Source organism: Rhamphochromis longiceps, linkage group LG7, assembly GCF_057381845.1.
Source record: "Rhamphochromis longiceps isolate RC_006_pf linkage group LG7, R_longiceps_female_GT1.1, whole genome shotgun sequence".
NCBI lineage: Eukaryota > Metazoa > Chordata > Actinopteri > Cichliformes > Cichlidae > Rhamphochromis > Rhamphochromis longiceps.
The window spans coordinates 30,047,014-30,119,102 of record NC_140563.1 but is presented as its reverse complement, the minus strand read 5'-3'; the positions used below and the strand labels follow the sequence as shown (position 1 = coordinate 30,119,102).

Here is a 72,089-nt window from a genome sequence, read left to right as displayed (position 1 = left end):
TGGACTTAAAATCCTATCATGACATTTTGTGGATAACAATAAGTCTGTGAAGGTTCACAGTCATCCAGGTCATCGTAGTCTGAGGAGCTTGGAAAGAAAAGTGAAGCTTCTTCAGTGAAGATTTCTGACACTAAACCAGAAATCAACATGGAGTCGAATTCTTTCAAACAATGTAGCAACTTAATTGATGCACATTTCTAAAATACACTACACATTCATTTCATTCTTCAAACTACAGGATCGCTGGCGCTCCCAGTGGTCATTACTGATGTCAGGGAGCAGGTGCGGTAGATGTTGGGAGTAATTTTAAAACTGTCGGTCTTAGTAGGCAAGTCTCATCTTAACAAGAATCGCAAAAGATTTTGGAAAATTACACCGAAGCAGGTTCAACAATATTTGTTAAATGTTTTCATACTTCTAACATGTGTGAGAGGTATACAAGCTAGAGCAGGGGTGCCCAGTCCCGGTCCTCGAGAGCTACCGTCCTGCAGCTTTTAGATGCATCCTTGTTCCCACACACCTGAATCAAATGAATGGCTTGTTATCAGGCCTTTGCCAAACATGATGGCATGCTGAAGAGGTAATCAAACCATTTGATTCAGCTGTGTTGGAGTAGGGATGCATCTAAAAGCTGCAGGATAGTAGCTCTCGAGGACCGGGATTGGGCAGCCCTGAGCTAGAGTGTTAAAAAATTTGCCAGGCATCATTTGTTTAAAAAAAAATGCAAAAGTATTCCCGAAAGTGTCAGATGTGTATCAGTTAGTATACATTAATCAAATTTGTCCTCCTTAAATTGTTGTACTTACCAAATAATCCTCAGATGGCGATGGATTCTATCCAGGATGCTAAGCATATGCAAGTCTCAGTTGAAAATGGCGGATGATCAAACTTCCACACTGCACATGTGCAAACTCAGAAGTACGGAGAGCCTATTAGGACAATCCTCTTTAAATTAAAGTGCTCTTCATTTTAAATGAACTTTTTACATTGGATTTAATTTACTGCATTTTGTTGTATTGAAATATTATCTTGTTAATTAAATTCAAAACAACATACTTGTGTTTAAAGTTAAAAATCAATTGGTGGCATTAGTTTTAACATGAAGCATTTACATAATGCAACCAACATCAGTGTGTCATTTCTTAGAGTGTACCTGTTGTACAAGGTAAAAATATATGACACTTCTAAGTATGTAACTTTTTTTTTGTGAACAACTTTTCTTGTTTATTTCATAAATCGTTTAATTGTGTTGTCTTCATTTGTAAAATGATCTGTGTTTTCAGATTCTCATCTCACACGCACACTGACATGTTTGTTCTGTCCTCGACTGATCTCCAGTCAGAATTGCTCTTTATGTTCATGATTTTTCTCTCATGTCCTCCTCAGGAGTCCAGGCTGAAGAGAAGTCTACAGGTAAGAAGAAGAAAAAGAGATTTAAAGAATTGCTGGAGCAGAATCTACTAAGTTTGATTTTAATATTTTCAGACATAAATTCCTTTTCTGTTCAGAGTCTGATAATGTCAGGCTTGGGAAGAGCCAGTCGCTGTGCAGGAATACTGGAACTTGCGAACTGTCACCTACCAGCATCTTTTGACATACCTGTTCAGGTAAAACCATTTTCGCTATCATCTTTTCATAACATGTGACAACTAGTCTGTGTAATATCTGGAAAAATTCAGAGACATTTCTAGTAAAGCTGTTCCTCTGCATGTATGAATGTATGAATCTGTTTGTTCATGGAAAAAATTTCTAATTTCCTTTCTGAGATGATGAGGAGAAAAAAAAGATTTCTGAAAAGTGTGTTGCAGTGTAATTTGCAATAAAAATAAAAATATGGTTGTGAAAAAAAAATCTCATGCTGCATTTGAACTCACAAATAGAGGCATTGCTCCCCATTCAAAATGATTGGGTTTCTACTATTAGAAAAAGGGGACTATTTCAGCAAACAGAATTTTCTGCTTTGCAACAATTCCACCGATAATACCCGCACTCATGGTGCCTTGAAACAACCACCACCAGCATCAAGCTATCATCAAAAAACAGATCTTCAGGTGTTCTCTGGACTCTGAACTTCATCAGTTTCTCCTCACCCACACAGAGTCTTTCACATTGGGCATCTCTTTAAAAGGTGGCAGTTTAACTCTGGTCAGATCATGGTGCTATCTGACTTGGCCCCCCAGCTCTTGCCCCCACTGTCACTCAACACCAGATCCCCACAGGGCTGCGTTCTCAGCCCCCTACTCCAGCGGTCTCCAACCTTTTTTGCGCGACGGACCGGTTTATACCCGACAATATGTTCACGGACCGGCCTTTAAGGTGTCGCGGATAAATACAACAGAATAAAACTAGTACCGGTACCGAAAAAAAGAAGATTTATTAATAACACATGTGAAAAGACCCAGGAAAACCGAGTTAACGATAAAAACGATAACAAAATAACGCTGAAAACCGATAAAAACCCTGAAAACCATACATTTCACACCTGAGCCTCAACTCTCGCGGCCCGGTACCAAACGACTCACGGACCGGTACCGGTCCGAGGCCCGGGAGTTGGGGACTGCTGTCCTACTCTACACCCAGTACACTAATGACTTCACACCAACCCACCCAACCAACATCATCATCAAGTATGCCAACGGCAGATGGCTGCCCCTCCCTGATCCTGTTTCTGCTGGATTTGTCTTCCTGTTAAAAGGGAGTTTTTCCCTCCCACTGTCGCCAATTTGGGTCATTTGATTGTTGGGTTTTTCTCTGCATGTATTATTGTAGGGTCTACCTTACAATACAATGTGCCTTGATGCAACTGTTGTTGTGATTTGGTGCTGTATAAAATTGAATTGAATTGAATTGACATCATTGTGGTTGGGCTCATCGCTGAGATGAAACAGTGTACAGGGTGGAGGTCAAGAACTTGTCCCTCTGGTGCTAATTAACACTGCCCAGAAAAAAGTTGCTGCCCTCTGCCACCCCTGGAGGCCATTTCCAGATCCTCCTATCTTAGGAAAACCAGGGCCATCACAGGTGACCCCTTGCACCCCGCCCACCACCTGTTTGATCCGCTGCCTCCTGTTTGGTGCCTTATGTCAATCAGAACCCACACCTGCAGACTCACTAACAGCTTTTTCCCCTGAGCCATTCTGACTGCTAACAAACACTATCCCCAAACACCCCACCCCTGTCCACCACCTCACTAATCTGAGCCATAGTCTGAGTAACCCTCAGGCCACTCACACATGGACTCTACACTCAGACCAAGTCCTTTTGCACCACTCCCAAGCATTTTGCTCCCCAGTGTCTCTCTTTCTTGTTAGGTACCTGGATCTGAGCGACCCAGGGTCCCTGAGCAGCTATGGACTTGTATCATATTATATGTGTTTTTGATGCACTGTGCTGCTGCTGCGCTGTATTGTTGTCCATGCTTATGTATATAGCATGGACAACAGGGGGCGCTCTATGGAGAAGTGGAGGCTCCAGTGTGGAGGCCATGAGTCTGCTCTCCTGGACTGTAGAAGCTCAGGCTCAGCTAGAAACAGCTGCTCACCTGGCAAAGCTGTTGGACTCACCTGCTCAGGTAGAAGAGGAGCTGCAGCTTTGATGTGGTTCAAACTCACTTTATTCTTTTACTGATGACTCTCTGCTTTCTGTTCAGAGCCTGATTATTTCAGGTTAGTGGGAGGAGCCAGTCGCTGTTCAGGTATTCTGGAGTTTAAGCTGGGAGAATGGAGACCGCTCATTGTTAAAAGCTTGGCACCAAATGAAGCCAGACTTTTCTGTCAATATCTGGACTGTGGCTCTGTTGTTTCTTTAAAAAACAAACATCAACTTGGATATGTGTGGGAGATGAGTTTTGACTGTATTAATTCTGGATCCCCGAGCGGCTGTGCAGTATCACACATATATATATATATATTCACATGCACTGGATCTAAAATGCTCAGGTAAGAGAGCTAAGAGGAAGTTCTCAGCTACAGAACAGTTACTTTAATTAAAACATGATAAGATGTTTACTAAATAATTTTAAAAAGTTAGAACAATGTGAAAACAGAATGCAATAATTTGCAAAATGTGTTAATTAATATTTTAATCATAATAGAGCATATAGAAAACGAATCAAATGTTCAAACTAAGAAAATGTAGCATTTTAAGATTTTCGTTTAAATACCACTTATATTTCCAACCTTGTGTTAACCCTGTTCCAGCTTTTTTAAATTCAGTTCAATTTTACTGAATTTTATTATATTGAGTCACAAAAATAGTCGCCTCAAGGCAAAGAAAACAGAGAAAACCCCAAGAATCATACGGACCCCTATGAGCAAGTGCTTTGTCAACAGTAGGAAGGAAAACTCCCTTTTAACAGGAAGAAACCTCCAACAGAACCAGGCTCAGGGAGGGACAGCTATCAAGACAGACATTTTTTTTAAATTTAACCTTTGTTTATACAGGTAGTCCCATTGAGACTCAGTGTCTCATTTAGAAGAGAGACCTCTTCCAGACAAATATTAAAATTACAACAATAAAAGAAACAATAAAATAGCTACATTTGTCTAATGTACACAGTCATATCAAAGACAACAACAAGTAACCAGTGATGATTTCAAAAAAACATTTGAACGTTTTCGAAGTCTGCAAGTGAAATCAGTTCAGAGAGCTTTAAATCCTTCTATCTATCTATCAATGTATTCCATGACGACAGGGCCACAAAGGAGAATGCCTTCGCCCCAGGTTCTGTACAAACTGATGGAATGGTGAATGAAATGATGTCCTAAGACTGCAGTCTATGACTAAACTGGTTGCATAACATGTGCTCTGATAAATAAGAGGGCAGTACACACACACACACACACACACACACACACACACACACACACACAGCCCTCTTGTTGCCAATTAACCTGGATTCCTGAATTGTTTGTTATTAGATAAAGGTTTTAACAGCAGTGTTAAAATGATCTATTGTGGAACTATGATTGAAAGCAGCAGTGATTTTCTCTGTGCTTATCAATACTAACAAGTTTTCTACCAGTTTAATACCAGTGCTTGGTACCCATCCTTAATGCTGAATACACCTTGGGTGAATTCACACCTCTATTGGATGTCCACTTAGGATTGGATTACCAGAACCATATGTTAACGCAGGGAGTGAAAAGTGCAATAAAGTGTTAGCTTCAAATACAGGGTGACAGGGGTTTTTTTTCATTCTTTCTTCCACTTTTACGAAGTCCACCAATAAACACACACACCTGTTGCGTTAATGCATCAACAATCAGCATGAAAGAACACATGCTGGAATTTGAACTTAAAGCACCGAATAGTTGCTAAGAGTAAGAGGGAATTCATGACGATGTTTTTCAAACGTGAAGCGTAGTTTTGATCTTCTTTTTCTGCTGGCTCAGTGAAGCTTGCATCTTCAGAATCCATGACTTGTTGACCTTTAGCACATATTTGTGTACATTCTTGCATTTCTGGCAAAATACATTTATTTTAAAAATGGATTCAGGAGTTAATGAATTGATATCGCATTATTCATACTAAAATCGAATTAAATCGGGGAAATAATTTTTTAAAATCCACCCCTAGTTATCAGTTAATGCTACTGAGTTTGGTTAACAAGGTGTATCCATGCACTGTGTAATGCACAATGGGTGCATTACACACCTACAGATATCTACTAACTGGTGCTAAGTAACAGAGTAATAAAATAGTAGATAAAAATATTAGGATTGCAGTCACTACAAATGAAGCACAAATGTCTTGTGTCACACAACATTCAGACCTGCCACATACTCGCCTGTGTGTTACAGTTGAATGTGAGTGATTTACTACTTTTACTGTTTTTACTTTCAGACATGAGTGATGCAGTCGGTCTGATCTGTGTGCTGTCATGTCTCTCCAGACTAGCAACAGTCAGAACTAGAGTTGACAGGAGGGCGCTGAGCAGGTTTACTGGGACCTCTGTGTTTGAGAAGTTTAAGAGGACAAAACTCAGGGAGCAGAGGATGATCTCCAAAGAGCATCATCTCATATCCAAATGAATTTCTGCACTAATGCTCAACCAATGATTACACACTTTTCCTGTTCTGTATCAAGTTTTCTTTGATGTGCATGAAAATAATTTGCTCTGCTTTTTGTAATGAGCCAATTAAATGGAACAACTTATCATTATCATCTAATAAAGTTCATACAGACAGATCATTTGTTTGGAGGAATGTTTGTGCCTGCAAGTGATCGTATCAAAAACACGGCTGCAATTCGCCTTGAGATATTTATCAATGAATATGACTGGATGAAGTATTTACTAAAGATTTACTAACACCAGCTTTTAACAAAAATACTGTAAAATTGTTCTAAATTTTAAAAATCTATTTTTTCAAATATTGTATTGATTAATTTATCATAATTTCAATAAAAAAATACTAATTTTATTTAAGATCAAAGATTTCCAACAGGACGTATCCCCTTAATGACGTCCATTTCCAAATAATAACTACAACATATCTTACTGCAGATGTTTGAGTGTAGCAGTAACAGAAAAATGACTGTGTGTTTGAGCTGGTTGTGTTTGTCAACAATGTGAACTTAAATTGTAAAAAATGACCTAAAGAGCTCTGTGGAGTTTTTGTTGATGTCTCTAATATATAATATAATATAATATAATATAATATAATATAATATAATATAATGTGATGTGATGTAATCAATCCTCTTTTTTTATTCTCTTGCCTGGCTTGCCTTAGACATGATAATAGTGTACCAGATATAAGGTAATAATGGAAGTAGCACAAATAGAAATGAATAAATAACCAGCTATAAGAGGAGGAACCTATAGAGATTCTATGTAGCTTTTCTTGTTTGGCAGCACCACTCATTCAGATCACAGTTCTGATTGCAAAGGCTGCCTGACAGGATCGAGGATCTTCATACACACCACTTGCATGAAACATGAAAGCCAGTGGTTAGTGACCACCAGGTTCCGTGTTTCAAGTCTCAGGTGTTTAGTTTATTTTTACTTGTTTTTACTTTCCTCCCTGCTTAGGTTTTGTTAGTTTAGTCATTGTATTCCTGCATCTGGGTCCACACTCTTTTCACTCCATACATCTGCCATAGATGACGTGACAATCCAATGCTTTTTGAATAATCAGGACAAAAAATGAGCTGGATGACAAGATCCATGTAAAAAAAATTAAAAATAAAAATGGATTATCTCAAATTGATTATTTTTGTCTTTACATCACACTTTTTAAGCAAACGGGCCAGGGGGCATGATGGGAGTCTGAGTGTGGATAACCATGCTGAAAGGTCAAAGGATCACTTTACACAGAAAGAAAAAAACACACTGAAGTTCAGTTCATTTATTTTAAGAAGTTAATATTTACTGTAGGAAAACAGTCAGTATTTAACCTCGTTCTTCTTGTACTACGTTACATGACCATAAATGGGAATGTCAGAGGACTTACGGGAAGTCTGCTAAACACAGCCGGGAATATATGGGTTCAAATGAGGTCAACAGATTTGAAGATGAAATGACAAAATTAGACACAGTGGACTCAAGTCCTGCCTCTCCCTACAGATAAATACTGAGCACAGCACAGAAGACCATCAGAGACGTCTGTGTACATGGATCATGCATCATCATCATCATCTGCTGCTGTTGCTGCTGCTGCTGTGGAGCTCAGGTAGGACTGTACTTTAAAAATTCCCAGTTAGTATTCACTGAGTTGACTGGACCATTAAAGAACCTGATCACACACACACACGCACACGCACGACATGACATGACATGACATGACACGACACACATAACATTCTGGGTATCAGCTGGAGTATCCAGAGGACCCTGCAGGCTCACAGAGAACGTGGCAGACAGCAGCTATGAGCACACTGACCTCTTGCTTTGTGGTCACCGTCTAAAGCACGTTGATTAAGAAGACTGAGTTGAATTGGTGATACCAGGCGGAAGAAAAGAGAACAGTGTGGTGACCTGATGAAAGTGGTGCAGAGCTGAAGGAGCCTTTGTCTCTGCTTGTTTGAACTGAGCAGCCAAAGGATAAAAGTCCCTACTTGTCACCTTGCTGATACGTATGTGGGTCTTCTGATTCTGCACTGAGTGATTAAACATAAACTCGACTACGCCGATGCTGGGAATGATGATTTTCTCAGATTAATGGTTCATTCTAACGTGTACATGAAGCTTTGCTCTGAGAGAATAACAACTGACTACAGTGACTGACATTATGTGCTGCCTGGATTTTAAATACATCATGATGTTAACTGCTTCTGATACTACACATTGACCTTGACTATAACTCTGTCGAGATAACTCTCGTGTGCTTTGTAGTTGATGATTGATTCTGTAGGGTTACCACAAATTTTGACTTTGTACTTTCTTCATGAAGACTGATCTCTGCTTCCAAAGACTTCACTAAAAACTGTGTAACTGTTAAGCAGTCTTATACACTCACATGTTGTACAAGGTAAAAATGTATGACACTTTTAAGCATGTAACTTTTTTTATTGAAGGATTTGGACACAACTTGCTGAATAATTGGTGCATAAAATTAACGTCAGATACAATTAAAAGTAAGAATATCAGTATTATATAACAACAGAAGGAGAAGTTGTCTCTGTCGGCCTCTGTGCTGAAGGCAGACATGCTGGACACGCTTCTTGCTTTCTTTGTTTTTGTTGAACCTGCACGTTTGTGGGTGTTCAATAAATGTGGCAAAGAACATTTTTTCTTTTGTTGATTTTCAAAAATCATTAATTGTGGTGTTTTCATTTGTACAGTGAGCTGTGTTTTCAGATCCTTAATTCACATGCACACTGACAAAACATAAAGTATACTGGCATGTTTGTTCTGTCCTCGACTGATCTCCACTCAGAATTGCTCTTTATGTTCATGAGTTTTCTCTCATGTCCTCCTCAGGAGCCCAGGCTGAAGAGAAGTCAACAGGTAAGAAGAGAAAAAAAGAGATTTAAAGAATTGCTGGAGCAGAATCTACCAAGTTTGATTTTAATATTTTCAGACATAAATTCCTTTTCTATTCAGAGTCTGATGATTTCAAGCTTGTGGGAGGAGCCAGTCGCTGTGCAGGAATACTGGAGCTGAAACATCAGGGAGAGTGGAGAGCAGTGAAGGGCGATTCATGGACTCGGAAGGAAGCAGCTGTTGTCTGTGAACATCTGGACTGTGGCTTTCCTGTTTCTGTTGGAAGAAGAGAGGATGCCTCGAGTAGACCAACAACGTGGTGGATCAGTTCTGTCTCGATCTCCTCTGGGGCAATGTGCAGTGTCTTGGGAACTGCCAGCTACCAGCATGTTTGACATAACCTGTTCAGGTAAACCCATGTTTGCTATCATCTTTTCATAATATGTGACAACTAGTCTATGTATTTATGGAGAAAATCAGGGACATTTCCATTGTCGCAGTAAGGCTGTCCCTCTGTAGTAGGAATCCTTTTGTTTTCTTTCTGAGATTATGAGGAGGAAAACAATATTTTTGAAAAGTGTGTTGAAGTGTAAATATGCAATATAGACTAAATGTGATGTTGAAAAAAAAACTTCATGCTGCATTTAAACTCACAACCTTCACCACACAAGGCTGAGGAGAGTGAGTGGTAACTCTGCCACTAATCCACAGCTGAGAGAGAGGCATTGCTCCCCATTCAAAATGATTGGGTTTCTACTATTAGAAAAAGTGGACTATTTCACCAAAGATACAAAATTATGAAATATAGACTTGTAACACATAATGGAGCTGGTTAATAGTATGAACAGTCTGTCTGCAACAAACAGTGTCAGACTAGTTAGTCAGTGAAAAGAAGTAAAACGGCCAATGACAATAACCTATTCTGGGATTGCTGCTTTCAAAAATTCTCCTATCTTCCACCATCTTGAAGTGATATTATGTGTTTATATCCGTCATGAGATAAAATTAGGCTTTGGATCTAATGAATTTGAAAGACCAGTAAACACCATTAACCTTCTACAATGACATCATGAGTTCCCATAGCTGTGGTAAGGATTTCAGAGGTTTAGGAAGAGTGTATGTAGATCCCCCCTGTAAAAGATTTCTTAACTCCACAGTGACATCATTGCACCTGTTGAGTCCCAGATACCACAATGAACTTTATTCACACTTTCCAGACACGGCGATGAGAAGTTTAATAACTAGTTTAATGACATTGTAATCTACTATGGGATTGTACAGCACACGGATAGTGGATAGCAGATAGTGTCTCAACAAATCAGAGAATGTCTACCCCCCTCCCTTGACCCCCACCAGTTTGCTTATTGAGCATGGAGGATGCCATCACCATCATCCTTCACAGAGCACTGAACCATCTGAAGAACAAGAAGAGCTATGTGAGCATGGACTACAGCTAAATGTTCACCACCATAAACCCAGACATCCTCACCACCAAACTGGACCACCTTCAGGTCCCCCTGCCACCTGATCAAAGCCATCTTAATCTCCCCCCAATTGTCACTCAGCACTGGATCCCCACAGGGCTGCATTCTCAGTCCCTTACTGTAAGCCATTAGTGTCAAACTCTGGCCCGCGGGCCAAATTTGGTCCGCAGCCTAATTACATTTGGCCCGCAAAGCCAATACTAAATTATTATTAGAGCTGGCCTACTGGTATTATACAGCTAATATATATATTGTTTAGTATTGAGCTTTGCTTGTTCCATATTCAGTTTTTCAGCAAAACTTGTTTGAGTCTGTTGTGAGATCGATCAACTTTAGACCAGACAACAAACGACGGAGGCTCCGGAAAAGTGCAATCAAACGATGAGTTTTATTATCACAGGAGAACAACCAACCGTCAGCATACGGAATGGGTTGCTCTGACAAGAATACATTGGGTTCTGGTTTTATAGGACAAACTATCACACCTACGTCAATGCAGTTCAAAAATACATGGTGACAGACGGGCAAAAGTTCAATTCATGCAGACAAGGGTACATCACATACATATAACCTTACACCGACATATAACTTCTCCTTTCTACATTACTTGCCTTTTAAGGTAATAACTTCAGGTCTTAGCATCTCTGAGAGCTAATGATGGACCCTTGTCATTAATCCCTAAGTAGAGTACTTTGCAGCCAGTCTCAAACTGAAGCAGAAGACGCTTAGGCCTTCACTCAAACCTGCTACTAGATTAATATGTGTATTGTAAGCATGCATGCAATTAACCTGCTATGTTCTCATCCCCCCTCAGCATGTATCATCTGGACACTCTCACCAGTGAAGCTTAAAACCTTCTAGAATGGAACATCAACTCTAACCAAGCACATTTATGCATTGTGTATAGAATGAACTCAACCTGTAAAAATAGAAAGGTCAATGTGATGACAGACATATTCAATGCAAAACAAACCCTGTAGGAAATATTACCGATAAATGATACTGTGAAACATGTTATTAATACATTCTTCATAAGGCAAATTATATGGTAGCAATAAAAGAATCTCTGAATCCCAACAAGTCCATAAGAAGAGATTCATTCTTAAATCTGGAGGAAGATTTTTTTTTCAGTAAACATTAATGTTAGCCCGCGACCTTGTTCCAGTTTTGAATTTTGGCCCACTGTGTATTTGAGTTTGACACCCCTGCTGTAAGCCCTGTACACCTATGACTGTACACCAACCCACCCACCCAACGTTATAGACCAGTATGCCGATGACACCACTGTGGTTGGGCTAATTTCTGATGGAGATGGGACAGTATACAGCGTGGAGGTAGAGAACTTGTCCCACTGGTGCTCAGAAAATAATCTGAACATCCTTAAAAACAAAAGCACTCATAATGAGTCACAGACAGTGTCACGGCCGAGGCCGACAGACAGAAGGACTCAGAAGCAGGACTCACACGAGAAAGTGTGATGAACAAGATTTTATTTAGAAGACATGAAATTGCAAAATCAACTAGACAGTGAACTATGAACTAAGGTCTACAAGATCAGTGAGGCTAAAAACTAGTGAAACTATGACCAGGGAAAAACACAATGACACTGAATATGTGAGAAACTAAATCTTCATCAGGAATGCTTTAACTCAGGGGCATGGAGAAAAGGCATGGGCTTCAGGGAATGCACCCAGGAGTCTCAGTACATCTTTGAAGGCGGAGAAATGGCAGGGGGGAGGTAGGTGGTCCGGGTAAGGCTGCTGGGTTTCAGGAGCAAGGAATCTGTGAAGAGCAATAACTGTAGCAGGAGGGCAGGCAGCTGAGTAAAGCTGACGGGAGCAGAGATGAACAGAGCTGCCAAAGAACTCTACTCAGACTGAGCTCCTGATAGGGGATCAGTATGAGAACAGAAAACAAAAACTCCTCAGCACAAAAGCACACGAATCTTCACACCGTAACACCCTGAAAACACGTGACAAGCAACAGGGGTGGGTGAGCAGGGTTAGAGTAAGCCAATGCAGACAGCAGCATCACATGGCGGCAACTCTACGCGTTCCAGTGCAGAGATGCGCGTTGGACGAGGGGCAAGCATCCGAGGTGTATGTGTGTGTATCCTGTGTTCAACTTGAGAGAGAGTGTCCTTCACCCGGTTAAGCAAAAGTCAACAGTCTTCAGCCAATGCAGGTGTACTTGAAAGAGACTAAACATAGTCCCGTCATCAGGGACAAGAATTTGTTGTTCCTGAGCTGCATGAGTGAGGGAGATGATTGTTTGAGTTAGTGCAGACAAGTGCACCAATTTTGCAGTTGTTCTTAATGTCCATCACTGGTCACCGGGTCTATCTATTTCCCATTGCAAAGCCGTGAGCTTCTCTACAATCTGTTTATCCCAGGTAGGAAGGGGTTCACGGGTTTCAAAATGTACAATGCCATCAATCTGGTCAATGAAACCATGTGTTTATTTAACGCCATATGGGAAGATTGTAGAGAAGCTGAGTACTCAGTTCAGTCTGAGTACTCACGGCTTACCCATTATTAAACCCGATTCTTTGATCCCCATGATAGAACAGAGAAAACCCGACTCAGAGTGGTCAAAACATTTATAATTCTTTATTCAATCATCTTCCGGAAGAGGGAAAGCCCTGCACAGCCCAAAGCCAGTGGCAGGATCTCTAATATTAGAAGCTAAAAATGTGTCTCATATACAGTATAAGAGCTAACATCTCCAAAAGTTCAGGAGTAGTTAGTCATTACAACAAGTGTTTGTGAACTAAAAATCAACAATGTGGGATGCTGTTTGTCTGTGATTTGGAGAGCCCAGCGCTGCTCCTGATGAAGGGAAAACCAATTCTGCAGGGGAGACCTACTTTGGCACTTGTGCAGGTGAAGCCAAAGGGAAGATGCTTCACCATATTTTCTAGTCTTTGGCTTGGAAGGAAGTTGGTTTGGAAACACATTTGGCGATGCTTCATCTCCTGCTTTGCGTTTGTGTGGGAGCCCTGTCCATTACGCTAGCTCTGCCCTAAACCATGATGGTTGTTTTGAGACCCCCATGTTGCTACACTTCAGAGAAAATTAAAAGAGGAGGGAAACTTACAATTGACCCCCTTAAATACTCTTTCTCATTATTGGATTCACCTGTGTATGTAGGTCAGGGGTCACTGAGCTTACCAAGCCGATTTGAGTTCCAATAATTAGTTCAAAGGTTTTGGAATCAATAAAATGACAACAGTGCCCAAATTTATGCACCTGCCTGATTTTGTTTAAACAATTATTGCACACTTTCTGTAAATCCAATAAACTTCATTTCACTTCTCAAATATCACTGTGTGTCTCCTGTATGATATATTTAACTGGCATTTTTATTGTAACAACCAACGATTTATACAGGGAAATAATGACTATTAACAAGGTTGCCCAAACTTTTGCATCCCACTGTATGACATAACATGTGAGAAGAATGTAACAACACACAACCACAATAATATCAATAACTTGAAAAAAACAAGCGTGCACATTTTTTACCACCAAGAGTCAGCAAATCAGGCTCACTGTAAACCACCAAGAGCTCCAATGAGAAACAAATTATACTAATAAAATGTCAGAAAGTGACCAGCAAGGATAGAAGCCATTTTAATGAAAGATACAATCAGATAATATTAGAGTATCTTCATGAAAAGATGAAAGCCTACATCTTTTCCTTCCGTTTTCTTCTTTTCTTCACATGTAATGCAGCAATAGTACTCGTAGCAGTAGTAACAGCAGTACTAAGGACTGTTTGTGAATGAGTCCTGGTGTCTTTGTCCCTTTTTCAGATAAACTTGGTTGAGGCAGCACAAGCCTGTTATTTACAGTGATCCTGATTCACTAATGTTCACATTGTGGTGAGAACAAAATCACCAGGTGCCGAAACATGAATTTTTCATGCATATTTATTTATTTATTGCACAGGTTAGGACCATTCAGATGCACATATTAATGACTTACTGAGAGCTGGTCCGGTGTTTGAATCTAAATGTGGTGTTAACATGTCTGCGGTGTGTGCCGTTATAAAGATGTGTTCTGTTGTTAATGATGAAGTCATGTTACAGTTGTGCTGAGGTTGAATCAGTGAATAGTTGTTTGCTGCCATTTTTTTCTTGTGTGTCTGCTGTCTCTGATCTCACTGTTTGATCTTCTCTGATGTCTCCAGACTCTGTCAGGCTGCTGAATGGTTCCAGTCTGTGTTCAGGCAGACTGGAGGTGAAGTCTAACCAGAGCTGGTCCTCAGTGTGTGAAGCTGACTTTGACCAGCAGGATGCAGAGGCGGTCTGTAGGCAGCTCGGCTGTGGGCCTCCTTCGGTCCTCCAGGGGGCGCTGTATGGAGAAGTGGAGGCTCCAGTGTGGAGCAAAGAGTACCAGTGTGGAGGCCATGAGTCTGCTCTCCTGGACTGTAGAAGCTCAGGCTCAGCTAGAAACAGCTGCTCACCTGGCAAAGCTGTTGGACTCACCTGCTCAGGTAGAAGAGGAGCTGCAGCTTTGATGTGGTTCAAACTCGCTTTATTCTTTACTGATGACTCTCTGCTTTCTGTTCAGAGCCTGTCAGGTTTGTGGGAGGAGCCAGTCGCTGTGAAGGAATCCTGGAGCTGAAACATTTGGGAGAGTGGAGACCAGTGGAGTCATTTGATTGGAGGATGGAGACAGTTAATGTCTTCTGTGTACATCTGGGTTGTGGTTCTGCTGTTTCTTTCAGACAGAGAAAGATACCTCAAATAAGAGCTGTATGGTCTGTTTTAGGTCATTGCCTTCTGACCACATCTGCTCTACAAGATTGTGTATCCCAATATGACTCTGACAACTCCCTCTATCTCACCTGCTCAGGCAATTAAGAGGCCAGGAAGCTCTTAGAACCATTCTCTCTAGGTCAAAGAAAGAGACTTTTTTATGACTCAAACTTTATTAGATTTTAATATACAAACACCCCCCCCCCCCCCTCCCAAAAAAAAACCCAAACAAACCAAAAGATAGCAGAATAGCAGAATGGACATTCCCAGTAACAAAAACAGAACAAATTGAGAATCAATGCATATTTCCATCCCCCCCACAAAAAAAAAAATGATGCCAACATTTCACATAGACCACATTACAGCTATCCTATTTAGTCCGACCTTAACTACTTTAGCCGGATACGTCACTGACCTGTATGTAAAAAGTAGTTAGCCCACTTATCATTATAGTCGTCCAGTCTATTTGGCAGTCTATATGATAATCTTTCGTAAGCTGCCACTTGTCCCAAAGAGGTATACCACTGAGAGAAGGTAGGAGTCGATGAGGCCTTCCACTCTTTCACCAGCAGCTTCCTCCCCAGCATAATCGCCGTTTGTACCCAATGAGCAAGAGAAGTGGATAAGTGACTCAAAGCTGAAGGGTCTCCTAATACATAAAGACTGTTCATAAATGGGACCCCTTGACCTACAACCTTCTCTACTACAGTGTGAATATGAATCCAATAATCTTGGACTTTGGAGCACCCCCAGAGCAAATGTTAAAGTGTGCCACTTCCTTGCTGGCATTTCCAGCATGCATCATCAGTCGCTAGACCCACCCTATGCAACCGTGAGGGTGTCCAGTATACTCTATTTAAAATCTTAAATTGAACCTGTCATGGTCCTGGGTCTTTTGACCCAGCGTTTTAAGTTTGAGTTTATTTTGTTCATTAGGTTATCTAAGTTCATTTGGTTATTAGACTCCTTGTGTTTTCTTCCCCTGTATTTAAGCTTCCCCTCACCCTTCGTGTTTCATGCTGCGTGTCTTATGTTATCAAGTTTGTATTATTATGCCTAAGTGTTTCTAGTTATTATTTTCCCCTCGTGTTTCCAACCATGTTAAATCTCCCCTGCTCTTCATGCGTTTCATGTCTGTGTCTTACGTTGTCAAGTTCGGGTTGTCATGTCTATGTCTCATTATGTTTCCTGTTTTATTGTGAAGAGGTCTGGTGTTCTGTGTTCATCATGTTCAGTTTTACTCTCCCACTGTGACGTCATTATGTTCATGTGTGCCAGCTGTTTCCTCATGTGTCTCCACTTCCCCTAATCACCTCCTGTGTATTTAAGTCCTCTGTTTTCAGTGTGTGATTGTCAGGTCGTCTGTTGTCCACGCCATGTTTCCTATGCCATGCTTCCAAGTTTCTTGTCTAGGTTTTTCTTATTGTTTGTTTAGATTTCCCAGTTTAGGTTTGTGTTAATTTTGCTTCAGTTTGCCTTGCCCTTTGTTTGTACCTTTTTTACCAGCCATATTAAACGGCTCGCTTTTTGTTAACATTAAAGTTTTGTTCCCTGTTCTTTGGAGTCTGCATTTTGGGTCCTTTTTCAATTCATACAGTCTGCCCTCGCCAGACTGTGACAGAACCAATCTTGAACTCAATTCGCGTGACATTTTTTTCAGATTCCTGAGGATGCCATTCCATTCCTCCACTGTAAAGTTGAGATTTAAGTCCATTTCCTACGTTCTTTTGAGGGACAGTGTGTTAGGATCAGAAGCTAATAAAAGCATTTTGTAATAAGCTGATGCCTCTTGTCCACGCCCAAAGGTTTTTTTTTTATTTCCTCCAGAAAATCGCAGCTTAAAGGGAACTTTGCGAATGAACCACATGTATTGGCCATCAAATGTCTTAGTTGCAGGTATTTCCAAAATTCCTGTCTAGGTAAATCAAATTCTTCTGCAAGTTTTCCAAATGATTTAAATATACTATTTTCATAAAGATCCCCCAACACTGTTATACCTCTCTGAAACCAGAGCTTCCAAAAGAAGGGTAGTTTAGAAATAGAAAGTTTGGGGTTATACCAAATACCAGCAGATTGGTTAAGATATGGATCAAATGTGAATAATTTGGACATTCTTTTCCATACTTCTTTCAAATGAGAAAGTACCGGGTGTGATTGGATACGGGGGGACAAATTAGTTGATAAGCTATATAATGGTGTAAATGGCGAGCAAGCAGTACTTTCAATGGAAAACCAAGGAGGCACTTTCTCAGGGGGTAAGAACCAATGTGCCAAATGCCGAAGAGAAAAAGCATAATGATATAAAAGTAGATTAGGCATCCCTAACCCACCTCTGTCCACTGGTTTTTGCTGTTTTCTCAGATTCAATCTAGGCTTTTTATTATTCCATATAAATGACTTACAGAGCTGGTCAAACTGTTTGGTGTATTTCAAAGGAACATGAATTGGTAGAGCCTGCAACAAATAATTGAACTTAGGTGTACATACCATTTTGATTACGTTTACCTTTCCCCACATTGAGAGATACATCTGAGACCAGCGATCAATATTAATTTTCATATCACTGAGTAAAGGTTCAAAATTTATCTTTATCAGGTCTGACAAATGAGGCGGGAAGGTGATGCCTAAATACTTAATGCCCTTCTGAGGCCAGGAAAACATACCGGTTTGAAAAAGTGACCTAGGACAATAATTAGTTAACGGAAGGGCCTCTGATTTGGTCCAATTCACCTTATAACCAGAAATAGCTGAAAACGTATTTATTATTGCCTGCAAGGAGTTTAAAGACTTTTCTGGGTCTGATATAAAAAGCAAAATGTCATCGGCGTACAACCTCAGTTTATGACAGTCTCTCCCTATACTGACACCTGGAAAATTGGGCTCCCTACGAATAGCCACTGCCAGCGGCTCAAGGGCCAGAGCAAAAAGAAGTGGAGAGAGGGGATCCCCCTGCCTGGTTCCTCTACCTAGTTCAAAAGAAGGCCCTATTATTCCATTTGTGAGTACTGATGCCTTGGGGTGTACATATATAAGCTGAATCCAATTAATAAAGCTTTTGGTAAAACCGAAACACTCTAAAGTAGCGAATAAATATCTCCACTCGACTCTGTCGAATGCCTTTTCGGCATCCAGCGAAATTGCAGCTATGGGAGAATGGCTGCCCTGAACCGCCCACATAATATCAATTAACCTCTTAATATTATCAGCTGAAGAGCGTGAGCTTATGAAACCAACTTGATCTACATGTACAAGAGAGGTTATTACCCGGTTTAATCGATTAGCCAGATAAAATCTTACTATCATAGGAGGTCAGACTTATCGGTCTGTAGCTTTTACAGTCAGTGGGGTCCTTATCCTTCTTTAGGATAAGTGTAATGATGGCTTCAGATAGTGAAGGTGGGAGCCTACCCTCTTGAAAAGATTCCTTATAAGTGTTTAAAAGCAGTGGCGCAAGATCTTCTGGAAAGGATTGATAAAATTCAGCTGTATATCCATCCAGGCCTGGTGCTTTATCAGAGGGCAGGTGTTTAATAACTCCCACTATCTCTTCAACGGTAATGGGAGTGTCCAAATATTTCAGTTGATCCACTGTCACCCTAGGAAGATTTAAAGATAACAAAAATTTCTTTATATCACTCTCTGAAATGCTTGATTCCGAGCTATAAAGATCTTTATAAAAATTACTAAATATTGTATTAATTTCTTTAGGTTTAAAGAAAAGACGTCCATTATTATCTTTAACAGCTGAGATCATAGCCATAGTCTCTCTCTGTTTAATATATCTTGCTAAGAGCCTTCCGGCCTTATCCCCTTCCTCGAAGTGTTTTTGTCTAGCACGAAATAGAGAAAATTCAGCTTTTTGTGACAGTATTGCATTAAATTCATATTTTAACTTGGTCAATTCATTCAAATTTAATGAAGAACAATCATTTTTAAATTTTAAATCAGCAAGTTTAATTTGACGTTCTAGATTTTGAAGTTTAGTAATATTTTGCCTCTTTTTAAATGAGGCATACTGTATTATATAGCCTCTCAGGAAAGCTGAGAAAGAGCAAAGAAAGAGACTTAATAATTTTGAAGTCACCCATTGGTATTAACACATCGCCTCCAGTTGTTTTTCATCACAACTGATGATTTTCGGGGCAACCGTGGCTCAAGAGTTCACAGTTCGTCTTGCAATTGGAAGGTTGCCGGTTCGAGCCCCGGCTCCGACAGTCTCGGTCGTTGTGTCCTTGGGCAAGACACTTCACCCGTTGCCTACTGGTGGTGGTCAGAGGGTCCGGTGGCGCCAGTGTCCCACAGCCTCGCCTCTGTCAGTGCGCCCCAGGGCGGCTGTGGCTACAATGTAGCTTGCCATCACCAGTGTGTGAATGTGTGTGTGAATGGGTGGATGACTGAATGCAGTGTAAAGCGCTTTGGGGTCCTTAGGGATTTACCATTTTCAGGAGTTGAAAATAACACAGTTTACATTAAAAGATTTAGTGTTATCAGCTAATGAGTTTGGTTAATAAGTTGTATCCAACAACTCCATCGTGCTCAGTGCCTCTTGGGAAAGTCCCCCAGCAGCTAAACTAAAAGGTGTGTTATACTTTGTGAGCATGGTCAGATTTTCTTGGATTTGAGTGATGTCATTGTTGTTATCAGACAGTGAGATTAAGGCTAAGAGCATAAATTCACAGCTTGCAATTATTTTTGACCTAGACTTTAAACTACAATGTAAACCTCAAATAGAAAAAGAATTGTAACAGTGATGATTCCTTGTTCAGGGTCACCTGATCTAGGCAGGTTTATCAAAACTAGAAGTCTAAAGTGGCTCCGTGGTTCTTCACTGCAGTGCTGGAGGACAAGGTACTGTATTCACGCCAGACATCCGAAGCTTCATTTGGTACTTCACAGCTTGGGTACCTGATTCAGCGGTTTATAAGGAAGTGAATCATTGGCGGGATTTGTGTTGTGTTTTGGTAATTTTTGTGAGTGATAGTGAACCAGTGCGCAACGTAAAAAGACACAGAGCCGTATTATATACACACACACACACACACACACACACACACACACACACACACACACACACACACACACAGTGCTCAGCATAAATGAGTACACCCCCTTTAAAAAGTACAAAATTAAACAGTAGCTCAGTGAACGAAAGAACAATATCCAAAATTTTCACAAGGCTGAGTTTTACTGAACACTTGTTTAACTCCATAACATGAAATTAAGCTTAATAATGTAACTTAGATCATAAAATCTTCATTTTTTCTCAAACTGGTTGAAGCAAAAATGAATACACCGCACAACATAAACTACTATATCTAGTGTTTTGTATGACCACTGTGATTCTCAAGGACAGCACCAAGTCTTCTAGGCATGGAATGAACAAGTTGGTGACATATTGCAACGTCTATCTTTTTTCATTCTTCAAGAATAACCTCTTTTAGAGCCTGGATGCTGGAGAGTGATGCTCAACTTGTCGCTTCAGAATTCCCCACAGGTGTTCGATTGGGTTCAGGAGACCTACTTCACCCTTCAATCACCTTCACCCTGTTTTTCTTCAGAAATGCAACAGTAGCTTTAGATGTGTGTTTTGGATCATTGTCATGTTGGAAAAGTGCGTGACGACCAAGTGTACGCAGTGATGGCAGCATCTTATAGAGCAGTACATTGTTGAGTTCATGATACCATCAATGAAATGCAGCTATAAACTATTAGTTCCAAAAAACAGTGATCTTTGTTTCATCACTCCGGTGTATAGAGTCCCATTAGTCTTCATCTTTTTCAGCATGAGCCCTAGCAAATTCTAGGCATGCTTTTTGTCCATGGTCTTTAGGGGAGGCTTCCTTCGTGGACGATACTCATGCATGCTATTCCTATGGAGTGTGCACCGTATGGTGTCACAGGAAACAGTCCCTCCAGTTTGGCTTTCTACTGCTTTAGCTAACTGCAGTGAACTTGCATGGTGATTTTCTTCAACCCTTCTCATCAGAAGACGCTCCTGTTGAGATGTCAACTTAACTTGGCAGCCTGGACATCTCTGTACGATGGTTGCACTTCCATCTTTCTTAAAATTTTGGATCACTTTTGCTACAGTATTTTGACTGATATGTAAGGATTTGCTGATCTTCTTGTAGCCCTCACCTTTTTGTGTAAAGAAATGATTTCCTTTCTCAGATTTTCAGACATTTCTCTTCCATGTGGAGCCATTGCTGACAGCATGAAATGGGAAGGGCTTTTATTTGTTAAGTAATGCCCTTTTATAGTTACCCGTCTGCTGGACACCTCTTAAATGAATCATTAGACTCACTTGTGGTTAGAGCTGGGCGATATGAGATTTTTTCATATCACGATATGTTTTTTTCATTTCAGGCGATAACGATATCTATCACGATATAAGCCAAATAACTATATTTGTAAGATTTAAATGTGCCGTTGCTCACAAGTAAAATGTGAAATAATCAGCAGCTTGTTTTTATTTAAATATTTATTTCCCATAATAAGTTCAACAGGGTAGATGTACTTAAGGAACATGAGACTTTTTCAGATAAATAAAGGCAAATATTGCAAACTACACAAAAGGCAGCCGCTAAAGCGTTTAAGTTTCAAAATAGAACAAACGAAACAGGCTAAATTGTCAATTCCACTTAGAAACAAAATATTAATTCTAAAAATAAATCTTAGTTTGTTTTACAGAAGAACAGACAAAACTGACTAACTTTTGTCAATATCAAATAAATTGAGAACTAAAAGGAAATTCTCAATCTCTCCTTGTTGTATAGCTTAGCTTTTCAAACTGTTTTAACAGTTACTTTAGTCTGACAAAAGCCAAATGACGAATTAGCGCTTCCAGTCAGAGACTGAGGCTACGTCCACACGTACACGGGTATTTTTGAAAACGGAGATTTTCCGTTTTCGTTTTAAAAAATAATCCCGTCCACACATAAAGGCAGAAATGAAGAAAAACGCTGCTATGAACATGCCAAAGCAGCAGGTGGCGCTAGATTCCTAACCGTGCCGAAATGCTGGCCAAGCAGAAGTCTAGAAGCCTCGGTGGGAAAAAGTAAACAAAGCTGGGGCATAGAAGCAGAACCGAGTCGTATGTGTGGAGGGACAGTAACTGTGTGTATATGTAAGCATTTAAACACTGCAGAGAGTAGAATTAACAGTATTGTAGAAATTCATTTCACCGAAACAATCCGGTTGTTCAGTCTGACGTCACTAGCCGTGTCTGGGTCTAAACTCCGCTGCAGGTCCACATATCAAACGATCACTATGGCATTACTGAGAGTTGAAAAACTGTCTAAAGTCTTTCATCTTTAATAAAATGATCAGCGTTCTGCTCTACCAGGTGTAAGAATTGAGTTTAACATCCAGGCATCCATGAAAACGGAATTTATGACATTTAACGGAGTTAGAAGTTAGCAGGGAGTTAGCTCGCTAGCTTCTATCTAAATACAATATAGCATGTCCTGACTGCAGGGTTTTGGAAACAAATGAAAACGTACAGCTCTGCTATCACTTCCAACATAAATGAAGACAGAAAACTAAACAGCAGTGACGTTTGTAGGGTTACTGAAGTTGGGCTAGCTGGTATATAATGATGTGCTAGGTGACCGCTAGCGACACAGCTATGTTAGCATAATATAAACAAGCTAACTTTTTTTCCACTCGATAAAAGTTAACGTGAGTGTTCTCGGTGGTCAGGAACAAATGTAATCGCATGGCAGGATGCTGTAAAAGGACCAAACTTCAGCCAGGAGAACAACTGAGATAATCCATCCACAATACAAGGTTAGTCATTCATATACTGCTGCATAGGCTGGGCTGTAGTTACATCCTAAGGTTTTAAAGACTGAGCTTAAATAAATGATTAGTGGTAATAAAAGCCAAGGGAGGTCAACAGGGATCACTGACTGTTTTAGGAGCTTTTTGAGATCAAATAGAAGAAAATACATAACATTAAACATGTTAACAACACAAAAGCCATATTAAACGCAGACTACTTTAGACCCGGAAGTAGGATTCGTCGCGTCATCACTGAACAACCGGATAACGTGGCGCAGTGTGTGACGCATGCACCAGTTCATTGTATTTCCAGACTTGCTTTCGGCACAATTTACAGTGCACGCTACTCTGTTTTTTGTCAGACTTGAAATAGCCGAAATACCTTCACACTACGGAACTTCTATGGCTCTTCCGTTTGACAATCTCTCCGGCATTGGAACCATCATCTGTTTTCTCTTCGGTCACGCTCGGTTGATTTTTCTAGTCGGCACACTCATTTCCTCCATTACCTGCTGGCTGCTTCCCAAACAAACACACGTGCGGCTTGGCACTTGTGCTGTACGTAACAAGTCACGCGACGTGACGCTGCGGCTGTGATTGGTTCGGCTCTGCGCTACTTAATTTGGATTGGCTGACCTTTTTTTTTTTTTTTTTTGAGGACAAGAGCGGCGAGGTCTATCGTGATAGCTTAATTTCTCTATCGAGTAAAAGTTATATCGCGATACATATCGTTATCGTTCTATCGCCCAGCTCTACTTGTGGTTTAATGCCTGTTAATTCGAATTGTGTAGTCTTAAGTGTGGCTTTTCTCCTAAGACTATAATTGGGGTGTACTCATTTATGCTGAGGTGTGTGTGTGTGTGTGTGTGTGAACAAACATCAAGAAGTCACATGCAAAGGGAGACCACACTATGGCACATGTTTAAACAGGGAAGGTTGGTTTATTAAAATGATTTATTAATCAAATAGATCTAATCAGGGGCGATTCTAGGAGTGGAGCTTTGGGGGTGCTGAGCACCCAGAGAACTGCCCAGCCAGGCAATGAACTTTACTCGTCACGATGAGACTTCTTCCCTGGCTCTTTCAGTCCCTGCATCCTTACATGTCTCCAGTTGTCCCGTGTTCCCTCTGACTGTCTCCTTGGTGCATTTAAACCCCTGTTCCTCCATGTGCTCGTCATCTGCTGTCTTCGTCTCTGTTATCAGTCATCAAAATTTTACCATCTCTGTGCAAGTCTGCAAATTTCTTTATTAAATTAAATTAAGTCTCTCTGTGCCTGGGTCCTCGTCACAAAACATGACATCACCGTTTTGTACATTTTCACACAATTGAAGAAAACCAGAACACTTTTTTGAAAAGACTGTAACAAAATTATCAAATCTGATAAAGGTTATTTAAATGCTGCAAAGGAAGAATGGATTGGAATAAAAAAAAATACATACCGTAACCTTAATTACGGGGGGGGAATGACGCCAATAGTGAGTAAAAAGTAAACAGTATAATACAGATACATAAAAAAACACTCCCAAAACAGAATAAATTATTACAAAATATTAATAAAAAACTATAGAAATGGAGGCAGCTTTGCCTGTGGTAGAATGTATAGAATGTACGAAAAAATCTTTATTGCAGGCACTAATTTTATTAATTTAATAATACTAATTTTGTGTTGTAAAGTTTCTGAGTTTCATGCTTTCATAGTGGTACTTGGGAGAGCTTGACATTTTCTCACACTGTAAAAAGTTTGAGAAACACTGATAAGTGTATGTGTGCTTTTGGAAAACATTTAAATCTGCAGTACAGAATCTTTGAAACAAGCTTAAAATTTTTTAGAATATAAACAGAGCATCTGCTTCTCTTTACAGCTCCTCACTCCACCAGGGCTGTTTGGCACTTTCTGATAGTGTGCAAATGTGATGTATGTACTGCAGCAGTCATACAGACAACTGGACAGTCCAAAAGTTGGCCTACCTATTACTGGCTGAGGTTTTAGTAGAGTTGTGGTTGAACCACATAAAAATATATTATTAATTTTAATCTCCCCAATCAATGATAATGTTATATTGGAATGTTGTTAAAGAGGGTCAAAAATGTTTCAACCCAGTTTGTTTTGCAGATTCTGTACAGCAGCTTTAATATAGGGAGAACACAACTTCCAGATTGTTTGAGTAAAATCAGGTTTTTTCTCTTTGTCAGTTTAACAGTTTCTGTTTTGCCTGTCACTGTTCCCTGTCTGTTTTCTTACCTGGTTCTTCCTGACCTTGTACTTTCTCCTCACGTTCTCCTCTTTGGACTGAAAATCATACACAAATAGATTCAATTAGGTGAAAAATTACATTAATATGAAAAAAATACTATTAAGATCGCTAACACAAAGTCCTCTCTCAGTGTATTTTCAACCAAAAGGCAAATAACCAAACCACATGAACATCTATTAAAATATATAAACATTGAAACACTGATCCAACATTATTTTTGAGAGACGGATCATTTGATCTTACACTTTTACCTGAATGTGGCTCCTTTTAAAAAAAAAAACAAACAAACTTCCTTATATCCATTATGAACTTGGCTGTCTCTCTGTACACAAACACACACACACACACACAATGGGAGTTAAAATGTTAAGGGGCATTCAGTCAGTTAGCTAGTTAGTATCCATTTCAAACAGGACAGTGGTAACAACAATAGGCTACGGACAATTTGAAGTTTTAGATTTTAAATAGGCTGTATACATTTCAATGGGAGCAACAGGACGGTCAAATGTCGCTGATTTTACTACAGAGCAGGACGGATTGTAGGGTAGCAAACATCGACGGAAAACATGTTTTCAACACTGCAGGTTACCTGGTGTAATGTTTTTCAGTAAAAAGAAACATGGCCTGCCTCCTACCAACTATATGAAGAGTAACTGAAGGTAAAATGCAGCTAATGTGTCCTGTTTTAAGCCAGGCACTTATACCTCTGCTCCGCTGCGTCTCAGCCACCATCGCTCTGGCAGGGGGGTATCTATACTTTTGTTCTTAAAATGTTACATCTCAACCAAGTACTGTATGCTTCTTATATTTTTAGTAGTAAATGGAGGGAAAACGTTCTTTAGCTCCACCTGCTGGATACCTTTAGGATTATTGTTTCCAAATTTTAACCCAGTGAAATCTAAATGGTCATGGTGAGGACCAAAACCCCAACCCTAAGTTTTTGCAAAGTGAAAAAGGCTTTTTTGGAAGAAATGTGAACAGTTTTTGATGCATGTGAGAATCTTTGTTTTATTTTCTTCGACTTCTTTCTCAGTTCTGGTTGAACCATGTCTGTGCAATGACTATTTCATTTAAACTTTAATATCACTAAGTAAAACGGTCCCAGGCATAAAGAGCAATGAAAACTAAACATTGAACACATCCACCTTTGTGCTTCCGAGCTGACTGCAGCTGTAATTGATCCAGCATATCCCGAGGCTTCTTGTCAGTATGACCATTTGGGATAATCTAGGAGAAAAACTCTCAGACCAAGCATCAGAAAGAGACTGCAGGTAGGAGTGAGCTTTTAAAACAGAACACATTGAACTCAATCAGCAGATTACTCTTCAACAAGCTCCCAGAGAAGAAAAGGCAAAAAACTATGGAAGCTTGTTTCTGCCACAGAAATCTTCAGTGCTGCCTTTATTACCTCCTTCAGCAATGGATATACTGGAACCATTTATTAAATTTATGAAAGGACAGGAGAAAAAGCCATCCCATAATTTACAGCAACGGATCATCCAAGACTTCAATGAAAACAATCAGCAAAACTGACAAGGTGGCGCATGGGGTGTGATGTCATACCATAAGTTGCTAAAATGTTTAGAAGTTCCAAAAACAACAATAAGAGCTGGACACAAAACTTAACTTTGAACCTCACACTCTTGGATGAACATCTGATCAGCAGTTTATTTGCCAAGGAACCAATTTACAAAGCAGGGCTAATTATTGTGATGCCAGTCGCAGGGTGAGCGACAGGATTAGCATTGATATACAAAGACCCAGAGATTTCAATAATAACCAGCTTTCTGCCAAGAGCAGCTCAGAAACCAGGGACAGAGTGATACAGGCCTGATAACCAAAATAATGAGCTCAGGTTTTTACACCCATGTTTCTCTCTGAAAACAATAAAGCAGTGATCAATATATTTCTGATTTAAGGGTTTATTTCTGATAGAGGTCGCTGGTATTGTGTGAGGTCCTGAAGTATGAGGCACACCCAAATCATGTGTCCTGTGCTGCGTATCATTGGTAACTATCACCAGATCACCATAATAATGCAGAAATCTTAAAAAAAAATTAGAGGATCATTTGGCGAATTCTGTTACTTAACCATTTCTGCTTTAATAAAATTAGATTTCGTTAGTATCAAAATAATCCAGCATCATAATATAAAGGAAAATGTTAATAGATGAAATGAAATACTGAAAATGCTAATAAGATAAGATAAGATAAGATAAGATAACCTTTATTAGTCCCACACGTGGGAAATTTGTTTTGTCACAGCAGGAAGTGGACAGTGCAAAAGTTATGAGGCAAAAATTAGGATACAATAAGAATAAATACAGTACACAACTGTACAGAATAGAATAAAATAATATACTATATACAGTAGAATAAAATAAAATAAATATACAATAAGATAAAAATAGAATACAAATACAAATGCTATATACAACTGAGTAAAAATACAACGATGACAGAAAGGATTATTGCACTTAGTATTATTGCATATGTATGGATGTGTGTGTTTGATCAGTTAAAGTCTTTATTATGGAGTCTGACAGCAGTGGGGAGGAAAGACCTGCGAAATCTCTCCGTCCCACACCGTGGGTGCCGCAGTCTCCCACTGAAGGAGCTGCTCAGTGCTGTCACAGTGCATTTTTTCTAAAGAAAAACAAATCATAATATTTTAAATTTGGCTGAGTGTTACTAAAACGAATGTCCGAGAAAATTAGTGATGGGTCGTTCTGTATCGAGGCTTCGGAGCGTGTGTCGAGTAATGGAGGGGGCGTTTCCGCGAAGCGCGTATCGAGGCTTGCTTCATTTATGGGAGGAGCTGAAAATGATGACGTCCGAAGCCTCGCTGCCCGGCTGTACCACGTGACTGGTTCATGAAGTGGTTCGAACTTTGCCGCGAGCTATGACAGCGATATAAACCCCTCAGACTTCATTCAAAAATGTGGGTGTTTGATGGAGAGTTGCGGTTAGTGAGAGTTTGGAGACCGTTTGGAGGTTTATGAGAGTGAGGAGAGAAAGTCAGGAGAGAATGGAGCCAGCTAAGAAGAGGAGGATGTCCTCCCCCTGTGTGGGAACATTTTGATCTTATTCCTCCCAACAAGGTATGTAAATTTCTACAGAAGATGTATTTCCATAATACTGATGCTGCAATACAATTTATGTTGAGCTGTCTTGACTTTTGTACAAGGTGAAGTGTTTGCTATGTGCCAGGGAGCTGGGATATAACAACAACACCTCATCCATGCTTAGACACTACAGAGCTTTGCATGAGAATAAGGGGAACACCGATCGTGGAGCAAGACCAGGTGAGCCATCAAATGCAATGATAATATAGGATGCAGTAATGTTACTAAATGATATAACAATATTATACAGCTGTAATAAGTTACGTGTGTGATATTTATATTTGTGCTTTATCTTTATTGTCTTTCCTCAGGAGAACAATCTCAAATAGATGAAGACCTGGTTAGCATGGTGATTGAGGACTCCCAGCCATTTAGCATTGTGGAGGACAAAGGATTCAAAAGATTTGTTAAATCATTAAATCCTAGCTATGTTCTCCCCACTAAAAAGGTCATAAAAGCAGTGAAAATTTAGTTTTTACAGAATAAAATGGGAACAGGCAGGACTGTGTAGCTGTCCATACCTCAACGTTACAAAAGCACAACCACTGTCCACACCCCAACCACACCTCACCTCACAGTAAATGATCATTTCCATTTCAAGCATTTCCAAATAATCATTCCCATACTGCCAGTATAAATATACACAGTATACTGCCATCACTACAATATACATGTTTTACACACTCCTTTTGTTGTTGACATTTACAGGCTGTGTGCAAAAGGCCACACTCTTCAAATTCATGCCAGCTATTATTTTTACGTCCAGTAGGTGTCCTGCTAGAGCAAATGAAGCTTCATGAAGCTTCGCGTTGGGGTGAACCAATTGGATGAAAAGCTTCAGTGCTTCATGGGGCTTCATCTGCCCATCACTAGAGAAAATCCATGTCATGTGTCGCTGTGTGCAGGCAGGAGTAGTGGACCCAAAGTGCAGACTCACGGCAGGCAAACGTGTACTTCAAACTCAGCTTTTATTGCTGGACGGCAAAAACGTAACAAAAATCCAAATAAACTTACATAAGCAGGCAGACAGAACACACAGCATAAACAAGGGTAGATCACAACACGGACACAGAGAAACACAGGGCTTAAATACACAGAGGGAGCAATCAGGGAATGGGTAACAGGAGGGAAACACAGCTGGGGCAAATCAGGCCTAACGAGACAAAGGAAGCAAAGCCAGACGCATTTACATGAGACACAGACTTTCAAAGTAAAACAGGAAACATAACCCAGACTGAACTTACAGACACAGACTCACAGGCAGGCACTACAGAGGGAACAGAGACATGGGACCAGGGCAGACACAGACACGGAGATATAGCCGACAGGGGAGACAGCAACTAAGGATTACACAGAGACATAAACCATAAGACAGAACTCTAACAAAGAAACCAAAGACTGGAAATGATAAATAATATAATAAACTCAAAAACCCTGGGTCAACGACCCAGGCATCCTAACAGTCCACATTTCCTTATTTCTTTAGAGCTTGTGAAGCAATATGAACATACAAGGACAAGACTCAGCTATTTAAGTGTTTGATCTTTGCAGGCATTGACCTTAATGTTCACATCACTGGGATTATAGTAAATAATTGAAAAGGTTGAGGTAACGTTTCTAAACATACCCCACTTCCACCTACGGGTACTTTTTCAAAGACCTGTGAAAGTCTTCATTTTGAAAAGTAGGTACAGCAACTCCTGCCGTGACTTGCTGTGAGATCATGTGATCACACAGTATCTGTCTCTTCCTGTCAGTATAAAAGCTCTGAACACTCACGCCCCTCTGATCTCTCTGCCTCCTCAGCATCAGAAAGCTTCCTGAAACCAAGACAACAGGTAAGAAGCTAAGATTCAAACTCAGACTAAATGATTTCACAAAAACTGAACCAAATTATTCAATAAATAAATCTAACAGTGTGGAAAGCAGGAGAAAAGTTATCATCAAAAACTAAAATACCTTTGATTACAGAAAACTTAAAGCAGGAAAGCAAAATATAAATGTGATTTATATTTCTATTTATAGATCTACAGATGTATTCATGAGTGAGCACAGTTCATTTTTGTACAATAAACTGTAGAAACCTCGATGAATGCAGAAAGAACAAACTCTCAGTCTCTCTCTGTAATTCTGACACTGAGTGATTCTGCACTCAGATGATGTGAGAGCGTCACAGAGGGGAACAAACACAGGTTCTGTATTTAAGTGTCCTCGTCAATATCAAATAAACACTCGATTTCTTTCCCTAGAGACCAACGCCTGTTTAAGCATCGCTGTGTGAAGACTCCTTCAGCCACATAATCACCATGGCAACAGAGTGAGTGACCACAACACTTCATTAGCTGATCCCTGGTAGTTACTCGCCTGCTGTTGTTCATCTTTAATTGTGGTCAAACAGCTTGTAGATGAATTACTGCCACCTTTAGGTATCAGTGGAACATGACATCCTCTGAGGTAGTAAAACAATGACAATACAGACAAAAAAAAAAAAAAAATAGATTAAAAAAGCAATCAGCACCTGACCACATGCACATCTCAGCTGCCACCACAGCTTTGAGTTTCCTGGACCAGTAACTCTGTTAAAAGACAGATATTAAGCAAAATTCAAATGTGTGGCACACCTGAAGGTGGAGGGTTTGTCCACCTTCAGCAGATCATCATCTGCTGTTTGGAAATGTATTCAGCCAACAAAAACATGCAAACTCTCGTATAATTTATGCATGAAGACCAAGAAAAACAGTGCATAGGTTGCTAATGTGAATCATTCAACATCGGCTCAGCTGCTCATTAGCGACAGACTGTTTTTGAGCTGTGTTTATGCAGCTCAAAAACATGAACAGAATCCACCTGTACTTGGGCAAAGATTTGTGTCCACAAAATATAGTGAGTGTTCAGGAAAAATGTTAACATCCTGGACGAAGGATTATCATATGACACACTTATTTTACACAGTCGAAAAGCCTACACTGTAAGCAACATCAGCAGGCAAACTTTTCCAGATGACCTGAAGAGCTGAGCTGGATCATAGTTTACAAGTCAAGAAACACTCTGAAGCTGATGTTGGAGACCATGCAGGGAGGTGCTCAGTGTTTGTGATTGTCACGCAAGTAAAGGTTCAGTTTACAAAAGAATAATGAAAGAATCCATCTGCAGCCTTCCTGGTGGGTAGTAGACACTCTGTACCAAGGAAAACAGTGTTATCTTTACAGACTGCATACACATTAAGATTGTGTTATTCTGAAGCTGTCCTCTCAGTGGGAGGTTTTTGTACTTTGGAAAGCGATTATGTTCACCCCCTCATACTGATAAGGGTATTCTAATACAGTAGTTTGCCCACAGCAGACCTTTCTGACCTTCACATGGCTGCAGACATTGTTCTAGACAGATGTCAGACTTTGCGGTCAGCACCAGAATTCAGTCATCATGTTACAAAGCAACGGTGTTGTTTTAATGCACACAGAAGCTTTAGTATGCACAAGTTAACCCAGCTAAGAGTGAGAAACCAAATCCTTCCTGTCACGGCTCAGAGTGGGTGAAACTCAGAGCTGACTTTGCCAGGTGACTTTTGGGTTTGTTTTTTTGTTTTTTAACTGACATATGAAGAGGCATGTTTGAGATGCATTTCAGTTTTTAAAAATATTTCATTGCAAAGGGTACCATGACTCAAAAACAAGTTTGCAAATAATAGTGCACGTGAAAAACCAGGTAAAGTGTTTCCAGCCTTTGTGAGTGCTCACCAAATCGTAAACCTCATCTCTGCATCTCTGCATATTTGCTGCTGTAAAATTTTTCCAAATCATTTAAAGTGCTATTAACATTAACATACCAGCTGAGCTCTGTGCAGACCCCAGTGCTGTATTTTTAATCTCAGAGGTTTTGTTTTTTTATTGTTTCACTTTTTTTAACGTTAAAATCTGTTTGTTTGCAATGATTTGCCTTCTTGTGTCTGATAAGCTTTAGTTGAGTTTTTTGTTGCAAATTCTGTGCTTCTGTTGACTTTGTTTATTTATTATCTTCACCTTGTAATGGAGCAGTTTGCAGGTGAAGCACATGCAATGAGAATCAGCACCTTTAAGTCTGAGGCCACAGGTCTCAGCCAGAATTGGGCAAAGTGCTCAAGTGGAGGAGTTTGAGTAATTTTACTGAAGTTAAGGGTCTCGTTCTTGAATGAGGAAATAGCAGAGCAGGAGGTTGACAGGTGCAATGAAGGGAGGCTCCGAAGTTGTCAATTTGCAGGTTGAGCGATATTTGGATCAACTATGGGCACAAGCACTGGGAAGTGGCTAAAACATTTAGATCAAGGATACTAGTGCCTGGGTTCTCCCTTAGAGATGGCGTGAGGTTCTCAGTCATTCAGGAGGGACTCAGAGTATGACCTGAGTCCGTTCTAAGGAGCCAGTTGAGGTGATATGGGTATCTGATATGGGTTCCTCCTGGGTGAAGTGTTACGGGCAAGTTCCACCAGAAGTAGAGGATAAACTCTGGGGGACGCCCAGGACATGCTGGAGAGATGACATTTCTCGGCTGGCCTGGGAACACCTGTGTTCTCCAGATAAGCCGAAGGAGGCGGATGGGGACAAGGTTGTCTGGCCTTCTCTGGTTAGGCTGCTGTTCCCATGACGCAGCTTCAGACAAGAGGTAGAAAATGTATTGATGGAAACTGTGTTTTATCATCTATTATATCACTTCTTTACTCCAAACATGCAGTGAGATCTACGCAGAACGATTAGTTTTAATAAGCATATAAGTTTGTATAAATTAAATAAATTTAATGAAAATGAAAAATTATGTACAAACACAAATGATACAGACATATAATTTCATACTGAATAAATTGTTTGATTATTCTGCAGGATGAAGAAAAACTCATCGAACAGTGTGTGGATCAGTTCAGGACCTCCTGCTATCTACAAGCTGAAACCGCAGAAAAAGAACTTTGGAACATTCACAACAGTCACTGTAGGTATAAAAAATCCAAACAAGACAAATAAAACCATCTTACTTGTGGGTGAAACAGGAGCAGGAAAATCTACTCTGATCAACGCTCTGTTTAACTACACCATGGGAGTAAAGTGGGAGGATAAAGTCTGGTTTGAGATCATAGAGAAGAGCAGTCAGACACAAAGTCAGACATCAGATGTGATCGTGTACGAGATCTTTGGTTTTGAAGATAAAACTCTGCCCTACTCTCTGACCATCATTAATACTCCTGGATATGGAAAAAATAAAGGGATTAAACATGATGAAATTGTCAGGCAAACATTATTGGACTTGTTCCGATCAGAGGATGGGGTTCATGAAGTTCATGCAGTGGGTCTGGTGGTGAAGGCGGGGGAGAATCGTCTTGCTGACCGACTCACGTACATCTTCAACTCAGTGCTGTCTTTATTCGGAAAAGATGTGGAGAGAAACACTGTTGTTCTCATCACACACTCGGGGATTGGAACACCTACAACTACACTTAAAGCTTTTGATGATGCAAATATTAAATGTGTCAGAAATAAGGAAAATGTCCCTGTTCACTTCCTGTTTAATAACCAACAGAACCTCCTGAGAAAAAATGAAAATGAGTTTTTTCTATTGCACGCATGGAAAGTAACAAATACAGAATTACGTCGATTAAGAGAGTTCCTGGAGAAAACTTCACCTCAACAACTGGAGACATTTATGTTGAATGAACGAATCAGACTAACAGCCTGCATCCAAAACCTGCACGAACGAATTGAACTGACTGAACTGAAACAGTCAGAAATCCAACAGTTTCAACAAGCTCTGATGAATAAAAACCAGGAGAATAAGAAGTTCACTGTTGAAATTGATGAGGTCTACAAAGAGAAACGACTTATACGTGGTGGGTTTTATGAAGGAGCTGTCTGCTGTATGGTCTGTGAGGAGAACTGTCACTATCCTGGATGCACAATTGCTTGCAACCCTGAAACCTGTGAGGTTATGGAAGAGGGCCACTGCACTTCATGTACTCGTAGGTGTCCTACATCACATCATGTGAAAGACAAGTGGAGGTATGTGACCAGTAGAAAGAGAGTTCAGGGAACCAAAGAGGAAATAAAAATGAAGTTTAAGAACAAAGGGAAACTTTTAAAACGTCTAAATGAGGTCATGAAAGTTCTAACCAGAGAGAAGTCAGAGTGGCTGGATGAGTCCTACCAACTTGTTGTCACACTGCAGCAGAACGTTAATTCAGTGTCAGCTTATGTACACGTGGAGTTCCTGATTGAGAAAATGAAGGAGAGAGGAGACACAGAGAAGGTCCAGAATCTGGAGGAGATGAGAAGCAGAGTGGATGAAAGAACCAGAGCAGCATTAAGGTATGTACATTCAACTAAAAGCACTTCAATAAGGAGAAATGATCTGAGAGATTTATTTAAGTACAGAGTTGAAGTAATAAACTGCTAATTGACAGACTGGAGTCCAACAACTGAAGGGATGTAGGGCAGGATCCCAGAGTCTAGATGGTGTTGGTAGAACTGAAGTAGCTGGACACTTAGCAGAAACTCTCTGTTGTGAGCCCTGAACACTGAGATTTAAAGCACAAACACCTACAGTTGATTGGCTGTGAGACGGTGGGCAAGAAAATAAGTAGACTAGAGTGAAAATGACTCTGGTCAAAATGAGCTGAATTTGACACTATAGGAAAGAAGAGTGAAAGACTAGACCTGCAGCCTAAAGAGCAGGAATGTATGCAGCTGAGTAACTACAAATTAGGGCTGGGTATCGTCTCTGATTTCTAACATCATTTCAATTCACAAGGTCCTGATTCGATTCGATCCCCGATTTCGATCCGACTCGATTTGAATTGGGGACATTTTGCCTCAGACAGTCAGAAATATTATAATTCTGATCACTTATCAGTACATATTCATATTTTTCATATCTATAAAAAGAAACCTGATACTTGTGAGACTTCATCAGAGGTGTAAACATCACAGCAGATACCTTTGTGTCAAAGTAACAATAAAACACAGAAAAACATGAAGGAGATTTTCCTGATCTGGTTTTTTATAGCAGATAACCTTAAAAATATTCTGCAGTAGAACAAAAATGAAAGAAAACCATGAATCAACATGTCAACAGTAACTGATGCTGCTGAAGTGAAGCAGAGTAATGTTACAAATGGTTTTTTAGACACAGCTAAGAGTTTTGCAATTAAAAAGTCTAAATTTCTTCGGTATTGAACAGCAGAAATGAGAATTTCATTTTTCATTTTTGAAAAAAAAGCTGATGCGTAATAAGCGAGGGAATAATGCAGAAAACAGAGATTTGAGATGGGAAACTGTTTTAGTACACTGACAGAGAGAGAGAGAAAGAGCTGTGCAGGAAGTGTGATTTTATCATAGAAGCAAAACAGCAAAGATAAGAAGAAATTAATGACGATATTTATCAAATATCTTTTGCTGCTGGTTCAGTCAATTTTGGTTGGAGAGTGATGAGACCTGCAGCATCAGAATCTGTGAGATGTCAGCTTTCAGCCCCGACGGCATGTCTGCGTACATTCTGTCAGGTGAGAAAGCCGACATCTCACAGATTCTGATGGGTCGGGTCCACGCATTGTGTTTACGTCTTTGTGTGGAATTTGTTTACCTGCTCTCTCCAAAAGTTGATTCTGTTCATTTGGACGTAGAGTTTTGTGGGAGAAACGTTTCGTCAGTCATCCAAGTGACTTCTTCAGTCTCAGCTGACTGCAGGTTTCCCCAATCTTATAAACAGTACATTTGCATAATGACTATGCAAATGTACTGTAGCCGAGCGTCTCAAGAGCCTACGTAAGGTTGAAGCTGCTCCATCTCTGGACCTGTGCCACTGTTTATTTTTTAAGCTAACTTCAGTCACACAGACTTGGAGAATGATTTCCCTAAATGAAATCTGTCGCAAAGAGTCTGCTTACCCAGAATCCTGCTTGTGATTGGTTTGGTTACTAGCAGATTACTGTGGTCAGCCACAGGTTGTCTGGGAGATCCTGGCTTTTCTATAATCACTCACCAACTGAGCAGCAAGACAACTTACAAAAGTGTCATTCAAACCAGAAATAGAAAAGGTTCACCTTCAAAGTAAAAGCTAGGTCTTTCATTTCAAAAGCAACAACTTTTACTGTGAAGGCAACATTCTCCATTTCTGTTTTTTTGTAGCACTCAGCTATTATTAGTTGGGAAGTGTTTGGAGACCAGTTAGCACTTCTTGTGCTACCTGTGGATGACTGTGGCAGTCTGCTCATGGCCAAAGCAATCACAAGATTTTTTTGGACTCCTGACATGTAAATAATCACTTTAAGCAAGTAATGAGTCTATTTTTTTCTTCTATGCAGGATCAGTAACAGATTATCAGAGGATGAAAATGTTGATCTGATCTCTTCAGGATTTCCTGCTGTCTACCAGCTGAGACCAAAGAAAGAGACATTTGGAACTTTGACAAGAATGACTGTTGGTGAAAAAAATGTGATAAAAACAAATAAAACCATCTTACTTGTGGGTGAATCAGGAACAGGAAAATCTACTTTGATCAATGCTCTGGTCAATTACACCATGGGAGTGAAGTGGGAGGATGAAGTTTGGTTTCAGATCGTAGAAAACGTAAATACAAGTCAGACAGAAAGTCAGACTTCAGATGTGATCGTGTACGAGATCTTTGGTTTTGAAGATAAAACTCTGCCCTACTCTCTGACCATCATCGATACTCCTGGATACGGAGACACCAGAGGGATTGGATGTGATGAGATTGTCATTCAAAGATTATTTGACTTGTTCCGATCAGAGGATGGAGTTCATGAAGTTCATGCAGTGGGTCTGGTGATGAAGGCGAGTGAGAATCGACTGAGTGACCGACTGTCATACATCTTTGATTCAGTGATGTCTCTGTTTGGAAAAGACATGGAGAAAAGCATTGTAGCTCTGATCACACACTCAGATGGAAGACGTCCTAAAAATGCTTTTCAAGCTCTTGAAGCAGCAAAAATAAACTGTGCGAAAAATGAGAAGAACCAGCCTGTTTACTTCCTGTTTAATAGCTGCCAGCATGAAGACCGAACAGAGGAAGGAGAATACATGAAAATTGCTGGTCAAATATCAGAGAAAGGAATGAGAGATTTCACAGATTTTCTGGAAAAAACTTCACCTCAAAAACTTGGCAAAACTGTGGATGTTCTGAATGAACGGATCAGACTGACAGCCTGCATCCAAAACCTGCAAGAGAGAATCAAACTCACTGAACTAAAGCAGACAGAAATCAGACAGATTCAAGAAGCTCTGAAGAAACATAAAGAAGGGATGAAAAAACATCAGAATTTCACTGTTGAACTTGATGAAGTCTACAAAGATAAAAAACATATAAATGGTGGAATGTATTTAGTTTTTTATAGAGGAGCTGTCTGCTGTAAAGTCTGTGAGGAGAACTGTCACTATCCTGGATGCACAATGGCCTGGTATGCTAAACACTGTGAGGTCATGAAAGATGGCTGCTGCACTGTTTGCACTGGAAAGTGTCTTGCATTAGATCATGTGAAAGACAACTGGATCTATGTGACAAAGACAAGAAAAATTCAGAGGGCTATAGAAGATGTGAAACAGAAGTACGAAAAGCACAAGGCAGAAAGTCAGAACACACTGAGCTTGTTGCAAAATCTTGAACGTGAAATGAACCAACTGGCAGCAGAGAAGTCACAGTTCCTGGATCAGTCCTACCAACATCTTGTCAGACTGGAGCAGATCGCTCTGAAAGCTGATTCAGCGTCCACTATTGTCCACCTGGACTTCCTGATTGAGAAGATGGATGAGGAAGGAAACATGGAGAAGGTCCAGAAACTAGAGGAGATGAGAAGCAGAGTGGATGAAGGAACCAAAGTAGCTCTGCAGTACAGTTATAGTATGATCAAAAAAAAGTGAAAAAACAAAGATTCACTAAAGTTAAAAAAAACTTTTAATTTTTGATTTTGAGCTGTGGAGATACTTTAAACATCAAATCATTCGCTTTTTTGATTAATTTTTGTTTGATAAATATGGAAATTTGCACAACAAACCACACTGTTTTTTTTTTTAGGTCATACAAGATTTGTCAACTTAATAAATAAACAAATATAAATTTCTCTCCTTTCATCCCAGACTGCACCGTTATTAAGTTCCTCAGTCCTTTGCATCCATCCTTTACATTACTCCCATCTTGTGTCAGCAACCAGCTATTGATGCTGAAAGCACTTGTTTCATGCTCATAGGAAACTGTAGTCTCTGTTTTATGGGTTTGTCGATATCCAGGAGCTGGGTAAGCTGAGAGGTCCGCAGCTGTTTTCTGGTTGTTTGCACGTGCACTTTGTGGATAAAATGCTGATCTGTGCTTGTAAATCCTTGGTCTGTGTTCACTTCTCTGACATCAATTACTGTCTGCACCATGTGTGGAATAAACGAGATTCAGTGATTTTTCATCCCAACAGATGAATTTCCTCTAGTTAACCACATTTACTAACATGTGTGATGTAGAGTTTGAAAAAGTGTTTGATAACTTCTTTAATATTATTATATAATTAATTATATCATTAATAATATTATTATATATTCTATAATATTTCATATTAGTCAGGAAGGTTATGATGATGATGGAGAGGGGAGCATGTCTTGTCTAATAATACAGGCAAGTTAAGCAGGTGCAGGCTCAGCAGCACTTGTCTAATATGACACCATGTGAGTGATGTATGGATGTTGTTGTTTGAAAAAAACTCCACCTTTAATTTTTATTCATATTTTAATCTTCCAATAGCTAATGACAGTTAACCGTATCACATAATGCTCAAGCCTTTTAATTCAGCAGATTGTTTTTTCTTATGTTATTAATGCATTTTAATATTCTTAAAAATAAGCATAGCCTAGCTTTATGTAAAAGTCACTGCATGCAATATTTTAAAATTGTGTTCAACTAATAATACACGATTAATTGATGTACAGTAACAGTAGAAAGATCATTGCATGATGAGAGAGATGGGGACTAGAAATCCAACTTCAGTGTTTGTGAAGAGTCCAGTCCTGAAATCTGATCTTCTTTCATCTGATTGGATTCTTCATGTGTGTTCATGCTCTGAATGACTGCTTGAAATATTTCTGATGACTCAGGCTGAGTGGAAACATTTGGATCCTTTCATGTTAGATTTGTTCAAATTCTCTCTATTCTGTTGTTCCACATAAAATCATCTCCTGCTTGATGCACTTTTCTGTCAATCCTCAATAAAATCTCTGCTCCATTCAGTAAGTCTGCTCATAGTGTCTTCACTGGATCATCAGTTGTTTCTCTTTGTAGGTTCTTAAAAGTCAGGTCTACAAATACTTACACAATAGCACAGTAGCACACCTTTTGTAATTTGGCCTCTTTATAGCGACAAATTGTTCAAGTTAAACAACACTTTTTAATTCAAGAGGATGAACAATGATTTTGCATTAACTGTTTATGATGTTTACTTCTGTTAATCTTGTACAGATTTTGTTTTGTGCTATGGTTATTAAATTTAAATAAACAGTTTCTTGTTGTATTCATATATTTCTTTTAGATAAAGTTATTAGGGACCGAGAACTGAGAGTGCGAAGGCCCTATTGTATCTGCTTCATTTATTATTATTATTATTATTATTATTATTATTATTATTATATGGCAAACTCTCCTGCATACACCAAGTCAGCCTTCACTTTACTACAAAAATATTTACTTTAGATGTCCTGGGACTGAAATTGCTCTGACAGCATTGTCCCACATTTATTGGTTTTGTTGAAAAGGCATAATAACGGAGTGGGAGCATGTGAGGTTGTAGGAGGGAGGAACTATCTCATGAAAGTTAATGTGCGGTGAGCTCCAGTCCTGCTTCACATACAGTGAAATAAGCAGCAGCTGTCAAACGTCCTGCAATGGCCTGAATGCAAACAGTAAAAAGTGTTGGTAAGAGCTCTGAGTTTGAAAAGAGGTTAGTAGTAATTAAAACTGATCATTATATCTGGATGAAGCTTTCGAGATGAAACATTTTGTTTTCAGTGCTGTTCAAAGGATTTGAAACTGTGACTCAGCAGCTTACAGCACCGCTGTGTCAGTCTCACGTTTAACAGCAAGAAAAAACTGAATCACAATTAAACTTTACACTGGGTATTTGTGCTTTGACAGGTGTAAATCCTGTACCAACCAACTGATGCAGACTGTTTACGGAGCTCTCAAACCACTTCCCTTTCTTTACTTCCTGCATGCGTGCGGTTTGATGTGAAAACAACTCAATGAGAACAATGTTCTCTGCTTAAACTGGCCCTGTTCACAGTTTGAAAACAGAGGATCTCTTAGATTTTCAGAACCCTTACCAAACAAAAGTGTGGTAGCAGAGTGTGCTGTCTACTTTACTCATTTTTGAACAATGACTGGCACAAATTCTTCTATAGATATTCTCTGGCTACACAGACCACAGGTTAAATATTCAGATTATCTGATCAGTTCCCAGACTAGTTCCTAGATTAGGCACAGATTAGGTGCAGGCTGATACGGTACAGGAACCTAGCAGCTGGTGGAGTCCCGATGTTGCATGATGCTCGCTGGAGAAGAGCCAGAACTTTTACATGTTTTATATCAATCACAGAGACTGAGTACATTATTTTACAACCTACATATAATATTTAACTATAACATTATATATAACATCAGTTCAGTTCTCTATACATAATACTTACAGTATAATTCTTTTCTGTAAAATATAAACACATGGATATTGTCTGCAATTCTTATATTAGTGACACGGACCTGTGTGTTTTATGTATTTATGTGTGTTTACAGTTTGTAAGCAGTTCACAAAGATCACTCTGATACCAAGAATTCGTTTGTGCCACCACAAACAAATACACCACCTGCCTCCTTCAATCGGCTACAGCTCAAAAGAGTGGAAAAAACTGCAAGACTACAGAAACCACAAGCTCCTGGTTACTGAGTCTGCAATGAGCGCTTAAGTGACAGTGTGCACAATAAACAGGAAATATATATATTGAATAGCTAATGACAGTATCACATAATATACAGACCCTTTCCAAAAAATTTGAATATCATGGAAAAGTTGATTTATTTCCATAATTCCTTTCAAAACATTAAATTTTCATAGATTATAGATTCAGGGCCCACAACTTAAATGATTTCATGCACTTAGTTGTTTATTTGTACATAATTTGGGCTTCCAGCTCATAAAACCCATGAAAACAGGATTTCGAAAAAATAGAATACTATGAAGACATCAGCCCAAATTTTGCAGGGCATGAATGATTTAAACTGAGTGTCACACATAATTCATCTACTACACAAAGAACCTGCACAGGTTTTTCCAGGTGTCATTAAATTGCTTCACTTTGATCCAATTGTTTCAGTTAGGTGCAATATGGGGAATACTGTAGACTTGACTGACCAGAAGAGCATCATTGATACCCTCCATAGGATGGGTAAGCCACAAACGTTCATAGCTAAGGAGGCTGGCTGTTCACAGAGTGCTGCGTCCAAGCATATCAATGGAAAGTCTAATGGAAGGGCAAAATGTGGCAGGAGCAGATGCACCAGCAGAAGAGATGACCGTGGCCTTCAGCGGATTATCAGACAGAAGATTCAAGAATCTGGTAGAGATCCAGAAAGAGTGGAATGAGGCAGGAGTCAAAGCTTCAAAACCACTTCTGAGCCTGAGCCAACGTCGCAAAGGACTCAACTGGGCCAAGGAGAAGATGGACTGGACTGTTGGCCAGTAGTCCAAGGTCCTCTTTTCAGATGAAAGTAAAGTGTGCCTTTCATTCAGGAATCAAGGTCCAAGTGTTTGGAGAAAGACAGGTGAGAAACAGAACCCAAGCTGCTTGAGGTTCAGTGTGAAATATCCACAGTCTGTCGTGTTTTGGGGTGGAATGCAGGTGTTGGTAAACTCTGCTTTCTTAAATCCAAGGTCACCGCAGCAGTCTACCAGAATGTTTTAGAGGATTTCCTGATTCCTTCTGCTGAGGATTTGTATGGAGATGCAGATTTCATCTTCCAGCAGGACCTAGGCCCTGCCCATACCGCCAGAAGCACCAAAACCTGGTTTGATTGCCATGCCATCACAGTGCTTGACTGGCCAGCCAACTCACCGGACCTAAGCCCCATTGAGAATCTATGCGGTATAATCAAGAGGAAAAAGAGGTCCACCAGACCCCAAAACAAAGAAGAGCTGACAGCAAGCATCAAGGAAATCTGGGCTTCCATAACTACCAGGCAATGCCACAGGCTGATTGCTTCAATGCCACGGCACATCGAGGCAGTGATTAAGGCGAAGGGATTCCCAACCAAGTATTGAAGATTGACATATCATTTTGAAAATATCGCATTTTGATTAATTTGATGTGATCCTAATTTATTTCTTTTTTTTCCTGCAAAAATGAGAAGTAAATGGTGATGTCTTCATAGTATTCTAATTGTTTGAAATCCTGTTTTCATGGGTTTTATGAGCTGGAAGCCCAACTTATGTACAAATAAACAACTAAGTACTTGAAATCGTTTAAGTTGTGGGCCCTGAATCTATAATCTATGAAAATTTAATGTTTTGAATGGAATTGTGGAAATAAATCAACTGGGCTAAAAACACCACAGCACTTTACAGGAAGGGCCAGTTTTTTCTCTATTTTTTGAGGCGACTGAGGTCCTTCAACATTTGCCAGAAAATGCTCAGGATTTTCTATGAGTCTGTTGTGGCCAGTGCGATCCTCTATGCTGTTGCATGCTGGGGGAGCAGGCTGAGGGTCGCAGATGCCAACAGACTTGATAAACTGATCCATAAGGCCAGTAAAGTTGTGGGGATGGAGCTTTTATTATCACTTCTATTTGTTGTGTCTGCTCTTCCGGGTTTCCTTTTAACAGTGAGTGCAGCTATTTCATAAAGTTTTAAGCAGCAGATGTGTTTGAAAAATAGCAAGAAACAAATGAAGGAAACCAACTGAAGCCATGCGTCGTATCTGAGACAATAACCAGGGTTAGACCAGGTCTGACACCTCAATCATTTTTATTGTGTAACAACACGGCAGCAAAGGACATTTTTATTTTGTCCCGGGAATAAATCACTACCAGAACAATGTGCTGCGATCATGGTGGACGATAAATATTCATCACCAGAATGATGAGACAGAAACACAGAAGAGCCATTTGTAAAGGCAGGAGGTCACTGAGAGAAGGTACAGTGTTAACAGGCTGCAAGAAATATATATACAAAGTCACATCTGTCTCTATCAGTTATTATCCCATATCATACAAAAGATATGATACATATGTACAGAGAAGTGTCCAGGTTCATCCTGACCATCCACCTTTCTGACTGAAGATCGTTTCTGCCAGCAGGATCTTCATCAACGCCACAACACTTAATGCCAATGCTATTTAAAGGGCCAGTTCTGTGTTTTTAGAGTTTCAGCTCACTTCATATTAATGTTATAAACTACTGCTTCATAAAAATGTGACTAAAGAAATCCCCCAAAGATCACTGTCATGGTTTCTTATTGTTTTTCCTACATTCCAGGCAGCCTCAGTCAATCTTTCAAAGTCAATCTCAATCTTTAGTTTATAATAAATACATTCATAAGCAGCTTGGTTTAGGAATCAATACAAGCCCACAATGACTTCTGGGGTTCCTCAGGGATCTGCTCTCAGTTCTTTATATTTCCAGTTTATTTTAATGTAAACAAAAACAAATATAAATCTAACAGCACACAGATGAAATACTGCTCACTTTACATGAATAAGTCAGCAGGTTTAAACTTGAACTGCCTACTTAGGATGAAAGAAACTAACGTTGGCTGCCTGGAAGGTAAGAAAGACCATCTGAAGCTCTAAAACATGACAACTTTGTAATAATGACCAGCCAGCGGTTACATCTCTAACCCTAAAAACTGCTTTTTAAAAGGTCACTTCTCTTTTTCTTACTTCCGTAATCCATGTATGAAGCAAACACCTGTCAATATTTCCTTCAACAGGACACAGTAATGTGCAAAAGTCTTGAGCTGTCCTTAATTTGTTTATAATTTGCTTCAAAGTCAAAATTTCTTGTAATATTTGAATGTTTTCTGAACAGTATGTTAAAGTCGCGTCCTTAAGAAACAGTTCAGCAGTGACCTGAGAGATATAACACAATAACACCGTCAGTCATGGTCTGATCTTCTCAAAGCACAGAACGACATAAAAAGAGTGGCATCATCATCATCATCATCATTATCATCATTATCCACAAAAGGGAGAAACATCCAAAGAAGAGCTTTGAATGTCCTTCAAGGAGCCTGGAGAAATGTTCCTGTAGATCCTCACAGAGTTCAGATGGGGCTGAAGGATGAAGGTCGGACCAAACATTCACTTTCAAGCTCGTTCGAACTGTAAAAACTCTGTTTTTGCCTCATATTCTTTTTTTTCTTTTTTTATAAATATTTGCACATATCAATGAATCGCTGCACCTATTTCCAGTTTTCATGCAAAATGTAAAGAAATGGGGCAAATGAGGGCTCAAGACTTTTGCACAGTGCTATATATATATATATATATATATATATATATATTTATTAAGTGAAACTGGATTCATTCCTGTTTAAACACAGTGAAGTTGTTGTAGGTCGATCAGGTAATTAATCACAGAGTTTACAGTGATCACATGGTTTCAGATACCACCACCTCCCAATTAGCTTTAAATTACAGAGAAATACAGACTCAATTAAACTGCACATTAATCCCATAAACATGAAGCCCTGACCTCCAACATGACTGAAGGATTTCAGGTTTATCAGTGACTGAATCAGCGAATCCTAACAGCTCCCATCATGACAGACAGTTAAATAAATCTACAACATTAAAGAATAAACACTAGAAATTAAATATATTAGCAGGGCCTCCATGAAACCTGCGGATAAAGTGATTCACATTCATGTGCTCTGACTGCCTCTCCTGCCTTCATGACATGCAGTAAATTGAGGGTTTGATCTGTTGAGAAGCTCAGGCCTGCAGTCTGTCACATGCTGAGTAAATTTAATATTCCTTCAAAAGTGCTTTCATGGACCTGCAGCTGCATACAGAAACGGATGCAAATTGTTTATGTAGATGTTTGCAGGTGAGAGAAGTTCACCTGAGCGGCTTTTATTCAGTGTGCATGCCGAGTGCTGAGAGAAGGAGGTCATGCTGCAGGTGGACGTGTGGACAGTGATTCAGACTTCTCTTCTAGATGTCGTCAAATATTCGGCTACGAGATGACGACATGGACAGGTACCGTCCTCCAGAGTGCCTGAAAACACAAAAACACACAAGTTCACACATCTCTGGATAGGTCAGTGCAGACACATTAGAAACAGGTGTGCTTTACTCCAACACATTAAAGAGCACTGAGGTCAGCGCTGAAATGAACGAACTGACAGTTATTTATCAGAAAACTTTATAAAAAAAAACCTTTAAGTTCTTTAAATTCAAATTCAAATTTTATTTGTCACACACACACAACCATACACAGTATGACATGGGGGTGAAATGCTTGTAGCTGTACAATGCCCGACCATTAAATGACAGAAGTTCTACAATATTTACAATTTACTACAAAAATTTACAAATTAACTTAGGAATTTACAGTAAAGAATGTGCAAATAGCAGAAGAGATTATAAAGATAAGGATTATAAATTATAGGAATTATAGGATTATAGGAAATGTGTGGTGGTGCGTGTGGTGACGTGTGTGAGAGTCCAGTCTTATAGTGACGTGTTTGGGAGAGTCCAGTCCTACACCTGGTTCAGGCCCCGAATAGCCTGGGGGAAGAAGCTCCTCCTCATTCTCTCTGTTTTGGCCTTAAGGGAGCGGAAGCGCTTCCCAGACCTCAACAGTGAGAAGAGTCCATTGTTGGGATGGGAGAGGTCCATCATAATCTTCCTAGCTTTGGACTTGCACCGCTTGGTGTAGATGGACAGCAGGTCAGGGAGCTCTGATTGAATGATGCGTTCGGCCGAGCGCACCACCCTTTGCAGATCTCGTCTATCCTGCTTGGTGCTGTTCCCAAACCAGGTGCAGATGTTTGACGTCAGGACGCTCTCGATGGTGCAGGAGTAGAAGTTCTTGAGCGCCTTCAGTGGCAGATGGAAGTCTCTAAGTCTTCTGAGGAAGAAGAGACGCTGACGGGCTTTCTTAACCAGGGTGTTGATGTGACAGGACCATGACAGGTCCTGAGTGATGTGGACACCCAGGTATCGGAAACTGTCCACTCTCTCCACTGGCGTGCCACTGATGATGAGGGGTTTGTAATTCCTCGCCTGCTTTGTAGTGAAGTCCACGATCAGCTCCTTAGTCTTGCTGATGTTTAGGAGGAGGTTATTCTCCTGGCACCAGGTCTCCAGGTTCCTAATCTCCTCCAGGTAGGCCGTCTCGATGTTGTCGGAGATCAGGCCCACAACAGCAGTGTCGTCAGCAAACTTGACAATGGAGGTGGTGTCGGATGTGGCTACACAGTCATAAGTGTACAGTGAGTACAGCAGGGGGCTTAAAACACAGCCCTGAGGCACTCCAGTGCTGAGTGAGATGGAGGGGGAGACTTGTTTTCCCACCCTCACTGATTGGGGTCTGTCTGTGAGGAAGTTGAGGATCCACTGACACAGTGATGAGCTGAGTCCTAGATCCGTCAACTTGGTGAAAAGCTTAGAGGGAATTATTGTGTTGAATGCTGAACTGTAGTCCACGAACAGCATCCTAACATAATTCCCTCTGCCAGTGTCCAGGTGACTCAGGGATGTGTGGAGCAGGTGAGATATGGCATCGTCTGTGGAACGATTAGTCCGGTAAGCAAACTGAAGTGAGTCGATGGTGGGAGGAAGTGAAGAAGTGATGTGATCTCTCATCAGTCTTTCAAAACACTTCATCACAATTGAAGTCAGTGCTACTGGACGGTAGTCATTGTGGCAAGCGGGCTGTTGTTTCTTTGGAACAGGGACAATAATGGACTGTTTGAAGCACGTGGGAACCACAGCTTGGGCCAGGGAGAGGTTGAAGATCTCCGTGAACACCGGTGCTAGTTGATCAGCGCAGGCTCTAAGGACCCGGCCAGGGATTGCATCTGGTCCTGCTGCCTTCCTGGTGTTCACCCTCCTGAAGGTGTTCCTCACGGCATGCTCTGTGATGACGAATGCATTTTCTTCACTGGTGCACTGCGAGCGCGCGCAGCCGTTTGTTGTTTTAATTGCTGCGGCGTCGAAGCAAGCATAAAACGTGTTCAGCTCATCAGCCAGTGAAGCATCGGCATTCATCATTGAAGAAGCTGGTCGTTTATAGTCCGTTATAGTCCGCAGTCCTTTCCACAGGCTCCTAGAGTCGCACTGTCGTAGCTGTGACTCTAGTTTTTCCCCGTAGCTCCGCTTTGCCTTTCGGACCGCGCTGCGCACGTTGTAGGACGCAGCCTTGTATAGGTCCATATTACCGGAGACAAGCCCTTCATTGTAGGCAGCGGTGCGTGATCTCAGAGCGTCGCGGATGTTTTTATCCACCCACGGCTTCTGGTTGGGAAACGTTCGGATGATAGTTCTTTCTGCTGTGTCGTCCGCTAGTTTCCCGATAAATCCCACAACCGCTTCCGTAAACGGAAAACTATCCACACTTCTCTGTCTCCACTTCTTCACCTTTTCTTACTGAATCCACCCAAAAAACATCCAAACATTTAAATATTACTTCTTCCTTTTGCTTTTTAACAACATTTTGGTTAGTTAACCCTTAGTTAACCCTTTTTTAAATATTTCTGGCTGGTGCATGCAGACATCAACCCTGCAGGTCACGGACATTTTACATCCCGCCAACAGACAGGAGCTAAACATGAGCAACCAAAGTCAAGTTATCTGCATTTGAAACTCTATCCATCCATTCGCTTCCGCTTCTCCTTTTCAGGGTCGCAGGGGTCGCTGGAGCCTATCCCCTATCCCCACTAACTACATGTCTTTGGACTGTGGGGGAAGCCGGAATACCCGGGGAGAACCCACGCAAACACAGGGAGAACATGCAAACTCCACACACGCCCTCCACTCCCTGATGGTGAACTCAGGACCTTCTTGCTGTGAGGCAATAGTGCTAATTTGAAACTCCTCTTTAAATCTATTGGGGCAATAAAAACAGCAGGTTAGGGGTCAGCAGGAGGATCTGATGAAAACCGCTTCACACGTACCACCAACAAGAGTGTTTGGGTGTCACGTCTCTGCTGTGTTGGCTTGGGGCCATTAAGTTATGCACTCTTGTGTTGTACTGTAATAACTTCCTGAATCTCATCCTGGATAATTATCCGTATTTAAAAAAAAAAAAAAAAAAAAAAAAAAAAAAAAACACACTCAGAAATGAAACAGCAGTCAAACTGAAAACTATTAAAATACAAAGTTAAAGAATTAAACATTACCAGCAGCTGAAAACAGGGAAACTCTCAAACGTGCATCCCAAACACAGTGGCCTAACCATGACGATGACACCATGCTTACCTTCCAGACTCAGCGTCCAGCGGGTCATCTGTCAGCGCTTCGGCGTTGAAGTCCAAGGGCTCGGCGTCCTGCAGCAGCTCGATGCGGTCCCTCTCTGCTCGGCTCCCAGACCGGGAATATTTAGCCTCTGTTCAAACAACAGGAAGTGCTCCGTCACCCGAAAACCACCAAAAACACCTTCAGAGAGCAGCGCCGACCACCTGCTGACTTACGTCTGCTGTTGCTGGAGCTCACGGTGTCTGAGTAGCTCGTCTCCTTCATCTCGTGGCTGCTCCTGTTCCTCGCAGCGTAGTCTTCTCTCGGGTTCCCGTAGCGCTCCTTCCACTCCTGCAGCAGATGACACAACACAAACAGATCAGGACGCTTGAACAAGGATTTCACTCCTGCTGTTTCCCGCTCCTGCTGTTCATGTTTGTACGTGACGGGTTGTGTAAGCGCTCTGACACGAGTCATCTGTGTCACGCCATGATTCCATCACTCCTGGCATCAGCTTTCTTTCACTCACACATTCATCAAACAGTCAGAAAAACAAACATTTCAGTGTTGTCACTACAGTTGCCTCATCTGCTGATTCTAAATAGCTGTCTCTGTGTTATTGGCCTGCAGGGACGCTGATGTTCAATCTTTAATCTTAGGCAGAAAACCCAGTGATGAGCATCTTCTGTACTTCCTGTTTCAGTGTTGTTTCCTCTCCCAGCAGCTGACTTTGTTATTTTGGAATATAATATTATATCTGAGGAAACCTGCTGTAAACTACAGTCTGTGCACTTAATAAACAATGAAAATATATATTATTAAAATAAGATATACAAAGGGACTTTGATGCATGTGATTAGTTTTCTCTGATATCTAAAAAGAAGCAGCAAACAGGTACTCACCCTCCGTCTGTTCTCACCATCTTCAATCCTCTGCCTCTTCCTTTTCTCTGTAAAAAATATTGTATTTTACTATTTTACTACTTTCATGTTAAAAAGTCAAAGAGAATTCAGATGATGGTGGCAGTCTTACCCCGGCGAATCAGCTCCTTTCCCTCGTCGATCAGGTCAGAGGTCATTTCACTGTCATCCATAAACTGCTGGAAGCCCAGAAGATTCAGGCAGCGAGTCCCCAAACTGAGGAGAACATTGATTATAACACAGAGTCACAAACATAACTACATATATAATAAACCGCCTGATGGTTCTGTTTAATCCTGCACTAACCAGCAGAGAGAAGCAGGATCTAAAAGACTGCTATAAATGCTACAGCTCACCAACACCCCAGACATGCAAAGGTTTTATAATCTGAATTATTTAATCCGTCGGGATCTCTTCCAGTTTTTTGTTTTCAAAGACTTCAGTTTAACTCATGAACAACAAGGAAAAGCAGCAAATTCTGTATGTAAAACCCTGTTCTGGCTTTTCAGACTATCTTCTGTCACATGACCAATCCACACTGTTAAAGAAGCGCCCAGCAGGGAAGACTCCAGAGACTCATCTCACCTGAAGTAGGTGGCGATGCAGAGGATGACGATCAACATGGGGTAGTAGATGTAGAAGCCATTAGCAATGAAAGAGAGGACGCGCATGGATCCCATGATCTGTTCCAACAAACAAACAACAGGTGAGTCAGGCAGACACTGCAGCATAGGTGTGTTACACAGGTTTCATACAGTGTGGGTATTTACAGAAGTGTAAGCAGTTTGCAGCTTTTCCTGGTGGGAGATGGCCGAGTCCATGTGGATCAAACCCAGGAAGTTGAGACAGAGAGGAGGAGTCAGACGACAGAACAGCCTGCAGGAGGAAAACACGACAGAGTCACTAAACCTCCATCAGGTCAACTCCTCCATCGCCTCCAAGTGAACTTCTGCGTCACATAACATGTTGTTTAATAACACTGACTCACTACAAAACGCTCTAGTTTCTGTGCTTTAAGAAGATAAAGAGGAGATCCTTTCTACAGAACAGGTATTAAAATTAAGTAATTTGAGGTTTTTTGAAACAGTACAAATGTTTTTCTTGTATATGAGGAGGAACATTCTAGAAAGAAACGTGTGCTCATGTCTTCTCTTGGTTTACAGCGATCTTTCCTGAACATGTCCCTTTCAGAATCCTTTCAAAATAAAAGCATTCTTGCTGTCACTTACATGCCGCTGAACTGGAGGCTGTAGGCGTCGGTCTGGTGGTGGGAGGCCAGGTAGTAGTAGTTGAAGACTCGGATGCGAAACACGGTGGAGTAAACACAGGTGCACAGGAAGAAGATTGTGATGAAGCACGCCATCTGGTGGAGAGAGAGAGCAAAAGGTGATCAGAGGTCTGAATGAAGTGTGATCGTGTTTCAACAAAGAAACAGTGAAACTGAAACACGCATCACATGTCATGTTTCCTTCATTGTAAAACAACAAAGACTCAGCTGTGCAGCACTCCATCACACAGCAGCCTTTAAACACTTTCAGAGGCTCTACAGAAATATGAAGCTCTGTGTCTGATGGTTTGTGTGTAAACCAGCGTCTGTCTTCTCAGGCTCACCTCGATGTACAGGTAGTTGTAGTCTCTCTCAGCCAACTGGATGAAGATGGCGAACAGCGAGAGGACGGGCCGTGTGCTGAAGAAGGTGCACTCGGACCAAACCACAACCACGCTGAACAGAGTCAGGACGATGGAGAGGAGGCGGTAAAACCAGCGCTTCAGGAAGCACTCCCAGTACCACTCTGTGACACACACACACACACACACACACACACACACACACACACACACACACACACACACACACACACACACACACACACACACAGGGCAGTGTTTACTCTTCGACGTCACTGCCACCAGCAACCAAAAGAAAACTGTAGCAGGACACCTGTGCAGGTGGTTACAGGAGTGATCTCATTACACCCACCTACAGTCGGGGTGTAGATGTATCTGCTGAACCAGCCGGCCGGCTCTGATGAAGGGAAGCTGTGGACAAACTGGTGGGTGGAGCTGGTCTCGTTCTTGGCCACGTCCTCCAGGTGGATGGCCTGCTGCAGGAGGATTTGCCACTGCACACGCGTCCGGTTGTGTCTCTGCACGGCGTAGATCACCTGCACACGACAGGTTCGGACATCAGAGTAGGGGAAACAGAGTGAACAGGAAACAGAAGACTTCAGCTGTGTGCAGTGTGAGGAGGAAACTACAAGCACAAAGAGAAAGATTTTTCCTTGTTTCATCGCTTTTTACATCATCGTCATCTCATCATCATCCTCTTCTTTTTTGAAATCATCACCTGTACAGCATCACTGTAACTGTAAATGTTCTGCAGTGGAACGAGGACTATCTTCTCGCTCAGCTGACAGCAGTGATTACAAAGATTATGAGTCATATCTTTATCGATCTGAATCTTACAATCTAAGCCATTTCAGTGCAGCTCAGTTCTGCATTTTCAGGCACTTCTAATATTCTGGCCACCTCATGTATATAAATAAATATGAAGAACAGAAAAAAGAGACATATTTAAATATAATGAACATGTAATGTACCATCAGCAACATAATTAAAATGGACATCAGAAACTTTGTTACGGTGGAAATTTTGGGGGCCAGTGGGAGTAAAATGTCCGTCCATCTCAGACAGACGGAGCCTGACATCATGGTTTGCTTCTCACCCCCGGCTAACAAAGGTCAGCACTAGACTGAGCTTTGTAAGATTAGCTGATGCCCCCAACCTTCACTGAGCAGCTTTATCATGTGGATAAAGTTTAAGGTGGACGTGCTCTGTGCAGGTATTCAGGAAACACACAGAAACACTTTCACTGAACACAAAAACATCTGCCACCACATCGTCAGGAGTCTTCATTAGAATCTGTTTCATCTCTTTATTCCTCCAATAAGAAGGCAGCACAGTCTGATTGACTCGTCAAATCCTCTCACCTGTTTATGAAGCTTCACCAGGCTCTTCTCCGTCGGGTACGTATTCTGTTTGTCATCAAAGTCCTCGTAGTCGTCCATGTTCCTGCCCATCTTCTCCTGGTAGTCCAAGGGGCACTGAGGGAAACCACGAGCACGTCATCACACTCATGAACTTAAACATCACAGTTATCACCCATCATGTTCACGCTCAGCTTCGCTCTACGTACTTTCCTGAGGATGGTGTCGATGTACTTCCTCAGCGGGTGGTTGTATTTGATGGATTCGCTGACCTTTCTCACCTCCTACAGCAGAACAGACGTCTCAGTGAAAACGGCAACATTAAACCAAATGTTTGTAACTGCTGGAGGCTGTCACTTACCTCCATGACATCCTCCAGGTTCTCTTCTGCATCCGCCTTCTCCGTCATCAGCTTGGATGCCTTGAAGTAGGTCTTGACGAGCAAGTGTCCGTGCCGGGAGGAGTTCCAGTAGGACCGAGGGATCTCCACCAGCCCGTACCCGAGTAACAGCACCAGCAGGAACAAACCCCAGGTGTTGGCGGCAGTGATCCCGATGGTCTGTAGCTCGTACCTGAGTAACACACAGAGCAGGTAACTCCATACAGCAGCCAATCAGGAGGAGTTTAGGAGTCGATTATGTGTTTATACAGCCCTCTGCATTTAATCGTCACAGCATGTCTTTGTCCTGTCTTTCTCTTCACAGACAGGACAAAACAAAACAAAAAAAGGGGGTTCTTCCTCAGGGTCCACTCACCAGGAGAGGCGCAACTCAGGATGAACGGCCACGTAAATGAGCAAAGAGCCGAAAATGAGCAGGTATGTCCCGTAATAAATGGCGTTCTCAATCAGTGCCGTTTTGATCTTCCCGGTGATGGAGAAGCCTCCGGAGCGAGCGTACGACTGCATGAAGGGCAGCAGCAGCCTGACGACACAAGAAAACCTTTAAAACACAAAAACTCAGCATGTGGAGGTTTCATGAGGAGACTCGGGCTCGTACTGACCACGTGAGGCACTGAGACGTCCAGTACACCACCCTCCAGAACACTGGCATGATGCCATCAGGGATGTAGCTCCACGGCTTGTGGCACAGCGTTCGTACACTGAGAGGAAACACAATCAGGAGTTCAGAAACCTGCTGATGTTATCTGGTTTTATTTACTAAGACAACACTTCTTTTAGTCACATTTTTTGTAACACACTCAGGTCTCTCTAAGAAAAGCCGCCTGAGTTTCAAAGTACATTTACTCAAGTTCAATAAGAAGGAGTCGCTTCAAATCCTGCTCTGTCTTCTGCTCTGACTCTCTGTGTGAAAAGATCATTAACGACTTGAAATGCCTTCATGTCCAGATCACAGAGGACATACTGAGTGGATGTGTTGTTTGGGTTCAGCTCTCTGTCCCTGAATTATGAATTATGTCAAACACTTCCTGTTAATCACCAACAAATTTCCAGAAAACTCACTGCAGAGGTTTCAACCTTTACCCTGAAATCACACACGCACGCACAGCATTCAAACCTTTTTGTGGGTGCAGCGGTTGTGTTTACTATAGTGCGATTGGACAGCGGTGAGACGAGGGCGGGAACAGACGCCTGCTCCTTGTGGTCCTGCTCACACTGCCTGTAGATTGTCTGTAAGCAGCAGACAGACAAACGTACGCTGACACACATTCACTGAATGAAATCAAACATGTAAAGATCTTTTCCACACATATGGAAGTCGAAATCTGACATTTACATCAGAGCCGTATAAAACAGTAATCTTTTGTTGTGTAACAGATGTGCTTGAAGTCCACAGGAGCTCATAAGGCTTCTCTATGAAATGTCATAAAAGTTAAAGATGTTATATTAAAAAACAAAAGAATCTCAAAAATGACAAAGAACAACTAGACAGTAGGGCCATGATTAGTCGATTAGTCACGATTACGTCGACTATCAAAATCGTCGACGACTGAATTAATAGTCGACGCGTCGTTTGAAGCTTTGTAAGATCCCAAAAGACGCAGGAATGAGTAGTAGGATTTAAGAGTGTAATAACGGACTGAAACAGAAGATGGCAGCACTGCATGTACAAGGATGCCAGCTGCCGTTAAACCCCGAAGAAGAAGAAGAAGCTGTGTCCCAGAATTCATAGCGCAGCCCAGCTCAGTTTACAACAATGGCGGCAGCTGGTTAGTTTTAATGTTACTCTTATTATTCTTTCTGGGTCACAAAATAAACGTTTAACATATTTTCAGGCGAGAATGTAGCTGTGTAAACCTCAAATATCTGCTCAGTTTATCAAGACACCGCATATTTTCAAAAGCGCTCCGACGTTTTCGGAGACGTCTGTTACCCACCAGCTCGATAGTTAGCCGGGGACAAAGCTCAATAGAGCCGTGAGAACACCGGACTCCCGGCAGATCGTTTTCAAACCTACCGCCGTCCTTCGCTACTCAGGTTAAACATGATATATGAGTCACTTAGATAACTTAAACATGTTATTGTTTGGATTTTTTTAGTATTTTATTTGTTCCCGAGTAAATCGATTTAGCTGAGATGAAAGTTATAGTTTTTACACAGCTGAATAAACGTCAAGCAGACAACTGATTATCAGAAGTGTGAGATGCTCGAGAATATACTCCAGTGTCCTGTTATATTTTAGATAGCAAGGAGTTTATTAAACTTCACTGAAACAATCTGCAAATTTCATTAAAATTTAATAAACTATCATCTTGTCTTTATTTTTAGTTAGCACAAACACTTCAAGCTGTAAGCTAATGATAGTTATATAAGAGCAGATCCATGATCTGATTAGTCGACTAATCGCAAAAATAATCGGTGACTAGTCGACTATCAAAATAATCGTTTGTGGCAGCCCTACTAGACAGAAACCATCAAAGTCCTGAGGAGCTTCGTGAATGGAAGGCTTGAACACCTCTGAGGACTTTGGAGGGATCTCAGTTTGATGCTGTGTGTCATACTGACCGTGCTGACGTCCAGAGGCAGGATGAAGACGATGAGGAAGCACAGGTACCAGGCCAGCAGCGTGCCGAACAGCACCATGCGCTGCTGCTTCTTGAAGTCTCCATATCGGTGCAGCAGGAACAGCGCCAAAAAAAACACCACTACGATCTCGATGCCGAGCGCCGCCCCACTCATCCTGCTGCGCTCCCGTCAGCAGGCACTGACACAAACCTGCAGCAGGTGGACAGAAACACTGGCGTGGTCACTTTACAGTTTTTTACAGACGCTAGGACACATTTCTCAATACTTAGGTCACTTTTGCAAAACTCCTCACACAGTGAGCACAACAGAAGTCTATGTGGGCTAAACTGAGGATCAGTTATCATTGTTTTGGCACAAAATGCATTCAATGACTACATCTCTCAAATTTCATGAATTATCTTCTCACTCAGACACAACAACTGCCAAAAATCTTTGTACGTACAGGACATTTTGCATGTGCTTACATACTGTTTTCAAAACTGTTAAACTTATGGCCAAAACAATAACACAATGCAAAACTTGAAAAGACAGCAAAATTCAACAGCAATATTTTATTGAAACATATTTTAAATCTAAAAATGCAGTTTAACCAGCCACAGCTGATTCTCATTGTAGATGAACATCTACACAGGTGTTACTCCTTCAATTTTTCAACTCCTTCAATTCTGGCATGCCAGAAGATTATTTCCTAGGTGTATTGCCCTAGATGACATAAGATGTGATGTGGATGAGAACCTGTGGCCAAATGGAGAAGACCGAGTAGATTAGCATTACTATTGTATGTGTATCAGTGGATGGTGTGTATACAAATTCTTGTATTTTGGGATTACTTAGTGCAAAAAAATAAAAATACATAAACAAATATTAACAAATTCTGCATGATGTCTGATTCATTCCAGTAACATATATTGAAATTATAAACAGAGATGTGTCCTTGTTTTACACAGGAAAACACTGTGTAATGCTACATGTTGTTAGTGTTTTTTAGATCATTGTTTTGTGGGTGACAAAGTGTGTTTGTCGGCTGTCAACCTTTGCTAGTGTTCTGGAAGAATGAGTTTATTTGAGACCTGAATAAAGTGTTTTGGTAGTTGTAGTGCATTTTGAATGTGAAATGAACTGCTTTGCCAAGCTGAAGGTCAGTTAGGAGAATTGTGTGAAGAGTTTTTCAAAAGTGACCTAAGTATTGTGAAATGTGTCCTAGCGGCTGTAAAAAACTGTAACGAAGCATTAATCACTTTTGAATCTTCAAATGCTACATCTGTTGGCTCTGTGATGGATTTTAGTCTCATTATTTGTGGGAGATCTGAAGCGCTCTTGAGCAGAGCACACATCTGTCAGGCTCGACGATCATCTCCACATTACCTGCAGAAAGCTGGAAAAATGAAAAATATTCACACTAAACCTCTGTGGGAAAGTCTGACTGCAGACAGTGACAATAAAGGAGCTGCTGTTGGTTGGTTATTAGGTTAGCTGCCAGTAACTGCTGTCTAACACAATAATGATGACCGCCATCTCAGAGAATCAGGACAGACGTGCACCGATGAGCAGAGGCACGCCAACCTGCCCTGAAAGACTCTTTGTGTGATTTCTTTGAAAAGTTGGGGGATGGAGGTTCCAACAAGCGACACGGGAAACAGCAGTTTTCCTCAGCAAGGGACCGGGGTTACGTAGCAGGGTCATCAAACTCAGAGCCAGCAAGTCTGCTGTGATGTTTCCTCAGGATTCGGTCACGTTCACTGGGTGAAGTGTGCAGAAGCCTTTGGACGAACCGTTGGGTCTTTATGCAAAGCTTTACATCATCTCTGTGTTCCCTCTAGCACCATCACTGGCTACCCCATCACATGGACTCTTCACCCTCCTGCCCTCTGGGAGGCACTACAGGAGCCACCGGACTAAGACAACCAGGTACCTGAACAGCTTCTTCCCCACAGCTGTCAGACTCCTGAATAGGGCTGCCACAAACGATTATTTTGATAGTCGACTAGTCACAGATTATTTTTGCGATTAGTCGACTAATCAGATCATCATCCATTGGACGTACAGCTTATTGCACCAGCAGCATCTGCTCTTATATAACTATCATTAGCTTACAGCTTTAAGTGTTTAAGATCTGTGCTAACTAAAAATAAAGACAAGATGATAGTTTATTAAACTTCACCGAAACAATCTGCAAATTTCATTAAAATTTAATAAACTCCTTGCTATCTAAAATATAACAGGACACCGGAGTAAATTCTCGAGCATCTCACACTTCTGATAATCAGCTGTCTGCTTGATGTTTATTCAGTTGTGTAGAAACTATAACTTTAATCTCAGCCAAACCGATTCACTCAGGAACAAATAAAATACTAAAGAAAGCCAAACAATAACATGTTTAAGTTATCTAAGTGACTTATATATCATGTTTAACCTGAGTAGCGAAAGACGGCGGTGGGTTTGAAAATGATTTGCCAGGAGTCCGGTGCTCTCACGGCGCTAGTGAGCCTAGCCCCCGGCTAGCTAGTGGGTAACAGACGTCTCCGAAAACGTCGGAGCGCTTTTGAAAATATGCGGTGTCTTGATAAACTGAGCAGATATTTGAGGTTTACACAGCTACATTCTCGCCTGAAAATATGTTAAACGTTTATTTTGTGACCCAGAAAGAATAATAAGAGTAACATTAAAACTAACTAGCTGCCGCCATTGTTGTAAACTGAGCTGGGCTGCGCTATGAATTCTGGGACACAGCTTCTTCTTCTTCTTCGGGGTTTAACGGCAGCTGGCATCCTTGTACATGCAGTGCTGCCATCTTCTGTTTCAGTCCGTTATTACACTCTTAAATCCTACTACTCATTCCTGCGTCTTTTGGGATCTTACAAAGCTTCAAACGACGCGTCGACTATTAATTCAGTCGTCGACGATTTTGATAGTCGACGTAATCGTGACTAGTCGACTAATCGTGGCAGCCCTACTCCTGAACTCTGCCTCCTGACATCTGACCCACGTTAACACATGGACTGGACACACACACACACACACACACACACACACACACACACACACACACACACACACACACACAATGGAAAACTGTACCCTCAGACACACAATAATAACATGGACTGAACCACCACTCACAACCACTAGCACTTTATATAGCCTCTGTAGAAATTATCCACATATCTCACTTATCTTAACTGCACTACTGTATAGTTCTGTGTAAATAATCATTCTGTACATACAATAATTTTTAATTCCACAACTGTTTATAACCTGCACAGTTCACATTTCTGTATAGCTGTATATCTCAGATTTCTGTATAGTTTTTCATATTTATATCCTGTTCATAGCCTGTACATAGCTTGTACTCACTACAGCCTGTACATACTTACACTTATAGCATATTCATAACATACTTCATACCGTGTACATTATAACATACCATAATAGACCCATTTCTGTAATATACTCACATATCTATATTATTGCTAATATATATTGTAATATATCTATATCACTAAAGCACTTCTGGATGGATGCAAACTGCATTTTGTTGCCCTGTACCTGTGCATGTGCAATGACAATAAAGTTGAATTCTATTCTATTCTATTCTATTCTAAATGACATCACCTGGGTGAGCTGCCCACTTTTGACTCTGCCTCTTCTTCCTCAAAGTCAAAGTTTCTGAATGTATCTGTGGTTATTACAACAAACAGCTGGATTCCACTCAGGTTTTTTAAGCCTAACCCTTATTTTGAAAGTTCAGTCCCTGCTAAAGCCGACCCTTCCTTCCAGCTTGGTGGTCAGGTTGCTCTCAGTCTTCTTCGGTGGATAAACTCCACCGGGACTATGCTGGGTGATGAGCTCCTGTATTGAACTCACAAAGAGCCACAAAGCAGTGCAAAGCTCATTGCTGCCTACTGCAAGCCCAGCCAGGGAGTTGGATTCTGTCTATGGATGAAGATTTAACTGTTGATGCAGCGGATTATTGCTCCAGAGTTTCTGTCAGAGGTTTATTTCTTAATGTACTCTAAGAAAGCATGGAGGCCCATCCTGTCATCCACACATGTGAGGCCACCTAACACTATTAGTTACCTCACACCTTGTGTCACTCTCTGACTTCTGTCCAGGTTCAACTGTTCAATCATGAAAAACATATTTCCCTGTCAGTGCTGACAGGCACTGCCTGCAGATGTTCCTTTTAGCTTGCTTTGTATTTTTTTTTTTTTTTACAGCATGTCTAATGTTCTGACGTCCTACTGAAACAAACACACCTGCTCTGCCTCACGTTTCCTCTCAAGCTGCAAACATCTGCCACCTAGCTGTTTCTGTTTTAATAACCACAGATCCATTCAGAAACTTTGACTCTGAGGAAGAAGAGGCAAACGCTTTAAGAGGAAGCTGGGCTTCTCTGTCTGTGGTCATGTGATCCTCCTCGTGATGGTATAAAGGTCAGAGATCTTCTCTCAGATGAGATTACCATCAATAAAACCAAAGTGTCCACACAGCTGTGACATCAGTCTGTGCTGCAGGACTTGTGCCTCTCTTGATGTTTCTCACACTTGCACTTCATTTTATTTTTATTTCTACAGATTTCTTCCTTATGTGAACAGCTGAAGGACCAGGGGTAACATGTGAAGATTTTTTATCTGTCCCCAAAAAGACCATTGGTGTTGTGAAAAGTCACATGATCAGTGATGAACCAACAAGCAGGAATGAGCTGAAGGAATGAGCTCAGACTCAACCGATGTAGCCTCAGTGAATGTGTGTTTAACATATCACTGTTGTTAAACAGGCTAATAGTTTGTGTGTCCGGCCTATGTGTGTGTTAATGTGTGTAGGCCCTGTGGTTTTACATTTGTGTCCACAGCCCACCCTGTAATGCCGGGAATGCCTCAGTGACCTCCCAGAAGAGTAAGGAGAGTGGATATGCTATTGCAGAGGCTCAGACTCAGGTAAGTAGCAACCATCACTGTGTCAGGCCTCACTAACATACAGTTAACCTGTGAGGGAGTCAGACAGTCTGAGTGACTGTTCTTGCCTCTGGTCAGATCACACATGTTGATCTTAAACCTCATTCAGCATTAATGGGGCTCCACAGATGTGCAGGTTACCCAGATGTGCACTTATGCCCCTCTGCACCCTCCTCCTCCCTGCACCCCTATGCTACAGAGGTGTGTAAACAGCTCCCAGTGATGATACAGGCTCTCAGTGTGTCGCAGCTACAAGGAGCTGTAACCGCAGACCCAATCACAGACAGGAAGTCCTGACTTCCGCCTGACAGCCGCGGACATATTCATCACCGTTCCCGGCTGATGAGGAGGATTTCTGGGAGACCACACCCGGAGGAAACTGCGATTCCTTATGTGTTATGATGTAGATGATCGGGTGACCCGCAGCTGACCTCACAGCCTCTCGGAGCTTCACAGCCGCGCGTGAACGCCCGCCGACTCCTTATCAGCGCAGAGCGACAGCTGCCGGTGTTCCAGATCTACTGGCGTTTAGATCAACTGGCGTTGGTCGAACAGATGTGTGGCAGTCTTGCGTTTCAGTAGCTACTACCGACAAACCAGCAAAAAAACGCCAAATGTGTCATCTGTGACACTTGTGAGGTTATCTCAAACACACTCCGTCAGTCTTGATGCTGTTGAACAACAAAATGTATAAAAATGTGGCGAGTTTACCTGGTGATATCCTCATGCGCGACGCGATTGCGAAAACAGCAAACAAGTAACACCACGCCGATGTTGTTCACAGGACAGCAAGAGTAAACGATCGGGAGACTCTTGTCGTCGTTATCGTTCCCCTCGCACGGTTTATTTCTCCGAATTCAGCGTTTTTGCTTCACAACTAAAGCGAGCAGTTTACTTTGTGCACTAACATGGAGTCGAGTCAACCAGCGCCACCTCTGGCCAAGTGCCACAGCCTACAGCCAGATCAACCTGTGACACATCTGCACCACGTTTGAATCAGTGTCATGCACATTTGTACCTTTCAATTGTGTCTGTTTGTGCGTCATGCAAATAAACCTTTGAAAAGAATGAAATGATATCATATATTCCTTATTGGCCTACATTTGTACAAAATTCCAAATTATATACACAAAGTCATAGACATCACCACTCCAATTGGTCATCATGATTTTGATATTCTCTTTTTCCATAACAATGAAATACGCCTTGGACAAATATGACACATCAATATTTCATTAGTGTTGTAACATCACATCCTGTAAGCATCGTTTGTCTGTGTCTTTTCCCTGGAAATGAATATTTCCAGCCAATATAGGCAATCCATCAACATGGCTGGAGTTATATACAGTCTGTATAAGTGTGGTTAATCTAATGAACATTTGTAAGGAGACGGCAGTTACTTTGAATTCACAGCAGTTACACAGTGATTAGTAATAAACAGAGCCAGTGAGAGTGAGTGGATTTAAGAAAGTCAGTGACTCAGGTGTGTTGCTTGGTTTGTCATCTGTTTGTGAGACTGGAGGAGACGTAGAAATCCTTTGTTTTAAATCTTAGTTAGGAAGATTCCTGTTTGAAAACAAGCACTTTCTGTGAGGAATGCAAGAAGTACATCTGCAGAAAGCACATTTTGTCCAGCATGTGGACAAAATTGAAAATGTTGAGGATTGAAAAACTGAGAACGTTGGGCAAGTTCAAAAGAAATGTGTTTGTAAGAACGAAAAACCAAATTGTTCCTAAAATAGTTATGGAAAGTCTAACTGTTGTATGTCTGTGTTCTACATGTTTATCTAATGGAAAATAAAGTTGCTATTGTTTTATTGCAGTTTTTGGATAATTCTGAGTGGATTTACACAGTACGGGTCAAAATGACCCGCAACAAAATCAATGTCAATTGTTTGTTCTTCAACATAATACAAGGGTTAATTTCCAAAACTTGCTTATGATCTTCAATTTGTAGCAGATCCACTATCACACAGCAGCTGGAGCAGTCTCCAATGGAGGTCAGTCCACTACTACCATAGCCTACTACTAGATTAACTTGTGACACATCTGCACCTGCTGCTATGATCACATTGAGTAGAGGCTGAGTGGCTGCACTTACCCCTGGTACATCCAAATCTGCCCACAAACATGTTGACAGATGCAATGCCAGCAATGTGGATTGTCAACACTAAAAACAATCAGTAAGCAAAGACAACAGGGATCACTTTTTTCTGTTTATTTAGCACCCACAACATTTGTCCACAACACTGTGTGGTACCACTTTCCACAGAAGGTGCATTCAATCTGCAAGATTGAATGAGATTGTCAGGGTCATTGTCTGACTGTTTATTACTAATCACCTGCAGTACATTCACAGTAACTGCCATCTCCTTACAAATGTTTATTAGATTAACCACACTTATACAGACTGTATATAACAACCAACTCTGAAATGTTCGTTTGCAGAGGGAAGACACAGGCAGACTATGCTAACGACATGTGATGTTACAACACTAATGAAATATTGATGTGTCATATTTGTCCAAGGCGTATTTCATTGTTATGGAAAAAGAGAATATCAAAATCATGATGACCAATTGGAGTGGTGATTTCTATGACTTTGTGTATATAATTTGGGATTTTGAACAAATGTAGGCCAATAAGGAATATATGATATCATTTCATTCTTTTCAAAGGTTTATTTGCATGACGCACAAACAGACACAATTGAAAGGTACAAATGTGCATGACACTGATTCAAACGTGGTGCAGATGTGTCACAGGTTGATCTGGCTGTAGGCTGTGGCACTTGGCCAGAGGTGGCGCTGGTTGACTCGACTCCATGTTAGTGCACAAAGTAAACTGCTCGCTTTAGTTGTGAAGCAAAAACGCTGAATTCGGAGAAATAAACCGTGCGAGGGGAACGATAACGACGACAAGAGTCTCCCGATCGTTTACTCTTGCTGTCCTGTGAACAACATCGGCGTGGTGTTACTTGTTTGCTGTTTTTGCGATCGCGTCGCGCATGAGGATATCACCAGATAAACTCGCCACATTTTTATACATTTTGTTGTTCAACAGCATCAAGACTGACGGAGTGTGTTTGAGATAACCTCACAAGTGTCACAGATGACACATTTGGCGTTTTTTTGCTGGTTTGTCGGTAGCAGCTCCTGAAACGCAAGACTGCCACACATCTGTTCGACCAACGCCAGTTGATCTAAACGCCAGTAGATCTGGAACACCGGATCAACCAGGAACTCCGGCTAGCTGCCGCCGTGGGTTAGCAACCTCCTCCCAGCAGCCCCATCAGCTCTTACCGTGATTCCTGTGTGGGCTCCGGCTCCTCTCGGAGTGACGAGGCCACGTTTATCTCCGCGAGCTGCTCCTGTTATTATCAGCCACCGGTCTCCGAGAGAAACCTCTTGATTTCAGCTCGTTAGCTCAGTAGCATCAGCCCGTCACATCCCGGCCCTACCGGGAGGAGCAGATGACGTCAGAGCCAGTCTGCGCGTGCGCAAACACCATGTCATTCTGCCGCTTCTCTTAGCGCTTTATCGTTACTGCCCTCCACCGGATAGATCAGGAATTACCTGAGACAGAAGATTGAAGGTTCCAGAACACAAGATGACGTCATCGGCGTCACAGCGTCAAAACACCTTATCTTCACACCCTGCTGAGCACAGCTGCACGCACAAGTGCTTCCAGCTGTGCTCTAGTTGAATTTAAGCACTAATCTGGATCTTCACCTCCTAAGCAGGTGAAGACAACACAAGGGCTTTAACGAAGATGTGAACACATTAATGTTTCACTATTAGGTATTTCTGCAGGAACTACTTCCTGTGTGTCAGCCTTCACAAATAAATGTGTGTGCGTGTGTGTGTGTGTGTGCATGTGGAGGGGGTTGCTCCACTCTCTTTAATATTTTTATGTTCTTTCAGAAGTGTTCTCGAGCCCATACAGTGATTTTCACAGCATTGGGTGTTCAAACCCAATGCTGCAGCTCTCAGTCTGCACCCTGTGTGCACAGCTATTTAGATTCGATTATGAATCAATAAATGGATTTTAATGTTGTTATCTCTCCTCAGCCGGTCTTTCACAGACAGATAAGCTCCTCCATATCTTTAAATCGCACTTGGCCTCAATGTAGGTCTGAGGACTGAAAACAAAGTCAAAGTCCTCTTTGTCACATGGAGTCACACAAACCACCTGCAACTCAACACTTCAAAGACCAAGGAACTGGTTGTGGAACAACTGAGCTGTAGGTGCTTTTCTACACTGTGCAATATTTGCAATATTTGTTTTTTGTTTTTGTTTTGTCTTTTTTTCTTATATTTGACTGTGCAATAATCACTGTGCAATATACTCACTCAAATGAGCAATCCTATTTATCCATATTGTATATTCTGTATCTATATATGTGTATATGTGTATATATGGTGTATTTATGCTTATATCCTTACTCTCATTCCCCTTGCTACTGGAAACTGAATTTCCCGGAGGAACCCACCCGAAGGATTAATAAAGTTTCATCTAATCTAATCTAATCTAATCTAATCTAATCTAATCTAATCTAAGGCACTGACTCAGAAGAGCAAACTGATTGTTTTCTCCATCAATGAGGCTGAAGGGATCTTTATTGTCTTCATGTGAATGGAGGCTAATGAGCCTTATGAGGGGGCAGTCTGGCAGTAAGACTGGTATTCACGTAATTTTAATGAGGAGGTGGCCAAGGGGCTGAGGGAAGGTCTGAATGGGTCCCAGTTTGCCGGAGAGTTGCAATCTCTTCGTCAGTGTTCCCTCTAAGCTGCGCGCGTACACAATTGCGCACTGCTGGCACGGCCTCTGCGCAGAAAAAATCTGTGTTGCGCACAAAAAAATCTAACCTGAATTGAAATTAAGGTAAATACGGTAACAATTCTGTTTTGCAGTGTTAGTTAGTAAGTGACTGGCTGCTCCTGTATGGGATTAGAACGATGCCACTGTTGAGACAACGCCAGTCTCTGCAATTCTTTTGGTCCTGGTAGAGATCACGCTGAGATGTTTCCATGTTTTACACAATCCTTTTATTACCCATTATTCTTACAGATGCATCTGGAGATCAGCACACTGCACTCCTATGCAGTCCTATGCTAAAGGCTGATCTAAAGAACTCCACGCAACAGTTACAGTTATAACCTCTGGTCTCCTCCCCCCTACAGTAAACACCCCCACAATGGAAAGTGGCCAAGGGTGCTGACACCCTGATCCCCATCTCCTTTTATGGTAGTGTCCATTTGCCCTTTGTCTGCCCCTCACCCTCTAACTCTTGCTTCATGCCCTGGGGGTGGGGGTTGATTGTCTTTCTGCCCTGCACCCCAGTTCTTTGTTCCCATCCCAGGCCTATTTTCTATTTTGTGTTCTTACACCCATTACCACTCTGCCTCTGTCAGTGCGCCCCAGGGTGGCTGTGGCTACAATGTAGCTTGCCATCACCAGTGTGTGAATGGGTGGGTGACTGGATGTGTAAAGCGCTTTGGGGCCCTTAGGGACTAGTAAAGCGCTATACAAATACAGGCCATTTACCATTTACAATATTATAATGTTGCAAGCAATCACAACTATATTCTCTTTAACTTTGATGTCGTTGACAGGCTATGACAGCGTCCTTATGGCAAGCCATTGGCACTAATGGCTTGCCATACATCCTTATGTGCCGACGCCGGTGTTTTAGCTAGCAAAGCGGCTGATGTGGAGTGAAGCCACATTAATGACAACGTGTACAACCATTGGAGATGTGAGCAGGACAGACGGAACAATTGACGGAAAAGGTGTGGACTTTATACCAGTTTTTAAATTGTGTTGATAGGCCACGTAAAACCAGAGTTATGATAAAATATGCAATGTTTGGTTTTCTTCCTGAATACTGTCGTTGTTTATATTTAGTGCGGGGAGAAACGGTAAAAACGGCGTTTTATACGGAAAACACTCAAAAGCCTGGGAGCAAAAACAAAACCAAAAAACCCCGCCCTTTCCTATTGGTTGAAAAATGTACCATGTCGACCAATCAAAACATAGCATTTAGTTGTTTAGGGAGGGGGGAAGTTTTAGGAGTGATGCCGGTGTTTTGAGATGTGAGAGATTTGCGACGTTTAGCGCAAATCTTGCGTAGTTAGTGTGTAGTGTAGTCAATAGTTTTGTTGTGTGTGTCAGAACAATGAGGCGACTGCTGAATGTTACAGGTGTTACAGGATTGATACATCTCCTGTTGCCAGGCCTGCAGGTATCAGGCTGTTGTTCTCCTTTATCTCATAGTGGACAGAAATGATTTTTTGGAGTGGCACAAATAATTTGTGTGGCATCAAATTTGATGCAGAACAGCTGATTGTTCTGTAAATAGTTTGAAATGTTTATTTAAAAAACGCCTTGGCTGCATTTTTAGGTAAACAGCTGCAAAAAACTTTCTTGTTTACAAAACTCAGTAACTTTTTTTGAAGAAGTAACTATATAATTAATTGCCCAGCACTGGTCATTTTATACTGTATTCTGCACACAGAGAGTTACAGGACTCTCTCCCAGACCACAGACTCATAATACAAGTCAGAGCTTTATAAAAAAAAAAAAATAATAATAATAAAAAGTTGTGTTTTCAAAATTGGAGTTCAAGTTATTTTTTTACTTCCAATAGTGTTACCATGCTACACAGGTCATGAACAAGATTTTTTTTTTTAATTTACATTGTAAGTGGGCTAAAGCAGTTAATTAAAAGTAGTGTAACATAAATGTAAATGCTGTAATTTGATTATTGTAATAAACCATGTAACTTGGATGGATTCGATGCTGGCGTGACCACAGTGCACACGTCTGCTGTTGCTCACAGAGGTCCAAGAGACCGCTCAGGGAGTTTGTGTGTTCGCTCAGACACGTGAAAAATTAGAGGGAACATTGCTCTTCATGTCCTTCTGAAAGCTGCTGATGCTGATCATCCCCGCTTCCATTCAAGTATTCATCAGAGAAAGTTCTCATCACTCTGCTATACCGAGAGTTCAAGAAATGAAATAAAGTTTAAATAAAGAACAAATAAACAAGAAAGAAGAAATTTTAAAAAATAGTTAATAATACTGAGGAAAAAACAGACCATGAAAAAAATAACTTTAAATAAATAAATGATTTAAGCTTTAAAGCTTGAAGTTGATACATTTTAAATCCCATTTAATTCATAATTCATAAAGAAATTTATTTTTAATTTCTACATTTTGTTGAGTTTAGGGAAATGTGTGAACCACATGATGAAAACAGACGTTAATAAAAACATGAATAAAAGCAACAAAGTGCTGATAATTAATCAGCCGTTCAAACACATCTGGAGTCTTTTTTTTGTCGGTGTCAGCTGCTGTTATTCAACTTCTATAAAGTTAAAAAAGTGAAATTATGAATTACATAATTATTTAACATAAATTAGGCATTTCGTTTTTTTATCTTAATTAATTATATCAGATTAATTAATTTTCAAACATTTAATTAGAATTATCCTTCAAATAAAAAATGCATTTTTGTCTTTTTAATTAACAGACCAACAAACACATTTAAATCCACAGAATCAGGACAGCAGAGCTACAGGAACTGTATCATAAATGTTTTAAAGTGATACATCATATGAACAGGATCAGCTGCCTCAGTATAACTACACAGAGCTGAACCAGCAATAAATCATATACTGTGTGTGTGTGTGTAGCTAATTAAGACATCAGAATCAGAAACTTTATTGTCATTGTCATGAGAACAACGAAATTAAGAATGGTCCCCGATCATTGCATCATCCCTAGCAATATCGAAATATAAATAAAACAATAAAATTCAATAAATAAAATAGATAGAATACTTAAAATACTAATAAGATATAACAGTAAAACATTCACATACATTCCCACACACATGCTTCAGACCGTGCATAGATTAACACAAGAGTGGCGTGATGGACATTTTTTTTGTAGTATTCAGATGTGTTATTGCAGTTGGATAACAGCTGTGTTTGAGTCTATTAGTCCTTGCTCTGATTGCCCTGTACCGTCTGCCTGAGGGCAACAGTTCGAACAGGGAGTGGCCAGGATGTGAGGTGTCTTTTATGATGTTTTGGGCCTTTTTAAAACAGTGGGCGTTGTGTAGAACTTCCAGTGTGGGGAGAGGGCAGCCAGTGATCTTTTGGGCGGTGTTAATGATCCCTTGGAGTGCTTTCCTCTGAGCCCCTGTGCAGCTAGTGTACCAGATGCATATGCAGTAAGTTAGAACACTCTCAATGGTGGCTCTGTAGAAGGACACCAGCAGTCTCTGTGTGATGTTATTCCTCCTGAGAATTCTCAGGAAGTACAGTCTCTGTTGGGCCTTTTTCAGCAGCTCGGAGGTGTTCACACTCCAGGAAAGGTTCTCCTCTATATTGACTCCCAGGAAGCGGAAGCTTGCCACCCTTTCTACACAGTCCCCATTTATGAATAGTGGTTGGATCTCTGCCTTTTTCCTTCTGAAGTCTATTATGAGTTCTTTGGTTTTTGAAGTGTTGAGGAGGAGGTTATTGGCCTTACACCATGACGTCAGCTGCTCCACCTCGTCTCTGTACGTAGACTCGTCTCCCTTGGAAATGAGCCCCACCACTGTGGTGTCATCTGCAAATTTCACAAAGATGTTGCTGTGGTGGCGAGGAGTGCAGTCGTGTGTGTAGAGAGAGTAGAGCAGTGGACTGAGCACACAGCCCTGGGGTGAGCCAGTGCTGAGACTCAGGGCTGAGGATGTGTGATGGCCAACTCTGACTCTCTGTCTACGGCCCGAGAGGAAGCTATTGATCCACATGCAGGTGCTGTATGGAAGCCCCAGGTCCTTACCTCTGTGCTGATGCATTTTGCAGCTTTCATATGTAAATCAGGCCCATTGTTATTTAAATGTAATCATTTCTTCTTCGGTATTGTTCACTGATCGTTAACGTGGAGGAAATGGAGCAATTATTCCCACAGCTGGTGGAGTTTAGGTGTAAATTACAGATGTGTGCGCTTCTTCTGGTTTCTGCGAGAATAAAACTTAAACTAACAAAAGCTTTCACAGTTCCCCCAAGCTAGACAGAGCAGGTTAAAGACATGAGCACATCCATGTACAGCGGAGGTCCCATAATGGCCTTAAACAAGCAGCACTGATTGATTTGAAAGGTTCAGGATCAAAGCCAAAGCCACTGCACCTCGTTCACACGCTTCACCTGATTTCAACTTTTAGCTGCAGAGTCCAGAACACAACTCAACACAGCACTGCACATATACACAGTATGTATACACCGTATATATATATACTGTACATACAAGTTGCACAGGGACAATACTCATATATTTTTTCAGGATCACTGCCAACAAAATCTCTTCTGACCAATTGAGATCACAGAAACAAACTGCTATAACTTAACATGACATCGCACATAAATATTTAAATATTACATGCAGTAAACAAATTTGCACTATTAGTCAAAATCATGTGACCACCAATCAAATTTTTGTGTTCAGTCACTTTAATATTTATGTCTATTCACAGCAGATTTTGTCCTGTTTTGCTCTGTTTCTGACTTCGTTCAAATTCTTCCACACCGAGAATAATTACTCTTATTATTCCAGCTCATATAGTGCTGATAAAAGACCCCTCCCCCAACACACACACATGTCCAGCACAAACCGACTCTAAACTGGAAGTGATTGGGAAGCAGATGATGGATTTCTGTATGTTTTATAATTTATTCCCTGAACAGTAAACTCCATTTCATTTTCATCAGCTTCTGACTGAACCCACAGAGAGTTAGAAGCCTTAGAACACAGCGTGTTCAGCTGTGATCGACTGCCGTGATTAACATTTCACCTTTGTCACAGCACAGCTCGGTCTATTTTCAAGTCATGTGGTGCTGCGTTCAGGGTCCTTATCAGAGAGCAGAGAGCTTCTCTTTCTGCTCTTGAACCCCAGCGTTCAGTAGGTTGAGTTCTGAACAAATATTTACATGATACTGTGCCAGAACAGCAGCAGGCTGTTTCCTAACGAGGCTGGAAGGCCACCATTCGTGCTGACATCATTTCATGCTGCAGCTGCTGGAACACAAAGTATCTCTGCAGGGACGTCCTGCTGCTGTCGGAGGTGCTCTGCAAAGACTGTATTTGTGCTTTATGTGATGTTTGCAAAGATGCATAAAGAACAGAATTAATAAAGTTCCTTTTTCAGCTGCGGACCTCATTCAGAGCCACGCTGCAGACACCTCAGAAATCTATAATAGTTTAATCTCATGCTTCAGGTGTTTTAGGTTAACATGTACAGAGGGGAGAGTTTAAGACTGATCCTGATTTTTTGAGCACTTTACTTTCGGTGTTAAATGTAGTTTAGGTTCAGTTTCGTTTTCCTGTATTTGCTAAAGTTCAAGTTTTTTTTTAACATGAAGGGTTTAATTCAATTTTTTTACTAATTTTGGTCTTTGTGATTATTAGAATATGAAGATTATTTATCAGAGTTAAGAAATAAAACAGGCAGTTTAATTCAGTGTTATTTATATTGCCCTAATTCACAACAACATTCAGTCAATATGCTTTATATTATAACATAAAGATATCTTCTATATCTTCTTCTGATGGAATTAATTTAATAATAATAATCTGATAACTTTATCAACAACAAAGGCACAAAAGGTTTAGTTTGTAAAAACAATTTACAGTCAAAGATGCCAAAAGTGACAATAGTTAATATTTAAAACCTTTAAATATGTGAAAATCATCACTAAAGCTGCAAGAGCAGAGCAAGGGAAGGTGGAGGAGTTTAAATAGATGGGGTCAACCATTCAAAACAACAGGTGGTGTCTGAGAGTGGAGGCAGGGTGGAGTGGGTGGAGACTAGGGTCACGGGTGATTTGTGCGAGAGTGAAAGGGACGGTTTTGTAAAGTCATAAACTTCACCAGGAACTTTCTTCTCAGATAATCAATCAGCTGTTTAGATTTAAAAAAATTAACAATAAGTAAAGATTATAATCTCAGAGCGGATGTGGGGATGTTTTCAGTTCTCCTGTTTAATCACACCACCAATGCAAACTCCACGCACCTCACTGACAGCACTGAGGTGTAACCTGTGCCTGTGTGTGTACCAGCTGTGCTTCATGTGCTAAGGTGAAGCACCAAAATACCACAGCCCGTTCTCTAACCTGGGATCGTGTCCCGAATCAGAGCTGCTATTTACAAAGCTGTCAGCTGTTCAGCATCATGGGGGGGGGGGGGGGAGACTTGTAGTGTCCTACAAAACACAAAGCACTGTTACACGGACACAAAGTGAGCTCATGTTAAAAGAAAATCAATATGAAAATGTCACGTGTGTTCATGTTTTTAGAAGAATTACAGAAAAAACATTCAGTGTGTCTGTGCTCGGGTGTAAAGGTTCAGCTGCACATGCAGCCCACAAGTGCTGCAGCAATGACCCCAAGACCCTCACTCA

The 72,089-nt window shown here is 41.0% G+C and overlaps 4 protein-coding genes and 1 long non-coding RNA gene across 6 annotated transcripts in view; 3 read left to right on the top strand and 2 right to left on the bottom strand.

Moving 5' to 3' along the window:
- Positions 1-946, bottom strand: part of LOC146665563 (uncharacterized) — a 1,980-nt gene extending 1,034 nt beyond the window's left edge. The window contains exon 1 of the long non-coding RNA XR_014912624.1: positions 807-946. This is a non-coding gene — a long non-coding RNA (uncharacterized LOC146665563). The remainder of the gene's footprint in view (positions 1-806) is intronic.
- Positions 1-16,405, top strand: part of LOC146665562 (scavenger receptor cysteine-rich type 1 protein M130-like) — a 36,518-nt gene extending 20,113 nt beyond the window's left edge. Inside the window, exons 13-20 of the mRNA XM_085410946.1 lie at positions 1,387-1,413; positions 1,509-1,607; positions 7,529-7,673; positions 8,924-8,950; positions 9,047-9,315; positions 12,064-12,148; positions 14,602-14,907; positions 14,985-16,405. Coding sequence (XP_085267072.1) covers positions 1,387-1,413; positions 1,509-1,607; positions 7,529-7,673; positions 8,924-8,950; positions 9,047-9,315; positions 12,064-12,148; positions 14,602-14,907; positions 14,985-15,277 — 1,251 coding nt within the window. The 3' untranslated portion in view covers positions 15,278-16,405. The remainder of the gene's footprint in view (positions 1-1,386; positions 1,414-1,508; positions 1,608-7,528; positions 7,674-8,923; positions 8,951-9,046; positions 9,316-12,063; positions 12,149-14,601; positions 14,908-14,984) is intronic.
- Positions 16,406-27,461: 11,056 nt separating this feature from the next.
- LOC146665561 (uncharacterized) lies at positions 27,462-35,817 on the top strand. The gene is made up of 4 exons (XM_085413294.1): positions 27,462-28,516; positions 28,648-30,174; positions 30,586-30,653; positions 33,190-35,817. Exons 3-4 carry the CDS (start codon positions 30,643-30,645, stop codon positions 34,748-34,750), a joined length of 1,572 nt encoding a protein of 523 aa, XP_085269420.1. The 5' UTR covers positions 27,462-28,516; positions 28,648-30,174; positions 30,586-30,642; the 3' UTR covers positions 34,751-35,817.
- Positions 35,818-35,874: 57 nt separating this feature from the next.
- On the top strand, positions 35,875-40,532 carry LOC146665560 (uncharacterized). The gene has a single exon (XM_085413299.1). It carries the CDS (start codon positions 36,766-36,768, stop codon positions 38,227-38,229), a length of 1,464 nt encoding a protein of 487 aa, XP_085269425.1. The 5' UTR covers positions 35,875-36,765; the 3' UTR covers positions 38,230-40,532.
- A 2,900-nt stretch (positions 40,533-43,432) lies between these two features.
- On the bottom strand, positions 43,433-64,140 carry lmbrd2b (LMBR1 domain containing 2b). Of its 2 annotated transcripts, XM_085413287.1 has the most exons (18): positions 63,941-64,139; positions 55,663-55,872; positions 54,215-54,327; positions 53,700-53,798; positions 53,453-53,620; positions 53,059-53,269; positions 52,907-52,981; positions 52,701-52,814; positions 51,692-51,875; positions 51,322-51,503; positions 50,940-51,073; positions 50,481-50,586; positions 50,296-50,393; positions 49,823-49,926; positions 49,693-49,739; positions 49,027-49,141; positions 48,815-48,941; positions 43,433-45,608 (listed from the first exon to the last, which is right to left on the bottom strand). In XM_085413287.1, the coding sequence occupies exons 2-18, from the start codon at positions 55,834-55,836 to the stop codon at positions 45,545-45,547; spliced, it is 2,115 nt and encodes a 704-aa protein (XP_085269413.1). In that variant the 5' UTR covers positions 55,837-55,872; positions 63,941-64,139; the 3' UTR covers positions 43,433-45,544. The 2 variants fall into 2 exon arrangements, with proteins under 2 accessions (XP_085269413.1, XP_085269414.1); XM_085413288.1 differs by lacking the exon at positions 54,215-54,327 and having other exon boundaries at positions 63,941-64,140.
- Positions 64,141-72,089: the final 7,949 nt, after the last annotated feature.

Bases quoted from the DNA above. Each gene is read 5' to 3' on its own strand.
- LOC146665560 (XM_085413299.1), top strand. From the start codon at position 36,766: ATGACTGTTGGTGAAAAAAATGTGATAAAAACAAATAAAACCATCTTA.
- lmbrd2b (XM_085413287.1), bottom strand. From the start codon at position 55,836: ATGAGTGGGGCGGCGCTCGGCATCGAGATCGTAGTGGTGTTTTTTTTG. The intron at 53,621-53,699 runs GTCAGTACGAGC...TTGTGTCGTCAG, and splicing joins ACGTCTCAGTGCCTCACGTG to GCTGCTGCTGCCCTTCATGC. The intron at 49,740-49,822 runs GTAAGACTGCCA...TATTTTTTACAG, and splicing joins AAAGGAGCTGATTCGCCGGG to AGAAAAGGAAGAGGCAGAGG.